Below are 72089 nucleotides of genomic sequence, written 5' to 3' on the forward strand. Positions count from 1 at the left end.
CATTTCTAATACTTCTGTGGGGCAGGCACGGACACATTGAGTACACCCTATACATGTATCATAAATCTTTACTGAATGTGACATTGGATCTATAAATTTTTGAACTCCTAAAGTTTCGATCTAGTAAAGTTGGAAATAGCCGATATATTTAAACACCAGATGAATTAATGATTTACCAGAATTTTTCTATAGCTAGTTGGTGAGGCAATAGCTTACCAAGGCGATGATCAGTAGCTGGTCCGAGAGGATGATCAGCCACACTGGGACTGAGACACGGCCTAGACTCCTACGGGAGGCAGCAGTGGGGAATTTTTCGCAATGGGCGAAAGCCTGACGGAACAATGCCGTGTGGAGGTAGAAGGCCCACGGGTCGTGAACTTCTTTTCCCGGAGAAGAAGCAATGACGGTATCTGGGGAATAAGCATCGGCTAACTCTGTGCCAGCAGCCGCGGTAATACAGAGGATGCAAGCGTTATCCGGAATGATTGGGCGTAAAGCGTCTGTAGGTGGCTTTTTAAGTCCGCAGTCAAATCCCAGGGCTCAACCCTGGACAGGCGGTGGAAACTACCAAGCTGGAGTACGGTAGGGGCAGAGGGAATTTCCGGTGGAGCAGTGAAATGAGTAGAGATCGGAAAGAACACCAACGGCGAAAGCACTCTGCTGGGCCGACACTGACACTGAGAGACGAAAGCTAGGGGAGCGAATGGGATTAGATACCCCAGAGCTGGTCGATTCTTGGCAGAGGGAAGCTGTCTTTTGGGCAAGCCTTGTTGAGGTCGCTGAAATCGACGCAGGTTCGCCACTTGCCATTTGGCTTCTTTACCAGGCCCGGATTGGCAACCCAAGTCGGGTAGAGTGCCTCTCGGATGGACCCATTTCGGAGGAGGTTTTCCACTTCCAATTTTAATGCGGCATACCGCTCCGGGTCCATTGCTCTTCTTTTCTGGCTTGGCTTCGCTGTCGATGTTTAATGCATGACAAATGATGTCCGAGCTGATCCCGATCATATCTGCATGCGACCAGGCAAACACATTGATGTTTTCTCTTAAGAATCTTATCAGTTCAGATGCGAGCTGAGGGTTGAGACCGCCCCCAATTCTTAACATTCAGCTTGGCTCTTTCGAGTCGATTGATACTTTGGACAAATCCCCAACTGGGCCGCTAAAAGGGATTTCCTGTATTCGAGGATCCATATTATCCTCTGCTGGGCCAGGCTACGATTCGATCTTGTTGATCGCCATAGCTTGTCGGGGTGTACTTCGCGAAACGCCCTTTCCTTTGCATGCTATCTGCACCACTTTTATGAAGCAGTCGCGAGACGCGCTTTGCGATCCGCTCACTTGCCCTATTCCCTTTGGGGTGGGGAACTTCATCTTGAGATGGTATATAAAAGTGATTGCCTTGAAGTTTCTTAGTAGAGGTCGCCCCAGGATTCCATTGAAGGCAGAGGAGTAATCCACGACCAAGAATTCAGTTACCTTAGTCACCTCGTCATAGTCGCCCAGTGTTACCGGGAGTTGGATCGTTCCTTTGGGGATCAGGTGGTCCCCTGTAAAGCCATACAGAGGGATCGAGGCAGGCTTCAGGTCGGCCTCGTCCAGGTTCATTCTTTTGAAAGTGGTCTGGAACAGAATGTTCACAGCGCTTCTGTTGTCCACGAGCATTCTGCGGACGTTATGGTACCCTATGAGAGGTGTGATCACAAGGGCGTCGTCGTGGGGATGGTGCAGGCGAGCTGCTTCCTTTTCGCAGAAGGTGATAGGCTCCTCCTTTCGAGCCTTTTGTGGTCGCTGCGAGGTGTTCATCACCCTGATCGGGTCGTGATGAGCTTTGCGAGCGTACCTTTCCTACTCACCTCGCATGTTTCCCGCGAGGTGCGGTTCTCCGAAGATAATGTTGACGCTACTATACCCTCTGCGATCACGACGCCTTTTCCCTTGTTCGTCTTGGTTCTTTTCTTTTGCGGGAGCGGAGTCATCAATATATTCTTTGAAGTGCCCTTTCTTGATGAGCTCTTCGAGTGCTTGTTTTAGAGCTCGGCATTCATCGGTGTGATGCCCATTATCCCAATGGAAGCGACAGTATTTTTTGCTGTTTCTAGCCGTAGCAAGGGTTTTCATGGGTTCCGGCTTACCGAGCAGGCTGGCCTCCTCAGATTTATCAAGAATGGCAGATATGGACACATTCAGCGGAGTGTATTGGATTCTGTCGCGACCGCGACGAGGAACGGGTGCATAAGACTTTTTGTGCTCGTAGCAGGGTTTCTTCCCTTTTCGCTGATCGTCAACGTCTCCTCTGTGATCAGCTCTCCTACTTTCTCCCCGACCAGACATACTGTTTGAAGCGTCGGGATCGCGACGGCAGAGTGCTGCCAATGAATTCTCTATTCGGAGATACTTTTCTGTAAGGTTGTAAAACCCTGTGAGGAAACATCATCCTCAGCTTGTAACTCTTTCCACAGGTCGGTTTGTGGGTGAACCCTGGCTATGATGAGGATTCGAACAGACTCCTCGGGAGTATAAGCCACCTTATTGAGTTCTCTGTGGAAACGGTTAATGTAAGACTACAGGGATTCATCCATTTCTTACCTTATGTTGCTAAGGTAGCTCACAGGCATCGAAAATTTTCAATTCGCTTGAAAATACCTTAGGAACGTCGCGCTCATCTGAGGCCACGAACTGATCGATCCTACTGGGAGAGACCTGAACCATCGTTTGGCGTGGGAGGTTAATGTCACTGCTAGACAGCGGCATTTTGCCAAGTCTGAGACCTGGTGAAGCTCCATCAGGTCATTGAACTCGTATAGATGATCTTGCGGATCAGAGTTTCCATCAAACACCTGTATGTCGGGCATCCTGAATCCTGGCGGGAGTGGTGCGGCTAACACTTTGGGAGAGAAGGGGGACGCGGATGCGACCTGTCCCTGCTCATTTTGCTGAGCCCTGAGCCTGTCTAGAGCTCGCTGCAGCTCCTCAATTTGAGGCAATGGAGCCGCTTGGGGGTTGTTTTCAGCCATGCGGGTTTGATTCTCTCGGTTATGATTGAGGAATATTCGGAGGTCAGGTTCCTCTTCGCCTCGGCCGACGGTTCCAACCACTCTCGATACACATTGACTAGAGGCGTGTGATGGCAATGAAATGTGTTGGGTATTCTCACGACCTTCGCGATGGTAAGAACCACCCCGCGAAGTGTGGGACCCTCTCACATGGTGATGACCAGGATTGCTTTGCTGATGGTGATAAGAATCGCCTCGTCTAGCACTTTTATGGGTGTGCGCCTATGACGTGGCATGGGACAGCTCGGGCGACGTCTTTTCACCGAGTCTCAACGAGACTGGTATTCTGTTTGGGACATGGTCGGTGTTTGCTGGCCCTTTAGAGCCCGTGTGCTTGTTTTTTGCCACTTGTTTACCCTTGCGTCTACGCGCTGCAGTGCTCGCGGCACGGGCTATCTCCCTTTACCGCGTTTTCGCGCGACCTGCAGGCGTTTTTGGCAGTTGTACTACCACAGCTAACCTAGATGGCGCGTCTTCGTCCAAACGGTCCAACCTTTGATTGACCGTCTGGAGAGTATTGTCAAACCTCTCCAGGTAGCTTCTTATAACGGGGTCAAGCTGTAAGCTTGATGGGATATCTCCCACAGTATTTTGTGGGGCTGAAGGTTTTTTGGAAGAAGTATCTCCCTGAAATTGGGAGAGCCCCTCAGCGCCCTGGCTGGTTTGGTCATGTTCTGGTTGGCGGGCCATTGTTGCTGTAGGACTGGTAAGTTGGAGATTTTCCTGATGAAGGATGAACACAACGAAACGCACGTGTGAAATGCTGTGGTGGCCTAGAAGACACACGTGAATGTAATGGATCAAGGGATAGTAAATGCAATGAGGACAGTTTTTAAAGTGGTTCGGATGCTAAGGTAGCAAATCCTATGTCCACTGATACTTATATTGATGATAAGGGTCAGGTCGCGTTTAGCAGACTGACTTTACAATAATATTACAAGATAATCAATACTAAGAATTCTAAGGAAGAGAGGATAGTTCATTAAGCGTAAAATGTGCCAAATCCCCCTTTAATGAGAGATGAGCTTCCAATTTATAGTGAGATATGGTAAGGCAATGATCACTAAATCTTTAAGTTGGTGAGATTATATGTGCAATCTTTCTTTATGTCACATTGCCCACCTTCCAGAGTGATTTGCCAGATTTAGAGCAGGCCTTGGACACGTGGGGGCACCACAGCTCCTAGTTAGCCTGACGTGCACCCACTATCCTGACGGGAACAGATGGTGGTTGTCCCAATGGTCTGACCTTTGTGGGCTGAGTGGACCTGACGCTAGCCCTGGTAAATTTTGGGCATAACACCTTTTAACAGAAATTAAGTTAAATAATTTTCTTTCTTTTTTGTTAGATTCATGGAATGTATTTATTATGAAGTTAGTTTAAGTCCCTCCTTATAGATGATTGATATGAATATTGGTTTCGGAATAAATATAAAATACTAATTTACATTAAATAATTCCAAACACCATGCCAGTTTTTTTATTTTACTCAATATCTAAATGACTTGAATTTATAGAAATTTTTACTGTCAAACCCTTTCTATGACAGGTTTTGATTGTCAAGGAACATTTTTCTTTGTACTGTGTTCCTATATTCGTTAATTTATTTCTTAAATAATTACGTGAAGATGGTTATTTTTAGGTCATGTTTACTTGTTGGAATTGACAAAGAAATGACATTAGATTCTCAATTCCTTGCTTACTTATCTGGAAATTCTCAAATTTTTTTTTTTGGAATCCTAATTCCTAGGATAGGGATTGAATCCAATGAAATTACTTTTTTGATCTTATTTTTAATTTAAATTTATGATTTATTTAAACATTTTCATTTCAACATTTTTTTAGATAAAAACCGATAAATATAAAAGAATAAAGAATTACAAAGAAAAAGAGGGAAAACTCTCACCAAGAACGCCACTTTAAGACCCGAGGAATAACACAAGGACAAAATGAAAAGTAACCTTTGGGCACAAAGCCCAACAGACCCATGGCAAAGGAGCCCTAGGGAGCTTTAAAAAAACAGCAGAGCAGACCCTAGAAACAAACAAACAAACAAACAAACCAAAAAAAAAAAAGGCAAAGTTCAACAACCTAGCAACAACATAACAAAGCTACTTGAGAGAGAGAAAAAACTACACAACCAGAAGAAACTAAAGCCAAAACTAAACCCAAGCTGAAACAAAAGTTCCCAGTAGATCTTTCCCCTCAAAAAAGAGTCCCAACAGTGCCAAAACACACCCAAAAGGTCTGCTCACAAAAACACCCTCCTGCAGCGTAAACAACAGCACAGAAACCCACCTCCAACAGCCACAAACTATAACAGCTACCACCAAAAACCTTTTTACATAAGAAAAACAAACCAGAATCATCTTGCTGCTCAATCAAACAACAATAATTAAACTCCAGCCAATGCATCGTGATGAATTAATTCAGAGATGAAAAAATGATATTGAATTCATTTGAATTGAAAACAGAGTTACAGCAGGGTATGTTTATATAGAGCAGTCTTATAACAGACTTAACAAACATTAACTAACTCAAAGAACTGATTAACTAATTTCATAACAAACTAACGACTACTTGAAACTAATTGCATAACAAACTAACGACTACTTGAAAGCAACTCATTCTTCTTTATTCTTCAACATCCCCCCGCAAGCTGGAGAATGAATGCTAAGCATTCCCAGCTTGGATGAATTGGTATGAAATTGAGCAGGTGGAAGAGCTTTCGTGAATAAGTCAGCTAACTAATCTGACGAAGAGCATGGCATGAGATGAATCAAACCGTCTTGAGCTTTTTGTCTTACAATGTGACAGTCTATTTCAATGTGTTTGGTACGTTCGTGAAAAGTGGGATTGGCAGCAATCTGAAGGGCTGACTTGTTGTCACAAAAAAGGAGAGCTGAACCTGAGTGAGTTACATGAAGATCTTTCAGTAAGTAATAAATCCATTGAATTTCACATGTTATGGACGCAAGGGCACGGTATTCAGCTTCAGATGAAGAACGAGAAATAGTGGATTGCTTCTTGGCATGCCAATTGATCAAGGAAGAGCCAAGGAAAACACAAAAACCTGTGATAGATTTTCGTGTATCAGAACATCCAGCCCAATCAGAATCACTGAAAGCTTTGAGAGAAAGGGATGAGTCAGCTGGAAAAAAAAAAAACCATTAGCAGGACAACTCTTTATATATCAAAGAACATGATTAGCAGCTTGTTGGTGAACTGATGTAGGCTTGTCAAGGAACTGACTAAGTTGTTGAACAGCAAAGGACAAATCAGGCCGTGTAGAAGTCAAATATAATAAACGACCAACTAGTTTTCTATAAGAAGAAGGATCAGATAAAGGGTCACCAGTAGCTTGATAGAGTTTACAAGTGTAGTCCATTGGAGTTTTGGCAGGTTTACAAGCCAAATAGCCAGCATCAGAAATAATGTCAAAAGCATATTTTCTTTGGCATAATGCAATACCAGACTATGAACGAGCCACCTCTAAGCGAAGAAAAAATTTTAAATCACCAAGATCCTTAATCCGAAAAGCATCATCTAAATAAGCTTTGACAACATCATCTCTTCTAAATTGTTGCATGTTAATATAACATCATCTACATATACTAGCAACACTGTTATAAAAGAAGCATAATATTTAACAAAAAGAGAATAATCTAATGAAGATTGTGTGTAACCCAAAGAGATCAAGGCAAAAGTAAGCTTGGAGAACCATTGTCTGCTTGCCTGTTTAAGTCCATAAAAGGACTTTTGGAGCTTGCAAACTTTGCTAGGATTTGAAGAATTAAAACCAGGAGGTAATACCATTTATGCTTCTTCAAGTAAATCACCATGGAGAAAGGCGTTGTTGATATCAAATTGCTTAAGATGCTAATGAGAAGCAGCAGCCAAAGCAAGAAGCAATCTGACAGTTGTAATTTAGGCCACCAGTGAGAATGTGTCAAAATAGTCTATACCCTCAGTTTGGGTATAGCCTTTGGCTACTAACCGAGCCTTGTAACACTCTACTGATCCATCTGCTTTATGCTTGACACGAAACACCCATTTGCAACCAATTGGAGACTTGCCAGGAGGGAGATTTGTGAGTGTCCAAGTGTGATTCTGCTCAAGAGTAGCAATTTCTGCTTGCATAGCTTATCTCCAACAATCATGTTTAATGGCTTGTGCATAAGTCTTAGGTTCAAATGTAGTTGAGACAGCTAATGTAAAGTGAAACTGATTTGGTGAAAGTTTAGAATAAGAAAGGACAGAGGATAAGGGGTAAATAGTACCTGACTGAGGGAAAGAAGATTCAGGTGCAGTGACCATATTTCAATGATAATTATTTAAGTATGAAGGAGGCTTTCTCAATCTTCGAGAGGTACGGTCAGGTGGTATAACGGGAGAAGGGACAAGGGAATTAGCAGAAGAAATGTTATCAGGTGGTAATGAAGGTGATTTAGATAAGGAAATGTCATTAGCGGGACAAGGATCAGAGTCAAAAAAAGTTGAATTTCGAGGTAAAGGAACGGAAAGATCTAAAGGTTTGGAAAAAGGAAAAATATATTCGTAAAAGAAAACATTATGAGAGAGAAAAATGTCTTTAGAATGTAGGTCTAATAGAACAAAACCTTTGGTACCAAATGGGAATCCTAAGAAAAGACAGTTCCTGGCTCTAAACTCAAATTTGGTTCTGTGAGCCTGTAAAGTTGAAGCAAAACACAAGCAGCCAAATATTTTTAAAGAATCATAATGAGGAGATTTATGATATAGAAGTTCAAATTGTGATCTGTTTTGCAAGATAGGAGAAGGAAGTCTATTGATGAGGTGAATAGCATGAAGTACTGCATAGGTCCAATACACTTTGGGCAAATTAGACTGAAATAGTAAGGATCTAGCAACATTCATGATGTGCTGCTGTTTTCGTTCCACCACACCATTTTGTTGAGGTGTCTCAACACAAGATGTTTGATGATAGATTCCTTTTGAGGCATTACAAATTCAGCACCATTATCAGTACGAATAGTTTTTATTTTAGCTGAAAATTGAGTTTCCATGAGGGCAAAAAAAGACTGAACTAGCTACCTAATTTCAGATTTTTGTTTGATCAAGTAAATCCATGTAAATCTAGAATAGTCATCCACAATAGTTAAAAAAAAATCGATGACCATGAATAGAACATATTGAATAGGGACCCCAAATATCAACATGAATCATATCAAAGCATTTAGAAGTTTTGGAATGACTCACAGGAAAGGGTAACCTTGGTTGTTTAGCCAAATGACAAATGGTACAAGCTTTATTGTCATGAAATTTAAGGCTAGGAATACAAGAAGCTAAGTATTTTATTCTAGAATCAGATATATGGCCAAGTCTATAATGCCAAATATCAAATAATGCAGTACTTGAAGCTAAAGAAACAAAGGGAGATTGTAAAAAACTGGCTGCAGAAACAGGAGATTTTGTCATTGCATATAGGCCATCATGCACTTTAGCTGAACCAATCGTTTTCCACAAAGTCAGATCCTGGATTAAACAATAAGAACGTTGGAAGATTAGGCAGCAATTTAGTGAGGAGGTCAATTTTGTAACAGATATCAGATTAAAAGAAAATTCAGGAATATAGAGTACATTTTTAAGAACCAATTTGTCAGTGAGACTTAAAACCCCAGAATATTGAGCAGTGATTTTGGAACCATTAGGTAATGTGACTAAGATTGGTTTGACTTGTTTATAACTATCAAAGGAAGACAAAGAATGGGCAATGTGATCTGTTGCACCTGTATCAACAATCCATAATGGAGATCTAGAACAGGTTAAAGCAAAATGGTTACCTAGAACTGAAGATAAATGAGACGTAAGGGTTGACTGAGGTTGAGAAACAACAACTTGGTTGGTCACATGAGATGATTGCTCAGAATTGGATGATTAGAGCAAAACAAGCAATTGATGATATTGATCTTAGGTCAAAGAAACACCAGAACCCTCTTATTGACAGAAGCATCGGATTGCATAGGAAGATCTATGTCATTTTCCTCTACAATTACATTATGAGCAGTGGGATTATGAATTTTGGACTTATAACAGGTGGAAAACCATGCTTTCTATAGCAAGTTTCAACAGTATGTCTCAGTTTGCCACAGAATGTGCAAAATCGATTATCTCCATTGTGCTATGAACTTGATGAATTAAACCTCCGAGTGTTCTGTGATTTGTTAGCTTGAGAATTCTCTTTAACAGCTTTATTAACAAACACTTTAGCAACTCCAAAACTCATCTGTCTTTCTTGTTGCAAAACTAAAGAAAATACTTTATTGACTGGAGGAAGTGGATCCATGAGCATGATTTGAGTTCTGACAATAGCAAATTGATCACTAAGACCTTTGAGAAATCGAATAACATAATCACTGTTCTAATACTTCTTGAAAGTAGTCAATACCCCACAAGAACAAGGTGTTGCACAAGTACATGTAGGAAGTGGCCTTAAGTTTTTCAACTCATCCCAAAGAATCTTTAATTCGGTAAAGTAATTAGTAACACTTCGATCCCCTTGTTTAAAACTATATATCTCTTCTTCAAATCTGAGATCCTAAAAATATCCCCTTATGAAAAACGCTCTTGAAAATCATCCCATACATCATAAGCTTTATCTATCCATAAAATGCTACTAGTAGTGGATAATGAAAAAGAATGAGTGAGCCAAGAAAGTACCATAGTATTGTATCTTTCCCAGACAGAGAACAAAGTATCAGTGGTTGGAGGAGCTTTAATGGAGCTGTCAACGAACTTCAACTTGTTTTTGGATAATAATGCCATCTTCATAGCTCGTGCCCAGATATGATAATTGGGGCCATCAAGGACGGGAGAAACAAGTACAACAGTAGGATTTTCATTAGGATGAAGATAATAGGGATTAGAAACATCTTGTGTTGAATTGGAGGTTAAGGTTGCCATTGATGTAGTGCAGAAAGCAGTAACAATGAAAAAAAAATTTAGAAGAGAAGAACAAGTTTGTGTTTAGAGAAAGCAAAAATGCTCTGATACCATGATGAAATTAATTCAGAGATGAAAAAATGATATTGAATTCATTTGAATTGAAAACAGAGTTATAGCAGGGTATGTTTAAGTAGTCTTATAACAGACTTAAAAAACATTAACTAACTCAAAGAACTGATTAACTAACTTCATAACAAACTAACGACTACTTGAAACTAATTGCATAACAAACTAACGACTACTTGAAACTAATTGCATAACAAACTAACAACTACTTGAAACTAACTGCATAACAAACTAACAACTACTTGAAAGCAGCTCATTCTTCTTTATTCTTCAACACATCGCCTGGCATAAACCACTAACAAACATCCACCAAAAGACAGAGCAAAACTGCTCATTGTAGATATCCCGTAATACAGACTTGAACAACAGCAGGAGGACAACAAAATTCCAACTCATGCAAGCACCCAACAACAAGGTCATGAACCACATTAAGAGAAATTTACAAAAAGACATACACAAGCTAGTTGTAAAGGCAGAAAAAAAAAAAAAAAAAGAAAAAAAAAAAACAAAGTGCTAAAGCTTGGGTCAACCAAGTACAAACAAAAAGAAAAACAAGTAATATCAACTATCAACCATATGTTCATCCCACAAGGCTCACTATAATCAAACAGAATTCCACAAAGACACCTGCTCGGCCCCCCATTCATAAAGCAAACAAAATCAGCTTCCATCAACACTACCATTAGTGGAGATGCCCCAATTCTCCATCACTCTATGAACCCGAGGATTATCTTTGAATTTAAGAGTAGTGAGACACATCTTCACTTCTCCAAAAATGGTAAGCTTCATACACTCCTGACTTCTATTAACACCCTTGAACAATCGGTAGTTTCGTTCTTGCCAAACAAAATAAACAACCAAATAAAAGTCTCCCAACAACCGCAAGGATACTTGTACCCTTGAATTTCTTAGCACACCAAGAAACAATATTATCCCAACCTACTGTTGTGACTTGGAAATTTCCTTTACATTGAGCTGATCTCCAAATAGCTTTAGTGAACGGGCTCTCAAAGAAGAGATGGTCATGGGAGTCCATGAGACCCCTTTTTTTTTTTTTTTTTTTAAGAAAAAAAAAAATTTGATTGGCAAGTATTTAGACATAATAACATAATGTTGACCAAGGGGTCTCATAGGTCTCGAATTTTGATGATAACAAATATAGTTATTTAAATCAATTTTGTCTCTTGAATGGTCTTCCTTTTAAAACTTTAATAAAAAAGAAAGAGATATAATTCAACAAAATTATTACAACTTTATGAAAAAACACCAAATTCTCATACCTTTCTTTCAATGGTTTGACAGTGAAAAAAAAATCAATGTCCAAACCAAAGCAAAATAGTGGAAAATCACAAGAGGAAAAGATATTGAAGAAATGAAGTCAATTCATCCACCTTTAGCAGAAGTAACGATTCCTATAAAGGAGTAGAAATTAAGGCTTCACCTTTTAAAGTCAAAGACAATTTCAGTGAAATATCAAGAAATGATATAAAAAATATTTACCAACAAAATAATTATGCAAACCAATGCTTGAATACTATTGGCGAATAACTAAATAGAATTGAAGGCATTGTAGGAAAACCTATTATATTTATCTTCACATAGGATTAGTCCAAATAGGAATCAAAACTTTAAGCATTGAAGGCATGGACACTGCCATCTTTGCCAGTTTAAGAGATTGTAGATGGCTAAGATTTAGAGATTCTCTGTTATGAATAATAGAATCTAGTATGTTCAATGGACCAATTTATTTCAATTATTATCCTGATTGTACAGTCTGTTTAGATGACCAAAATATACCAGATGTTTTAACATTAAATATTAAAACATTTAATTATGACTTAAACCAGGAATTTCATTTTTGGTAAATTTGGTGTCAGCCCAATCATGGCTAAGGCTGCTTCTGGACTTTCCTGAAAAGAGTTGATCCAATTCTGGATTTGCCCTATATTTGTTGGGCTCTAAGAAGAGCTTGTTGAGGCTATGCATTTTCCTTTTGATTATTAGGCATTTTCTTAGGCTTCTTCTTCACATACTAGTTCGTACCATGATTTGGTGTTTGTGGGCTTTTGGGCATAAAAAACCTTTGATTGCTTTTTAGTGATCAGAGGATTGGTCTTTTTGGGTGGCATGATGGTTACCTCCCTTGTAGGGATTAGTCCTCTGGCTCTGATACTAGAGGACCACCAGATCGTTACACACAAAGAGGAGATATGTAGAGATTAAATAAAATAAAACTTAAAATAATCTTACAACTTAATAAGATAATAGCAGCAAAGCCGCACTGAAATCATATTAAGAAGTGAGATTAATTCTTAACCAGGTAACGGCGACAATGCCACACAGGAACCAGATTAAGTGATAAAAAAAAATTAAAGAAACAAAGAACACAAACAAAAACTTGAATAAATGTTAAAATCAAACATGATGAATGATAAATCATTATACAAAATAATTAAAGAGATTAAACATTAAAAGATTATTGAAAGAATTAAGGAATTTGAACTTACAATAAAAGCTTTCTTTTTGGAGAGCTTTGAGAGGTTACATGAAAAGAGAGTGAGGAAGGAGAGAGTTGGAGAATTTGCTTTCTAAAAGCTTGGTTTACTATGAACAAATCTTCCAATTTATTGAAATCTTATCTTACTATAGTATGACATGAATACTATTGAGGGAATATTTTTTAATAATTTTTTTTTCGAGCATCAAATGTCTCTTTTTGTAGGGAATCTCTGACTCTTCATTTTTATGCCAGATATTCTTTGATTGGAATGTCGGTTCTTTGGCCATTCTTCTTTTTGAGAGGAGATAATTTTGAACTGTTTGGAATAACTTAGATGATTCCATAGTAATCATCTTCATTGCTCTGGGTGAGATTAACCAAGGCATTGGAGCTTCGATTAGATTCAAATTGTTGACGCTTGATTTTGGACGCCAACGAATTGCACATGCAAAGTGCTAAGAGGGTCTTAAAAATTACACGTGATGAATTCATGAGATTTGAATACGGAGCTGAGATTACATATGTTGCAGAAAACATAAATAATAGGCTAAACAATAGAGGTTTTTATAGTGGTTCGGATGCTTAAACAAACGACTCCTACATTCACTGTTATTTTATTGATCTTTGACTATTTCTATGATATTGCCTGTAAGGTATACAAAGATGAAGAAATACAGTGTTTACAGAGAGAAAGAATTGAACTCAAACCTATGCCTAGCTCTCATATGCCCCACCTCCCTTTTCAGGAAGAGAAGTGCCAATTTATACACCTCTGAACTCAATGTAATGAGTGTTTTGCAAGTTGCCTTGACACATGGAAGGCTCTCGTCCATTCATCTCTTGAAATGAGATAGGGTTGGTATGAATATCTTTGAGCAGATATGGGCTTGACAACTAGTACAGAAAGACATTTATTGAGCTGACATAAGCGTGACTTTTTAGGCATAACAGAAGCCCTCCAGTTTTTGCAGTGCGTAATCACGTTTCAGAAACTAAGGTCTTTGATCTGAATGGCTGTTGCACTATAGGCTGCAGTCTCGAACTGAAGAGCTCGAACTATTCCTAGCGTGATCGAGTGCTGAGAGCTAGGACTGCGATCTGAGTGCTTAACGAGCTCGACCTGAGAGCATAACGAGCTCGACCTGAGAGCATAACGAGCTCGACCTGAGAGCATAACGAGCTCGACCTGAGAGTATAACGAGCTCGACGAGATCGACCTGAGAGCATAACGAGCTCGACGAGATCGACCTGAGAGCATAACGAGCTCGACCTGAAAGCATAACGAGCTCTACTTGAGAGCATAACAAGCTCGACCTGAAAGCTTAACAAGCTCAACTTGAGAGATTGACCTGAGAGCATAACGAGCTCTACCTGAAAGCATAACGAGCTCGACTTGAGAACAAGAGATCAGAGATCTGAACATACGATTTGAAGCTAAAGATCAGGACGACCTGAGCGTGCGATCTGGCCACGCGATTCGAGAACTGACGCTTGCGATTTGGCCACGCGATTGGAGAACTCTGACGCGTGCGATCTGCGATCTGGCCAAGGGATTGGAGAATTCTAACTCGTGTGATCTACGATCTGGCCACGCGATCGGAGAACTTTGACGCGTGCGATCTGCGATCTGGCCACGCGGTTGAAGAACTCTAACGCGTGCGATCTGGCCACGCGATTGGAGAATTCTAACGCGTGCGATCTGCAATCTGGCCACGCGATTGGAGAACTCTGACGCGTGATATCTACGATCTGGCCACGCGATTGGAGAACTCTGACGCGTGCGATCTACGATCTGGCCATGCGATTGGAGAATTCTGGCGCAGGTTTGAGACCTACATAGGCCACCAAACTGTTGACGCTTGATTTTGGATGCCAACGAATTGCACGTGCAAAGTGCTAAGAGAGTCTTAGAAATTACACGTGATGGATTCATGAGATTTGAATATAGAGCTGAGATTATATATGTTGCAAAAAACATAAATAATAGGCTAACAATAGAGGTTTTTATAGTAGTTCGGATGCTTAAACAAGCGACTCCTACATCCACTGTTATTTTATTGATCTCTGACTATTTCTATAATATTGCCTATAAGGCATACAAAGATGAAGAAATACAGTATTTACAGAGAGAAAGAATTGAGTTCAAATCTATGTTTAGCTCTCATATACCGCGCTTCCCTTTTCAAGAAGAGAAGTGTTAATTTATACACCTTTGAACTCAATGTAATAAATGTTTTGCAAGTTATCTTGACACATGGAAGGTTCTTGTCCATTCATCTCTTGAAATGAGATAGGGTTGGTATGAATATCTTTGAGCAGATATGGGCTTCACAACTAGTACAAAAAACATTTATTGAGCTGACATAAATATGACTTTTTAGGCATAACACAAATATATANCAACTAGTACAGAAAGACATTTATTGAGCTGACATAAGCGTGACTTTTTAGGCATAACAGAAGCCCTCCAGTTTTTGCAGTGCGTAATCACGTTTCAGAAACTAAGGTCTTTGATCTGAATGGCTGTTGCACTATAGGCTGCAGTCTCGAACTGAAGAGCTCGAACTATTCCTGGCGTGATCGAGTGCTAAGAGCTAGGATTGCGATCTAAGAGCATAACGAGCTCGACCTGAGAGCATAACGATCTCGACCTGAGAGCATAACGATCTCGACCTGAGAGTATAATAAGCTCTACCTGAGAGCATAACGAGCTCGACCTGGAAGCATAACAAGCTCTACTTGAAAGCATAACGAGCTCGACCTGAAAGCTTAACAAACTCAACTTGAGAGATTGACCTGAGAGCATAACGAGCTCTACCTGAGAGCATAATGAGCTCGACTTGAGAACAAGAGATCAGCGATCTGAACATGCGATTTGAAGCTAAAGATCAGGACGACCTGAGTGTGCGATCTGGCCATGCGATTTGAGAACTGACGCTTGCGATTTGGCCACGCGATTGGAGAACTCTGACGCATGCGATCTGCGATCTGGCCAAGGGATTGGAGAATTCTAACTCGTGCGATCTACGATCTAGCCACGCGATCGGAGAACTTTGACGCATGCGATCTGCGATCTGGCCACGCGGTTGAAAAACTCTGACGCGTGCGATCTGGCCACGCGATTGGAGAATTCTAACGCGTTCAATCTGCAATCTGGCCAGGCGATTGGAGAACTCTGACGCGTGCGATGTACGATCTGGCCACGCGATTGGAGAACTCTAACCCGTGCGATCTACAATCTAGCCACGCGATTGGAGAATTCTTACATAGGCCACCAAACTGTTGACACTTGATTTTGGACGCCAACGAATTGCACGTGCAAAGTGCTAAGAGGGTCTTAGAAATTACACGTGATGGATTTATGAGATTTGAATATAGAGCTGAGATTATATATGTTGCAGAAAACATAAATAATAGGCTAACAATAGAGGTTTTTATAGTGGTTCGGATGCTTAAACAAGCAACTCCTACATCCACTGTTATTTTATTGATCTCTGACTATTTCTATGATATTGCCTGTAAGGCATACAAAGATGAAGAAATACAGTATTTACAGAGAGAAAGAATTAAGCTCAAATCTATGTCTAGCTCTCATATACCACGCTTCCCTTTTCAGGAAGAGAAGTGTCAATTTATACACCTTTGAAACTCAATGTAATAAGTGTTTTACAAGTTATCTTGACACATGGAAAGCTCTTGTCCATTCATCTCTTGAAATGAGATAGGGTTGGTATGAATATCTTTGAGCAGATATGAGCTTCACAACTAGTACAAAAAAACATTTATTGAGCTGACATAAATGTGATTTTTTAGGCATAACACAATATATATAATTGTATTACTTTTTCTGCAATATTTTATAGGTAAGAAAGTTAGATTTACATCTCTTTTTTTTTCAAAATAATGAGGATCAAGATATCAAAGAAATATTTAGGATATCTTTTAAGGGTAAGGGAAATATTTCAATATTGATTACCAAGTTACGTGCATCCGGGCCAAAAAATTGTTTTAGTAGGGGGTTATTACTTAAAATCACCAGCTGAAAATTAAGTTTCTATGAGGGCAAAAAAAGACTGAACTACTATCTAATTTAAAATTTTTGTTGATCAAGTAAATCCATGTAAATCTAGAATAGTCATCCACAATAGTTAAAAAAAATCGATGACCATGAATAGAACATATTGAATAGGGACCCCAATATCAACATGAATCATATCAAAGCATTTAGAAGTTTTGGAATGACCACAGGAGAAGGGTAACCTTGGGTGTTTAGCCAAATGACAAATGGTACAAGCTTATTGTCATGAAATTTAGGCTAGGAATACAAGAAGCTAAGTATTTTATTCTAGAATCAGAATATGGCCAAGTCTATAATGCCAAATATCAAACAATGCAGTACTTGAAGCTAAAGAACAAATGGAGATTTAAAAAACTGGCTGCAGAAACAGGAGATTTTGTCATTGCATAGGCCATCATGCACTTAGCTGAACCAATCGTTTTTCCACAAAGTCAGATCCTGGATTAAACAATAAGAACGTTGGAAGATTAGGCAGCAATTTAGTGAGGAGGTCAATTTTGTAACAGTATCAGATTAAAGAAAATTCAGGAATATAGAGTACATTTGTAAGAACCAATTTGGCAGTGAGACTTACAACCCTATAATATTGAGCAGTGATTTGGAACCATTAGGTAATGTGACTAAGATTGGTTTGACTTGTTATAAACTACAAAGGAAGACAAAGAATGGGCAATGTGATCTGTTGCCTGTATCTCACATCCATAATGGAGATCTAGAACAGGTTAAAGCAAAATGGTTACCTGGAACTGAAGAAAAATGAGACGTAAGGGTTGACTGAGGGTGAGAAACAACAACTTGGTTGGTCACATGAGATGATTGCTCAGAATTGGATGATTAGAGCAAAAACAAGCAATTGATGATATTGATTAGGTCAAAGAAACACCAGAAACTCTTATGACAGAAGCATCGGATTGCATAGGAAGATCTATGTCATTTTCCTCTACAATTACATTATGAGCAGTGGGATTATGAATTTTGGATTATAACAGGTGGAAAACCATGCTTTCTATAGCAAGTTTCAACAGTATGTCTCAGTTTGCCACAGAATGTGCAAAATCGATTATCTCCATTGTGCTATGAACTTGATGAATTAAAACTCCGAGTGTTCTGTGATTTGTTAGCTTGAGAATCTCTTTACAGCTTTATTAACAAACACTTTAGCAACTCCAAAACTCATCTGTCTTTCTTGTTGCAAAACTAAAGAAAATACTTTATTGACTAGAGGAAGTGGATCCATGAGCATGATTTGAGTTCTGACAATAGCAAATTGATCACTAAGACCTTTGAGAAATCGAATAACATAATCACTGTTCTAATACTTCTTGAAAGTAGTCAATACCCCACAAGAACAAGGTGTTGCACAAGTTAGTAGGAAGTGGCCTTAAGTTTTTCAACTCATCCCAAGAATCTTAATTCGGTAAGTAATTAGTAACACTTCGATCCCTTGTTTAAAACTAATATCTCTTCTTGCAAATCTGAGATCCTAAAAACATCTCCTTATGAAAAACGCTCTTGAAAATCATCCCATACATCATAAGCTTTATCTATCCATAAAATGCTACTAGTAGTGGATAATGAAAAAGAATGAGTGAGCCAAGAAAGTACCATAGTATTGTATCTTTCCCAGACAGAGAACAAAGATCAGTGGTTGGAGGAGCTTTAATGGAGCCGTCAACGAACTTCAACTTGTTTTTGGATAATAATGCCATCTTCATAGCTCGTGCCCAGATATGATAATGGGGCCATCAAGGACGGGAGAAAACAAGTAAAACAGTAGGATTTTCATTAGGATGAAGATAATAGGGATTAGAAACATCTTGTGGAATTGGAGGTTAAGGTTGCCATTGATGTAGTGCAGAAAGCAGTAACAATGAAAAAAAAAATTTAGAAGAGAAGAACAAGTTGTGTTTAGAGAAAGCAAAAATGCTCTGATACCATGATGAAATTAATCAGAGATGAAAAAATGTATTGAATTCATTTGAATTGAAAACAGAGTTATAGCAGGGTATGTTTAAGTAGTCTTATAACAGACTTAAAAAACATTAACTAACTCAAAGAATGATTAACTAACTTTAAACAAACAACGACACTGAAACTAATTGCATAACAAACTAACGATACTTGAAACTAATTGCATAACAAACTAACAACTACTTGAAACTAATGCATAACAAAAACAACATACTTGAAAGCAGCTCATTCTTCTTTATTCTCAACATCGCCTGGCATAAACCACTAACAAACATCACAAAAGACAGAGCAAAACTGCTCATTGTAGATATCCCGTAACACAGACTTGAACAACAGTAGGAGGACAACAAAATTCCAACTCATGCAAGCACCCAACAACAGGTCATGAACCACATTAAGAGAAATTTACAAAAAGACCTACACAAGCTAGTTGTAAAGGCAGAAAAAAAAAAAAAAACACAAGTGCAAAAGCTTGGGTCAACCAAGTACAAACAAAAAGAAGAACAAGCAATATCAACTATCAACCATTGTTCATCCCACAGGCTCACTATAATCAAACAGAATTCCACAAAGACACCGCTCGGCCCCCCATTCATAAAGCACACAAAATCAGCTTCCATCAACACTACATAGTGGAGAAGCCCCAATTCTCCATCACTCTATGAACCCGAGGATATCTTTGAATTAAGAGTAGTGAGACAATCTTCACTTCTCAAAAATGGTAAGCTTCATACACTCTGACTTCTATTAACACCTTGAACAATTGGTAGTTTCGTTCTTGCCAAACAAAATAAACAACCAAATAAAAGTCTCCCAACAACACGCAAGGATACTTGTACCCTTGAATTTCTTAGCACACCAAGAAACAATATTATCCCAACCTACTGTTGTGACTTGGAAATTTCCTTTACATTGAGCTGATCTCCAAATAGCTTTAGTGAACGGGCTCTCAAAGAAGAGATGGTCATGGGGTCCATAGACCCCTTTTTTTTTTTTTTTTTTAAGAAAAAAAAAATTTGATTGGCAAGTATTTAGACATAATAAAAATGTTGACCAAGGGGTCTCATAGGTCTCGAATTTTGATGATAACAAATATAGTTATTAAATCAATTTTGTCTTGAATGCGTTCCTTTTAAACTAAAAAAAAAAGAGATATAATTCAACAAAATTATTACAACTTTATGAAAATACCACCAATTCTCATACCTTCTTTCAAGGGTTGACAGTGAAAAAAAAATCAATGTCCAAACCAAGCAAATAGTGGGAAAATCACAAGAGGAAAAGATATTGAAGAAATGGAGTCAATTCATCCACCTTAGCAGAAGTAACGATTCCTATAAAGGAGTAGAAATTAAGGCTTCACCTTTTAAAGTCAAAGACAATTCAGTGAAAATCAAGAAATGATATAAAAAATATTACCAACAAAATAATTATGCAAACCAATGCTTGATACTATTGGCGAATAAATAAATAGAATTGAAGGCATTGTAGGAAAACATATTATATTATCTCACATAGGATTAGTCCAAATAGGAATCAAAACTTTAAGCATTGAAGGCATGGACACTGCCATCTTTGCCAGTTTAAGAGATTGTAGATGGCTAAGATTTAGAGATTCTCTGTTGGAACAATAGAATCTAGCATCAATGGACCATTTATTTCAATTATTATCTGATTGCAGTCTATTTAGATGACCAAAATATACCAGATGTTTAACATTAAATATTAAAACATTTAATTATCACTTAAACCAGGAATTTCATTTTTGGTAAATTGGTGTCAGCCCAATCATGGTAAGGTGCTTCTGGACTTTCCTGAAAAGAGTTGATCCAATTCTGGATTTGCCCTATATTTGTTGGGCTCTAAGAAGAGCTTGTAAGGCTATGCATTTTCCTTTTGATGTAGGCATTTTCTTGGGCTTTTCTTCACATACTAGTTCGTACCATGATTTGGTGTTTGTGGGGTTTGGGCATAAAAAGCCTTTGATTGTTTTTTAGTGATCAGAGGATTGGTCTTTTTGGGTGGCATGATGGTTACCTCCCTTGTAGGGATTAGTCCTCTGGCTCTGATACCAGAGGACCACCAGATCGTTACACACAAAAGGAGATATGTAGAGATTTAATAAAATAAAACTTAAATAATCTTACAACTTAATAAGATATAGCAGCAAGCGCACTGAAATCATATTAAAAGTGAGATTAATTCTTAACCAGGTAACGGCGACAATGCGACACTGGAACCAGATAAGTGATAAAAAAAAAATAAAGAAACAAAGAACACACAACAAAAACTTGAATAAATGTTAAAATCAAACATGATGAATGATAAATGATTTACAAAATAATAAGAGATTAAACATTAAAGATTATTGAAAGATTTAAGGAATTTGAACTTACAATAAAAGCTTTCTTTTTGAGAGCTTTGAGAGGTTACATGAAAGAGAGTGAGGGAGGAGAGAGTTGGGAATTTGCTTTCTAAAAGCTTGGTTACTATGAACAAATCTTCCAATTTATTGAAATCTTATCTACTATAGTATGACATGAATATATGAGGGAATAATTTTTAATAATTTTTTTTCGAGCATCAAATGTCTCTTTTTGTAGGGAATCTCTGACTCTTCATTTTATGCCAGATATTCTTTGATGGAAGTGGTTCTTGGTGCATTCTTCTTTTTGAGAGGAGATAATTTGAATGTTTGGAATAACTTAGATGTTCCATAGTAATCATCTTCATTGCTCTGGGTGAGATTAACCAAGGCATTGGAGCTTCGATTAGATCAAATAACATTAACTAACTCAAAGAACTGATTAACTAACTTCATAACAAACTAACGACTACTTGAAACTAATTGCATAACAAACTAACGACTACTTGAAAGCAGCTCATTCTTCTTTATTCTTCAACATCCCCCCGCAAGCTGGAGAATGAATGCTAAGCATTCCCAGCTTGGATAAATTGGTATGAAATTAAGCAGGTGGAAGAGTTTCGTGAATAAGTCAGCTAACTGATCTGAAGAAGAGCATGGCATGAGATGAATCAAACCGTCTTGAGCTTTTTGTCTTACAATGTGACAGTTTATTTCAATGTGTTTGGTACATTCGTGAAAAGTGGGATTGGCAGCAATCTGAAGGGCTGACTTGTTGTCACAAAAAAGGAGAGCTGAACCTGAGTGAGTTACATGAAGATCTTTCAGTAAGTAATAAATCCATTGAATTTCACATGTTGTGGACGCAAGGGCACGGTATTCAGCTTCAGATGAAGAACGAGAAATAGTGGATTGCTTCTTGGCATGCTAATTGATCAAGGAAGAGCCAAGGAAAACACAAAAACCTGTGATAGATTTTCGTGTATCAGAACATCCAGCCCAATCAGAATCACTGAAAGCTTTGAGAGAAAGGGATGAGTCAGCTGGAAAAAAAAAACCATTAGCAGGACAACTCTTTATATATCAAAGAACATGATTAGCAGCTTGTTGGTGAACTGATGTAGGCTTGTCAAGGAACTGACTAAGTTGTTGAACAGCAAAGGACAAATCAGGCCGTGTAGAAGTCAAATATAATAAACGACCAACTAGTTTTCTATAAGAAGAAGGATCAGATAAAAGGTCACCAGTAGCTTGAGAGAGTTTACAAGTGTAGTCCATTGGAGTTTTGGCAGGTTTACAAGCCAAATAGCCAGCATCAGAAATAATGTCAAGAGCATATTTTCTTTGGCATAATGCAGTACTAGACTATGAACGAGCCACCTCTAAGCAAAGAAAAAATTTTAAATCACCAAGATCCTTAATTCGAAAACCATCATCTAAATAAGCTTTGACAACATCAATCTCTTCTAAATTGTTGCCTGCTAATATAACATCATCTATATATACTAGCAACACTATTATAAAAGAAGCATAATATTTAACAAAAAGAGAATAATCTAATGAAGATTGTGTGTAACCCAAAGAGATCAAGGCAAAAGTAAGCTTGGAGAACCATTGTCTGTTTGCCTGTTTAAGTCCATAAAGGGACTTTTGGAGCTTGCAAACTTTGCTAGGATTTGAAGAATTAAAACCAGGAGGTAATACCATATATGCTTCTTCAAGTAAATCACCATGGAGAAAGGCGTTGTTGACATCAAATTGCTTAAGATGCTAATGAGACGCAGCAGCCAAAGCAAGAAGCAATCTGACAGTTGTAATTTAGGCCACCAGTGAGAATGTGTCAAAATACTCTATACCCTCAGTTTGGGTATAGCCTTTTGCTACTAACCGAGCCTTGTAACACTCTACTGATCCATCTGCTTTATGCTTGACACGGAACACCCATTTGCAACCAATTGGAGACTTGCCAAGAGGGAGATTTGTGAGTGTCCAAGTGTGATTATGCTCAAGAGTAGTAATTTCTGCTTGCATAGCTTGTCTCCAACAGTCATGTTTAATGGCTTGTGCATAAGTCTTAGGTTCAAATGTAGTTGAGATAGCTAATGTAAAGTGAAACTGATTTGGTGAAAGTTTAGAATAAGAGAGGACAGAGGATAAGGGGTAAATAGTACCTGACTGAGGGAAAGAAGATTCAGGTGCAGTGACCATATTGCAATGATAATTGTTTAAGTATGAAGGAGGCTTTCTCAATCTTCGAGAGGTACGGTCAGGTCGTATAACGGGAGAAGGGACAAGGGAATTAGCAGAAGAAATGTTATCAGGTGGTAATGAAGGTGATTTAGATGAGGAAGTGTCATTAGCGGGACAAAGATCAGAGTCAAAAAAAGTTGAATTTTAAGGTAAAGGAACGGAAAGATCTAAAGGTTTGGAAAAAGGAAAAATATATTCGTAAAAGAAAACATTATGAGAGAGAAAAATGTCTCTAGAATGTAGGTCTAATAGAACAAAACCTTTAGTACCAGATGGGAATCCTAAGAAAAGACAGTTCCTGGCTCTAAAATCAAATTTGGTTCTGTGAGCCTGTAAAGTTAAAGCAAAACACAAGCAACCAAATATTTTTAAAGAATCATAGTGAGGAGATTTATGATATAGAAGTTCAAATGGTGATCTGTTTTGCAAGATAGGAGAAAGAAGTCTATTGATGAGGTGAATAGCATGAAGTACTGCATAGGTCCAATACACTTTGGGCAAATTAGACTAAAATAGTAAGGATCTAGCAACATTCATGATGTGCTGCTGTTTTCGTTCCACCACACCATTTTGTTGAGGTGTCTCAACACAAGATGTTTGATGATAGGCTCCTTTTGAGGCATTACAAATTCAGCACCATTATCAGTACGAATAGTTTTTATTTTAGCTGAAAATTANGCTATATTTATTTTGAGAGAAAAACTACAGCTCCATCACTAGTTAAGGAAATTATTTCAGGCAATTAAAAATGCATTAGTGCTACAAGCGATAATTAAAAATAACTAATGATAAGTGGAAATAACTCCTAAAAGGTCCTCCCAGTCTGAATTGAAAGGAAAATTTCAATGTAAATTACAACTCACCTTCGGAAGGTCAAGAGCTGGCAGTGTTTTGCGATGTAACAGCCGCACCTCATGACCTTTCAAAGTCTCTTCAACAACTTCAACAACACGGTCAATTTGCTGGACTCCAACTATACTAACCCCTTCTAGCTCTTTCAAATCTCGGCTTCCTTGTGGCACACACCCAGCAACCACCAGGGGCTTTTTCGCAGTTTTGCACTTTGTTATTAGAGTGTCCATGGCAGACTGGCTGGGGGACTTTACCGTGCATCTGTGTCAGGCACTACGAATTATAAGTGCACTAATAGTACACATATATACCATGGGAAAGGGAAACAACTAGTTTGCAATATATTGTATCACTGTTACTAAAGAGACAACTACATAGAGAAAGCCCCAGTGGAGTTTTTACATACTGAATTACCAATCACAACCCCTTACTGCATCAAGATCATCACTCACATGTAAAGCATGTCACACAAAAACCATATGACATGGTGATCTAGTTGAAAATAGTTACATCTTTCTTAACAACACATACAATTGGGTCATGGAAATACATTTAGAATAAATAAATAAACGAAAGAAACCCAAGCAGTAATACTCACGTATTTATCAGCCAAAGGTCTGCCTCCTCAGGATTGTCACTTAATGCATAGCCAAATGCTGAAAGCTGACCAGCCATATATTCACTGTCACTCTGAAACAATGAAAAACGAGTGAACAAAATAGTCAAGCTAGAAATCTCTGATGAACAAAAGTTGAAAATTTTCACCTCATTTTTTTCTCTTTTTCATTTTTTATAATTTTTGTCCTCCATGAATTTGGTTTACATAAAATCTCTTAATACAGGGTTTGGACATATTCTATGATTCTTCAAAAGAAATAAAAGAAAACACCACATATATTAAATTCTTGTGTGGACGATTCATGATTGACAATCCAATATCTGTACTAATGTCGATTAAGGAAAATTGTTCGAAATAATCATTTGGAATCAATAACAGATGATTTCTACCCTTTGAAGCATAGAGGAGCAAAACTTCAATAGTGTTCTACTTTAATTGCATTGCATGTTTCTATATACTTCATCATCATAAGTTTTAGTTTCTCAATATAGAATATCCATTTTGAGAGGTAAGACTCATATGTCCAACGGTTAAGTGCATCTTTCTTTCTTTGTTAATAAAATTCTTCAAACTGTCAAGGTTCACTAAGAAAAATATACTATATGACTTAGTATTATTGCAAACAAATTTAGCCCAACTCAAAATAATTTCCCTTTTATCCCCTTAATTGAACTTACAAGTCTAAATATATATGAGAATATTAAGCCATAATTTAGAGATCTCTTTTGTCCAAAGTTTTAAAGTAGCTAATCCCAACTAGTTTTGAATTCCAAAGAATAAAGGACTTGTTTTATGCAAAAGAGAGCCCTATTTCCCTATTGAAGACAAATTGGGAAAATTTCTGCATATTTAACCATTTATCACGACAAAAGTAGGGATCTTTTAATGAAACTAAAGTAATTAGTGATATAAACTGGCCACTAAATCCCTAGGCAACATTAGCAATATCAAGCTAAGTTAAGTCCTTCACAAAACTCAGATTTTAACTCTACAGCTGTTTTTCCTAACCATTTAGCAAAAATGTCCACATTGGAGGAAGATTTTTTGAAAATTAGCGTATTCCAATTATTCTTGTGATACCATCTATAATTAGTGACCAGGACACAAAAAAAAAGAAAAAAAAAATGTACCTCTCTTCAACCATTTCAGGGGAGTCTTTCATTAAACAATAGCACTGCTATTAGCACACGAGACAGTGATGTCAAGCACTGTCTTATGCCGTGCACAAGACAATGTTGTCAAGCACCATTTTGAATGTTATCTAGCTCCATTATGTAAACGAGATGGTGCTCAACGTCACCTCTCTCATGCTAAACAGAGTGAGAAGGAGCTCACTTGTGAAACGGATTTTCATGAAGAAACCCCATAAAAAGTGTTGAAAAGAGGCATTATCATTACTCCGATCAAACATAATATATCTTTGCAAGACACTACCAAAAGTGACACTGTTTCAACCAAGACCTCTAAATGGCTATTTTTTGCTAAAACCACTTTTCTAAAGGGCAACAACCTTATTGATAAAGTGGGCTTGAGTAGAACTCACTCCCAAAAACTAGCTCAATGGAGGAGGGAGTCCAATCACTTATATACACCATAACAGCCTACTATTAGAGCGATGTGGGACAAATTCAACTTTTAACACCCTCCCTCACGCTCGGCGTGCAAAGTCGGGGTCCAAACCCATCATCGCCCCAACCAAAGAGGGGAGAGAAACAAACGTGGCTCTGATACCATGATAAAGTGGGCTTGAGTAGAACTCACTCCCAAAAACTAGCTCAAGAGAGGAGGGAGCCCAATCACTTATATACACCATAACAGCCTACTATTAGAGCGATGTGGGACAAATTCAACTTCTACCACTTATCAACAAGATTTAATTCACTGGGATTCATACACATTACACAGTGTGTAAAAAACAGAAACACATGCATCTAACAAGTATAAAAAACAATTAGAATCCTGTAATTTCAACCCATATTTAGATTCTTCCCAAATCTTTAGCACTTCTCTATCACTGCATGTAACATACATACAGTTCAAGAAACAACTTTACCAACACAATTAGAAATCTCATGCTTTCCCAACTTGAATTATTCTCCCGTATTACAAAAATGTAATGAAACAAAGGAGTACCTGGTTATGTGAGCATCCAAAGGTCTTGATATATATAGTCTGCAGCAAGAGAAGATCAAAACAAACAAAAAATTCATGAAAAAAAAGAGACAGAGAGAAAGAAGAAATTACCTGGGATCCAGGGACTTTGGAAGCAAGACGGTGATCAAGTTTGGTGAGTTTTGGTTTGTTGTTGTTCTTTCTGGGATTGAGTCCAACAGCATTGAGGGGCAACCTGAAACCTGGAGGAGCACCGCCACCTCCATTTCCTACCAACAAATCTTCAATGTCTTCCATTCCCTTGTTCACTGCACACAGTCGAAAGCCCCGAAAGGGTTCTCTTTCGAGACGGGTTAATTTTGTGAGTATGGAATTGTTAGTGAGGGTAGAGGTGGGCAAGGGACCGGTCCCTTGCGGGCCCAGGCCTGGGCCCGTTTGGGACTGGTCCCTTGGGACTGATCCCAAATGGGACCAGTCACTCATGGGCCTGGGGTCTGATTCGGGTTCTGGTTTTTCTCATAGGCCTGGGACCGGTCCCATGGGTCTTGGATAATTTCATTTTCCCCTCTCAATTTTTTTATATTTTGCGGAAAAATGAAATTTTATAGGGGGTTTTTAGTATTTTTTAGAGGTAAAATTTATAAAATTTATAATTTTTTTAGACTTGGAAGATATTTTTTTTTTATGAATTTTGTAAAATTTCATTTTAACCCTCGTAATTTATATTTATTTTAAAATTAACAGGGGGTTTCATATAATTTGGCAGGGACTACATTAAAAAAATATAATTTTTTTTGGGCCCAGGCCCGGGCCTTGGAGGAGGGCCCGGGCCCTCCTCCTTAGGCCTGGTCCCGTTTTAGGACCAGGCCTCCTAGGTCCGATCCTCTCAAGGATTGGTCCTAGGACCGGCTTTTAGAGCTGGGCTTTTGGGCCCGGTCCCAAATGCCCAGCTCTAAGTGAGGGTGTGCAAAAACCCACCCGTACCCTAACCGGACTAAAAACCTGAATCCAATTGAAACATATATATATATAATTCGGCTTACTTTGTATACTCATTGTGATCCATTAAACAATAAAGATTGACTTATATATACTCATTGAAACATATATATATATATAATTCGGTTTACCATTGTATACTCATTGTGATCTATTAAACAATAAAAATTGACTTACAATTCAGTTTTATAAATTTTCTTTTATAACTCTGACGTCGACATAATAGCTCATAATTGATTAGTTTGTAATTGAGCAAGTGAAACTTCATTGTAAATTGATCAATTGCGAGTTTCTACGTCAAGATTATGAGAGAAAGTTTGTAATATTAGGTTGTAAACATAATATTACCCTCGACCAAAACACACCTCAACTTTTCAAGAATCATTAAATACCTCATAATTATTCAAAACTCCAAGATTTTGACAATTTAAAAAGAATTTTTAATAATTAGGGTTTTATCAATTAGAGGACACTTTTTTGAAAAACTGAAAAAGACATAAGTTTCATTTGTATTAATAAACAGACACATTTATCAATCAACAAACATTTTTCTATCAATAAATAAACGCTTTTTTTTTTTCCAATAAATAAGTGGACATTAAACAATGTCATTTGATTGAAAAAGTGTCTGTTTATTAATACAAATAAAACTTGTGACCCTGATCCTTTAGTTTTTTTTTTTTTTAATAATGTTCTCCCATTGATAATAACCCTAATATTTGTAAGAGTTTTTAACTGTTTTCAAAAAGTTTAGGTGAGATCATATTAAACAATCTCACAAGGGGTGTGTGAAATAAACCTTGTGTTCTTAAAGGAATATTTTTATTTTATTTATAATGTGAAATTAAGTTAAAAAAATAAAAAAATTAATACTATGCAAAAAAAAACTAATTAACTGAATAGATCAACCTTATTCAAAGATTTAATACAATTTTTGCCCTGAGGTTTCATCACAACACATATACCCCTTTTAAGTATCGAAAATTACAGATTACCCCTGAGGATAGTTGACCGTTTGCTTTTCTGTCATTTGACTAGCACCTGAGCATGTCAGAGCGGCAAAATGACTAGATTAGCCCTGATTCAGTTCATAATACATTTCTCAAAATAACCTATTACTTTAAACAATTCCTTATTAAAAGGACAAAAAACTCAACTCTAGGAACTGAACATAATTGAAACCTGCAACTGCAACTACTACATAAAATAAGAGTACTTGAATATTTCAAATTTTTAAACCCACATGGCTTCTCTAACATCTCTCTTTCATTCTCCAACCTTAATTTCTTGCTCTTCTCCTTCCTCCACCAAATGTGTTCTGCCCACCGCAACTCTCTCTGAAATGCTAGATATGAGTGACCATCAGCCCATCAAATTGGTTAAATTGTTAGAATTCCTTCTATGCACTTAAAGGATATGCCATACATTTGATTAAATACAGTTTTTAAAATATATATTAAATCACCCAAAATAACATTTAATTGGAATTTAACTATAATTTATATACAATTTTTTTTTTTGTTTTTCCACAAACTCACAAAACACAAGATCTAGCAACTCTCTCTCAAATGTATGGGAAAGAAAGAGACATTAGTGAATCATGAACAACCCCAACTTTATCAGTATTAGAGTATACCGGTCAGCTACCATCATTGCTGATGATGTGTCCAACAACCACCGACGTCATCAAGTAATGGGAAAGTCGTCGGAAGTAATGTTTCACTGAAAAATTGACAAAGATTCGACAAATCTTTTCATAATTTCCCGGCCAAATGTCGTTTTTGATGACTTTAATTACTATGAGTAGTACTATATCTATAACTTCTTCTTACAACCCTGACGTGACAATTAACAATTAATCAATTCGTAATAGATCTATCTGATAAATTATTATTGACCAATTACAAAGCATCACATCGAAATTATGATAGGAAGTTTGTGAGAAAGATTATGAGTATAATTATTACTCAATTACCACGGTAGGATAGATCCCTTAGCAAACTTTTCATTTGTGTTGATGGCTGCCAATTAGCAACCCCACTGGCCCTTTTAATTTTTTTAAATTTTATTTTTAAAAGATTTATTATTATATATTAAAAAAAAATTCAATCTTTTTAACAATTTAATTTTTTAATAATCATATTTTTATTTAAATAATACGTTATGCATTTAATCCAGCTTGAGACCAAACACGAGTATTATTCTAGTATTAAATAATAATATATTTAATAACGTTTTTCAACCTAACTTAATCTAAATGTTAGTTACAAGAAATGTAAAAGTGAAGGGAAATGCCATAAACCATTAGGGATTATGAATCCATATTTTGATACCTTATAACAACTCCACCTAAGTTTCATTTTTTTATTTTGGAAATATTTGATTTAAACTCAGACCTTCTGCAAATTTAAAAAATGGCTAAAAATTTGGACTGCCCCTTAATACATATAGGTTTAATTAATATTAACTAATGAAAAACTGCACATATTGATGTTCCTCCAATAGTCTAGCTTCAGACATTTTATTTAAGCTAAATTATGAAGTTCAATACGCAAGTATTCAGAATAATAATCCAAGTAAAATATTCAATTCAACAGCAACAATTACACGATTTGAAATGATAGTGTTTGCATTGACAAAAAATGGAGATAGAATCAATTTACCTTTAATGTTCAATTGCCAAGAATACCCTTCTGTATTATCATTTAGGCTGAGGACCGAATGCTGAATCGAATCAGTTGACAATCTCTATCCCTGTCAAAGAAGTTCCAGCATGAAGTTGAAGAGCAACGTCCCCAACAACCTTTTAACAGAGCAAAATATAAGTCATCTGCCAGAAAAAGAGATCTATAATCCAAGTTCTATAGAATGTAAGAGAGCATATATGGAGAAGCGTTAAGTAACCAGATCTTTGTAAAGCTAAGTTCAAAATGTATCATCAAGAAATATCATAATATAACATTAATTAACCTTAGCTTTTCATCATTATTTTCATTGTGCCAAATCAAAGACTGATTTATTTTTTTACTGCAGACAAGCTCTTATGGCTAAGGAATTTTAACTCCGAAAGGAAAAAGAAAAAAAATGCCCTTCAGATGGCATGAAGGTTAAATTGCTATAGTGGAGATTTTATATTATCCAAGCTCCTACTGGATGCTTGCCATTATGACTGACGCTCAAATGCAATATGCATGAGGTCTGGCAACGGATGGGAACCTTCCTCCTGGTGACAGGATTGTGCCGCAAAAGAAGAATGAAAAAGGGTTTAGGGTGGCAGAAGTTTAGGATAACGTAGGAGAATCTAACATATAGGTATCAGTCTCAAAGTTCACCATTTTCTGCTTGTTAGTAAATGCAGCCTAAATTTTCCGAGGAATACTATGAACTGACTGGGTTTAAAGAAGCAAACCAAACCCGAGCGAAATTCCATCAATAATTACTTAAAGAATCGAGCAGATATATTTATGCTGCATACCTTAGCCATGGATCTGTAAGAATGTTCTGTAACTCCTGCAACATGTGGCGTGATTAGAACATTGTTAAACTTCAAAATTGGATCCTCAGGATTAAATGGCTCAGTCCAAGCAACATCCATGCCCAACCCTCCCAAGTAGCCATTGGTAAGGTAATGAACAACGGCCTCATAGTCTAAAAGTCCTCCACGAGCAATATTCACCAAAAAAGAATCCTGACAAAATGCATTAACACCATTAATTTTTGTTTTATTTATTTATTTTCATATGAATGCAAGCTCTATAAGATGATTCCCTCTTTCTTGAAAATAAAAATAAAAGATATACGCAAAAAAAATAAAAATAAAATAATAATGTTCTAGTATTTGGTGAATTACAGTAATGTGCAATTTGTGTTAGAATGGAAGGAAATGAGAAATATCTAGAAGCAGAGGGAGGACTAGCTTCCTCTATTGGGGTTCAAAAACTTAGCCAAATATTGTAATATTGAACAAAATACCTTTTTATTAGAATTGGAGGAACATTTTAGAGGACTTATCCTTAAGATTAAAAAGAGTAACTTAGACTTGGGAGTGTTGATTGGTTGGTGAAGAAACTTGTCAATGCTGTTCAAGATAATAACAAAGGAACTTCCTTCACAATATGCACAGGCTCTTGTTATCAACTATTGTTATAGAAAGATATAGTCATGAATGGGGTTCATTCATCAATGTTTTTCATGATGGAGGAAAAAGATCATTGTCCCTCATGGTTCAGCCTCAAGGTTGCAGAAATGTGGCTGATTTGAAGCATAATAGTATTTATACTGACATGTTCAGCAAGAAAACAGCATGAGAAATCAGGGGAAGTTGCTGTCATTACAATGGGGTCAAGATGGTAATGAGAGCAATGTAAGATGTTTTGATTGTATAACATATTGGAGACGGAATAAAGCCATACTTTGCATCAAATAGAACCAATTTTCATGATAGGGGAGACATTCTGATGTGGTGTACCTGGCTGGAGCCAAATTGCTGACAGCAAGTGAATGGGACCAAGCCGGGTTCATTATACATCCAAAGTGCTTTATCAAGAAGGTCAAAGTGGAGCATAGATTCAAGCTATTTCAAGATAATGAATGCAAAAGAGAATGCTTGAGAAATCTGAATGCTCTGGGAAAATGCATCAGGCTTTATTCCAGTTTCAGTAGACGTTAAAGTGGCCACCAAAACAGCCAGGGAATCCTCTGTTAATTAGGATAGCATGAAGAGATGAAGCCTCCTACCAGAATTGAAGACAAGGTATCTGGTCATGGACAGAAACATGACAAGCACCAGGAAAAAGGGTTCACAACAGAAGCTTAAAATCTAAGGCCAAAATAGTCAGAAAAAAAAAAAAAAAACCAATTAGACTGACAACGGTGTTGAAGGCCCATCAAAGACCAAGCACACAAAGCTTTTACTCAAAAGTGAAACCCAATTTTCAGGCCCTGGGCACATCAATAATTTCCCAGAAAGATGCAAAGTCAATTGGAATAAGTTAGAAATTATAGGGTACAGACTTCTAAGAGAAGCCCAGATTTTCCAAATACAAGTCCCATGTTCATACCCAAAAAATAAAATAAAATAAAAATATTACTGACCAACCCAGCCTGTTACAACTTCAAACTAATTGCTATTCCAATATACTAGGAATGAAGAAAGCATCTAAACAAAAGATAGTTTGGAGTAGTTTTGCACTTCCTACTCTCTGATTACAATTAGATCTAAATCAAAGGGCAGCAACACCTCATTCAAAATACAGAAATAAAAATGCCTCCCAAATGAGAAGAAAATAAAGTCTTTGCATGCCACCATAAGCCAAAGCCTCAAAGGAAGTCGGTAAAAGAAGTTTTCATGATTTAAAGCCAAGAGGTGGGGGCACGTTTTGTCCCAAATGGTCCGAAAGTGTAAGCTTAACAGTTTTACTCAAAATATTTAAATATAGATTCAAAGAGAAGAAACATCTGAAAAGTATGTGGACAGAGACAACAAAGACACCTTTGCCAAAACTTTGGCGGAAGATGTTCCTCCAGATGAATCAGAAATGCCTTGAAAATTAAAGCCTAGTTGAGTTGTAAAGAGAATTTTAAATATTTCCTCTTATTGCAGGAAAACTGGATATAACACAGGTACATATGTAAAAACTAATTCTCAATGCCAGCATTCCAGCCAGCATGGAAGCATCAAAAGACTTCAACCAAAGCTCAAAGTACCGTGTCTAAAACACTATATTCCGAAAGTAGCTCCATCAACATTAGGTGATTACTTATCGTTCCTAAGACAATTGCAAATGTTATGCCACTTTGATATGCCTGCAGCTATGGACTTTGGAGAACAGAAAAATTAAGAAAAATGAATTAGGATTCTTGAACAGATTAGTAGCACTTGTAAAACTTACCTTTTTCATTGAAGATAAGAATGGCTTGTTTATGATGCCAGCCTGAAGGTCAAAAGACAAAATTGTAAATAGGTCAGACGAGGAATATTGTAATTAGACATTTGTATAAAGAAGCAGAATTCATGTTGAACTCATTAACTACAACAAGACTTCAATTTATCACTTGTCCAGCAAATTTTGAACATGCCTGAGTTACATATAGTCTAGATTGAAAAAATCAAAATGTAGGCAGATGAAAGCTGGACTCCAACAAGACATGTCAGAAACAAATGCTTCTCTTGTTAACATGGAAGAAAAGTAATTACAAAAAAGAAAGCAAATAAGTAGATAGACATGTATATCTAAAATATTCAAATAAACTAACAAAAAGCTGGGCTTTAATAAATAATAGAAGGAGCACATAGTTATAGTGGAGAGTGGAGACAAAGACTAGTGAAAAAAAAATTTCTTTCGTTACTGCGTAGCATGTCATGCGCATTTTTAGTAGAAAGGTTAGTGTCAGATTATTCAAGTTAAATTTACAGGTAGAACCAAATCCAAGTCAATCAAACAGAGAAGTAGAACTAAAAGTATATTAAGTGAACAAGCAGTCTTACTGTTTCTTTATTCAAATTCAGGCAACAAACAACAATGTCAGCATTGCCGAAAAAAAAAAAAAGATGAAAAAAAGAGAAGAAAGAAGAATTACCTGGATCCAGGGACTTTGGAAGCAAGACGGTGATCAGTTTGGTGATTTTGGTTTGTTGTTGTTCTTTCTGGGATTGAGTCCACAGCATTGAGGGGCAACCTGAAACCTGGAGAAGCACCCGCCCCTCCATTTCCTACCACAAATCTTCAATGTCTTCCATTCCCTTGTTCACTGCACACAGTCGAAGCCCCGAAAGGGTTCTCTTTCGAGACGGTAAATTTTGTGCGTATGGAATTGTTAGTGAGGGTGTCCAAAAACCCACCCGTACCCGAACCGGACTAAAAACCTGAATCCAATTGAAACATATATATATATAATTCGGCTTACTTTGTATACTCATTGTGATCCATTAACAATAAAGATCGACTTACAAATCAAGTTTTATAAATTTTATTTTATAACTCTAACGTCGACATATAGGTTTATAATTGTTAGTTTGTAATTAACAAGTGAAACTCTATTGTAAATTGACCAATTACAGTTGTTTTACATGAGATTATGAGAGAAAATTTGTGATATTAGATATAAACATAATATTACCGTTGATCAAACACACCTCAACTTTTTAAGAATGTTTAAATACCTCATAATTATTCAAAACTCCAAGATTTTGATAATTAAAAGAATTTTAATAATTACGGTTTTATCAATTGGAACACTTTTTGAAAATTTGAAAAAGACGTAAGTTTCATTTGTATTAATAAATAAATACATTTATCAGTCACCAAACATTTTTCTATCAATAAATAAATACTTCTTTTCTTTTATCACATAGATGGACATTAAAACAATGTCATTTGATTGAAGAAGTGCCTGTTTATTAATACAAATAAAACTTGTGACCCTGGCCGTGTAGTTTTTTTTTTTTTTAATATTTCTCCCATTGATAATACCCCTAATATTTGTAAGAGTTTTTAACTGTTTCAAAAAGTTTGGGTAGATCATATTAACAATCTCACAAGGGTGTGTGAATAAACCTTGGTTCTTAAAGGAATATTTTTATTTTATTTATATGTGAAATTAATAAAAAAATAAAAAATTTTAATACTATGCAAAAAAACTAATTAACTGAATAGATCAACCTTATTCAAGAGTTTAATACAATTTTTCGCCGCGAGTTTCATCACAATATATGTCCCCCTTTTAAGTATCGAAAATTACAGATTACGCCTGAGGATAGTTGACCGTTTGCTTTTCTGTCATTTGACTACCACCTGAGAATGTCAGAGTGGCAAAATGACTAATTAGCCCTGATCAGTTTATAATCATTCTCAAATAGTCGCTGCGTTTGTTTCGGTATTTGGGGTTTTGAGAAAAGTTTTTTGAAAAAGTTAAAAAAAATTGAATTGGGCGGGTATTACGACGGTAAAATTTATAAATTAATAATCTCCTTTATGTTTGTTTTTTTACAAAATACCCCCTATAATAAACACTTAAAAGTTTAACAAAAATACCCCTAACCCACCCTCAAACACCCCCAGCCGGTGACCACACCGGAGGTGGCCGAGTCGCCGTATGGGCCATGACCGTTGGATCTTGCCGGTCATGCGTCGCTATGGCCTTTTCCGGCCAGATCCACGGTGGATCTGGCCGGAAGGCCAGATCTACGGTCAGATCTGCCGTATTTGCTCTCAACGACGGCCAACAAACGGTCGTCGTTGATGGTTAACGACGACCGTTTGTTGGCCTCGTGATCGAGTGTTACGCCAAAGATCTGGCCGTCAACGGCCAGAATCTTTGGCCTTAGATCTGGCCTTTTTCCGGCCAGATCCACGCTAGATCGGCGCACTGCCAACCAGATTCAGCCGGTAGTGCGCCATTCTACCAGATTCCGGCCATTTTCCGGTGTGGTGGCCGGAATCTGGTAAATGTGGATTATGGGGTGTTTTTGTAATTTAAAAAAAAATATTAGGGTATTTAATTAAATTTCAAATTAAGGGGTTTAAAAAAGTTAAATAATTTTGGGAGTAGTATTCCCAAAATCTGAATTTTGGGTATTTTACTGTTTAACTTTTTGGGAATACTAAATATATTCTCAAATGTGAAAAAAACGCGCACGTCCTTCCTAAATACCCTTTTTACTTTAACACTTCCTTATTAAAAGGACAAAACACTCAACTCAGGAACTGAACATAATTGAAACCTGCAACTGCAACTACTACATAAACTAAGAGTAGTTGAATATTTCAATTTTTTAACCCACATGGCTTCTCTAACATCTCTCTTTCATTCTCCAACCTTAATTCTTGCTCTTCCCTTCCTCCACCAAATGTGTTCTGCCCCCCCGCAACTCTCTCTGAAAGCTAGATATGGACCATCAGCCCATCAAATTGGTTAATTGTTAGAATTCCTTCTATGCACTTAAAGGATATGCCATACATTGTTAATACGTTTTTTAAAATATATATTAAATCACCCAATAAACATTAATTGGAATTTAACTATAATTTATATAATTTTTTTTTTTTTTTTTCCACAAACTCACAAAACACAAGATCTACAACTCTCTCTCAAATGTATGGGAAAGAAGAGACATTAGTGAATCTGAACAACCCAACTTTATCATTATTAGAGTATACCGTCACTCCATCATTGCTGATTGTGTCCAACACCACCCACATCATCAGTAATGGGAAAGTCGTCAAGTATGTTTCACTGAAAAATTGACAAAGATTCGACAAATCTTTCAAATTTCCGGGCCAAATGTCCTTTTTGATGACTTTAATTATCATAAATAATACTATACCTACATTTCTTCTTACAACTTTTATGTGCAACTATAATAAATCAGTTAAAAATTTTGTGAAAAAGATTATGATAAATGGTTATTACTCAATTACCACAGTAGGATAGATCCTTAGCAAACTTTTCATTTGTGTTGAGGCTGCCAATTAGCAACCCCACTGGCCACTTTTAATTTTTTTAATTTTTATTTTTAAAAGATTTATTATTATATTTTAAAAAAATTCAATCTTTTAACAATTTAATTTTTTAATAATCATATTTTATTTAATAATCGTTATGCATTTAATCCAGCTTGAGACCAAACACGATGTAATTATTCAGTATTAAATAATAATATATTTAATAATTTTTCAACCTAACTTAATCTAAATGTTAGTTACAAGAAATGTAAAAGTGAAGGGAAATGCCATAAACCATTAGGGATTATGAATCCATATTTTGATACCTTATAACAACTCCACCTAGTTTCATTTTTTTATTTTGGAAATATTTGATTTAAACTCAGACCTTCTGCAAATTTAAAAGGCTAAAAATTTGGACTGCCCCTTTACATAGGTTAATTAATATTAACTAATGAAAACTGCACATATTGATGTTCCTCCAATAGTCTAGCTTCAGACATTTTATTTAGGCTAAATTATGAGTTCAACGCAGTATTCAGAATAAAATCCAAGCAAATATTCAATTCAACAGCAACAATTACACGATTTGAAATGATAGTGTTTGCATTGACAAAAATGGATAGAATCAATTTACCTTTAATGTTCAATTGCCAAGAATACCCTTCTGTATTATCATTTAGGCTGAGGACGATCTGAATCGAATCAGTTGACAATCTCTATCCCTGTCAAAGAAGTTCCAGCATGAAGTTGAAGAGCAACTCCCCAACAACTTTTTTAACAGAGCAAAATATAAGTCATCTGCTAGAAAAGAATCTATATCCAAGTTCTATAGAATGTAGAGAGCATAATGGAGAAGCGTTAAGTAACCAGATCTTTGTAAAGCTAAGTTCAAAATGTATCATCAAGAAATATCATAATATAACATTAATTAACCTTAGCTTTTCATCATATTTTTCATTGTGCCAAATCAAAGACCGATTTATTTTTTACTGCAGACAAGCTCTTATGGCTAAGGAATTTTATCTCCGAAAGGAAAAGAAAAAAAATGCCCTTCAGATGGCATGAAGGTTAAATTGCTATAGTGGAGATTTTATATTATCCAAGCTCCTACTGGATGCTTGCCATTATGACTGAGGCTCAAATGCAATATGCATGAGGTCTGGCAACGGATGGAACCTTCCTCCTGGTGACAGGATTGTGCCGCAAAAGAATGAAAAAGGGTTTAGGTGGCAGAAGTTTAGGATAGTAGGAGAACTAACATATAGGTATCAGTCTCAAAGTTCACCATTTTCTGCTTGTTAGTAAATGCAGCCTAAATTTTCCGAGGAATACTATGAACTGACTGGGTTTAAAGAAGCAAACCAAACCCGAGCGAAATTCCATCAATAATTACTTAAAGAATCGAGCAGATAATTTATGCTGCATACCTTAGCCATGGATCTGTAAGAATGTTCTGTAACTCCTGCAACATGTGGCGTGATTAGAACATTGTTAAACTTCAAAATTGGATCCTCAGGATTAAATGGCTCAGTCCAAGCAACATCCATGCCCAACCCTCCCAAGGCCATTGGTAAGGTAATGAACAACGGCCTCATAGTCTAAAAGTCCTCCACGAGCAATATTCACCAAAAAGAATCCTGACAAAATGCATTACACACCATTAATTTTTGTTTTATTTATTTATTTTCATATGAATGCAAGCTCTATAAGATGATTCCCTCTTTCTTGAAAATAAAAAAAAAGATATACGCAAAAAAATAAACATAAAAATAATATGTTCTAGTATTTGGTGAATTACAGATTTGCAATTTGTGTTAGAATGGAAGGAATGAGAAATATCTAGAAGCAGAGGGAGGACTAGCTTCCTCTATTGGGGTTCAAAAACTTAGCCAAATATTGTAATATTGAACAATACCTTTTTATTAGAATTGGAGGAACATTTTAGAGGACTTATCCTTAAGATTAAAAAGAGTAACTTAGACTTGGGAGTGCACTAAATCCCTAGGCAACATTAGCAATATCAAGCTAAGTTAAATCCTTCAAAAACCTCAGATTTTAACTCTACAGCTGTTTTTCCTAACCATTTAGCAAAAATGGCCACATTGGAGGAAGATTTTTTGAAAATTAGCATATTCCAATTATTCTTGTGATACCATCTATAATTAGTGACCGGGACACAAAAAAAAGAAAAAAAAAAAAATGTACCTCTCTTCAACCATTTCAGGGGAGTCTTTCATTAAACAATAGCGCTGCTATTAGCACACGAGACAGTGATGTCAAGCACTGTCTTATTCCGTGCACAAGACAATGTTGTCAAGCACCATTTTGAATGTTATTTAGCTCCATTATGTAAACGAGATGGTGGTCAACGTCACCTCTCTCATGCTAAACAGAGTGAGAAGGAGCTCACTTGTGAAATGGATTTTCATGAAGAAACCCCATAAAAAGTGTTGAAAAGAGGCATTATCATTACTCCGATCAAACATAATATATCTTTGCAAGACGCTACCAAAAGTGACACTGTTTCAACCAAGACCTCTAAATGGCTATTTTTTGCTAAAACCACTTTTCTAAAGGGAAACAACCTTGTCAACAAGACTTAATTCACTGGGATTCATACACAGTGTGTAAAAAACAGAAACACATGCATCTAACAAGTATAAAAAACAATTAGAAACATGTAATTTCAACCCATATTTAGATTCTCCCAAAATCTTTAGGATTTCTCTATCACTGCATGTAACATACATACAGTTCAAGAAACAACTTTTACCAACACAATTAGAAATCTCATGCTTTCCCATCTTGAATTATTCTCCCATATTACAAAAATGTAATGAAACAAAGGAGTACCTGGTAATGTGAGCATCCAAAGGTCTTGATATATATAGTCTGCAGCAAGAGAAGATCAAAACAAACAAAAAATTCACGANAATGAGAAATATCTAGAAGCAGAGGGAGGACTAGCTTCCTCTATTGGGGTTCAAAAACTTAGCCAAATATTGTAATATTGAACAAAATACCTTTTTATTAGAATTGGAGGAACATTTTAGAGGACTTATCCTTAAGATTAAAAAGAGTAACTTAGACTTGGGAGTGTTGATTGGTTGGTGAAGAAACTTGTCAATGCTGTTCAAGATAATAACAAAGGAACTTCCTTCACAATATGCACAGGCTCTTGTTATCAACTATTGTTATAGAAAGATATAGTCATGAATGGGGTTCATTCATCAATGTTTTTCATGATGGAGGAAAAAGATCATTGTCCCTCATGGTTCAGCCTCAAGGTTGCAGAAATGTGGCTGATTTGAAGCATAATAGTATTTATACTGACATGTTCAGCAAGAAAACAGCATGAGAAACTAGGGGAAGTTGCTGTCATTACAATGGGGTCAAGATGGTAATGAGAGCAATGTAAGATGTTTTGATTGTATAACATATTGGAGACGGAATAAAGCCATACTTTGCATCAAATAGAACCATTTTTCATGATAGGGGAGACATTCTGATGTGCTGTACCTGGCTGGAGCCAAATTGCTGACAGCAAGTGAATGGGAGCGAGCCAGGTTCATTGTACATCCAAAGTGCTTTATCAAGAAGGTCAAATTGGAGCATAGATTCAAGCTATTTCAAGATAACAAATGCAAAAGAGAATGCTTGAGAAATCTGAATGCTCTGGGAAAATGCATCAGGCTTTATTCCAGTTTCAGTAGACGTTAAAGTGGCCACCAAAACAGCCAGGGAATCCTCTGTTAATTAGGATAGCATGAAGAGATGAAGCCTCCTACCAGAATTGAAGACAAGGTATCTGGTCATGGACAGAAACATGACAAGCACCAGGAAAAAGGGTTCACAACAGAAGCTTAAAATCTAAGGCCAAAATAGTCAGAAAAAAAAAAAAAAAACCAATTAGACTGACAACGGTGTTGAAGGCCCATCAAAGACCAAGCACACAAAGCTTTTACTCAAAAGTGAAACCCAATTTTCAGGCCCTGGGCACATCAATAATTTCCCAGAAAGATGCAAAGTCAATTGGAATAAGTTAGAAATTATAGGGTACAGACTTCTAAGAGAAGCCCAGATTTTTCAAATACAAGTCCCATGTTCATACCCAAAAAATAAAATAAAATAAAAATATTACTGACCAACCCAGCCTGTTACAACTTCAAACTAATTGCTATTCCAATATACTAGGAATGAAGAAAGCATCTAAACAAAAGATAGTTTGGAGTAGTTTTGCACTTCCTACTCTCTGATTACAATTAGATCTAAATCAAAGGGCAGCAACACCTCATTCAAAATACAGAAATAAAAATGCCTCCCAAATGAGAAGAAAATAAAGTCTTTGCATGCCACCATAAGCCAAAGCCTCAAAGGAAGTCGGTAAAAGAAGTTTTCATGATTTAAAGCCAAGAGGTGGGGGCACGTTTTGTCCCAAATGGTCCGAAAGTGTAAGCTTAACAGTTTTACTCAAAATATTTAAATATAGATTCAAAGAGAAGAAACATCTGAAAAGTATGTGGACAGAGACAACAAAGACACCTTTGCCAAAACTTTGGCGGAAGATGTTCCTCCAGATGAATCAGAAATGCCTTGAAAATTAAAGCCTAGTTGAGTTGTAAAGAGAATTTTAAATATTTCCTCTTATTGCAGGAAAACTGGATATAACACAGGTACATATGTAAAAACTAATTCTCAATGCCAGCATTCCAGCCAGCATGGAAGCATCAAAAGACTTCAACCAAAGCTCAAAGTACCGTGTCTAAAACACTATATTCCGAAAGTAGCTCCATCAACATTAGGTGATTACTTATCGTTCCTAAGACAATTGCAAATGTTATGCCACTTTGATATGCCTGCAGCTATGGACTTTGGAGAACAGAAAAATTAAGAAAAATGAATTAGGATTCTTGAACAGATTAGTAGCACTTGTAAAACTTACCTTTTTCATTGAAGATAAGAATGGCTTGTTTATGATGCCAGCCTGAAGGTCAAAAGACAAAATTGTAAATAGGTCAGACGAGGAATATTGTAATTAGACATTTGTATAAAGAAGCAGAATTCATGTTGAACTCATTAACTACAACAAGACTTCAATTTATCACTTGTCCAGCAAATTTTGAACATGCCTGAGTTACATATAGTCTAGATTGAAAAAATCAAAATGTAGGCAGATGAAAGCTGGACTCCAACAAGACATGTCAGAAACAAATGCTTCTCTTGTTAAAATGGAAGAAAAGTAATTACAAAAAAGAAAGCAAATAAGTAGACAGACATGTATATCTAAAATATTCAAATAAACTAACAAAAAGCTGGGCTTTAATAAATAATAGAAGGAGCACATAGTTATAGTGGAGAGTGGAGACAAAGACTAGTGAAATAAAAATTTCTCTCGTTACTGCGTAGCATGTCATGCACATTTTTAGTAGAAAGGTTAGTGTCAGATTATTCAAGTTGAATTTACAAGTAGAACCAAATCCAAGTCAATCAAACAGAGAAGTAGAACTAAAAGTATATTAAGTGAACAAGCGGTCTTACTGTCTCTTTATTCAAATTCAGGCAACAAACAACAATGTCAGCATTGCCGGCAAACTCATAAATATCTTCATGACATCCCTTCTCATCAACCAGATCATCAGTGACTCCATTTTTCACTGGAAGTGTTCACGATATAAAACAAAGTAAACAAAAAGACTTCAACAATGCGTTTCACTAAAATATGATGGCACTTTTATACATACCAGTGGGATGACAAGAAACTTGAGAATGTGAGGCCCAACTCCTTTTTGTGGCAATAATTTTCACACCAAACGGTCGCAAGCGCTTTGCCAAATCAATCCCAATATTTCCAAATCCCATAATAAATACCTGCAAGAACAAGGAAATATCTAACATATAAATTTTCCAACTCCCTTAATAGGTTAATCAAAGATAGAGAATAACTCCGCATTCTAAAATATAACTCAATTAAAATAACTCTGTTCCCAAAATAAAGTGAAAATTAAATCAATTCATGCCTAGTAAGAATTTTAACAATTAAGTGCAACTCAATAAATCTTGTGTAAGTTCTTTTTTAATTTAACACTATAACTCGTAAGCATTCTATGTATCCAAGAAGTTAAGAAACATTGAGTCACTGAAAAATTAAATTAAGCCATGAACCTATATAAAGTATTTTTAACTACCATAAAATAAAGATATTATTAATTGCAACAATTTATTTAGATAATACCCATAATAAAAACTATAAACTTCTAAGTTGAATAACCAGAACTAATACATAAAATATTATTCCTTAATCAATAAGTTTTGTTTGTGACGATGATCGGATTTGTAGTTGTGGCTATGTTTAATCCACATACAAGTACACATGAACGGGCTTATTAGAACTTAAGATTATTGTTGAGCTATAACCTATCAGATTAAGATTTTGAGTCAGCAGTTGTTATCAGTTTCATTATAATAATAAAATCAATAATGCATTAATGTAACTTAAGGAAAATTTGGACATAAAGTGCTCTTTACAAAGTAAAACAAATAAAACATACTGTGGCCCACACTTTTACAAACTAGTCTTTCACCAAAAGAGAGAGAGAGAGAGAGAGAGAGAGAGAGAGAGAGTGAAGGAGAATTGTCACTCACAGTTTTACCAAGTAGTGTTTGACCGATAGGTTCTCCAAGTCTTCTTTGCTTTATAGCAATTTGCATTTCAGTCTACAACAAGAAGAGAAGTTACACAGGTCGTCAGTACACAATGGTACGGTGGTCTCAAGCAGAAACCAACGTAAGATGCAGATTTGACAATCATAAGATTTCAAGGCAAAAGTACATAACCATAAGTACGTTAACTGATGTGTTAGTCATGTAAGAAACACCTCAATTTATGGAAAATTCCCAAGCTTTACACCCACAACATAAAAATGCTATATTAAGCCTGCAGTGAGCTGTAAGCAAGATTTCTTATCAGTAACTTTGGTAAATTTGAGGCATAAATAACCCTCAACTTTTAACATAGGCAGAAAACCATATGGCAAACATTAAGACCCTAATTTCATTTACAATAATAATTAAATCAGCCCCTCAATGGCCTATCTACTTTAACTAGACTTCTAGGGCTACAATTTGCTTATCAACTTTGTTTGCATCAGCCTCTTTAACAATTTCTTCGCAGAAATTTCACCCCCCATTAATGTACTCAGCTTTTTCCAGATCATATTCATCTTTTGTCCCCAATTCTATACTCCTCCTAAGTTAAATCAAGAGACCCCTAGCCAATGCTCTTATTTTTCTGTAGCTGGGCAAAATGCAACAATATCCATATGCTAATACGTATTTATCAACTGCATAGGCGTGTTTGCAAGAAAATTCATTCACTAATTAAAATATGAGTGCTGACAATGGATAAAAATCATGCAATTCACTGGATGAGAACCAATTGCAGAGATATGGAGATCAAATGCAATGAAAATCCAACATAATCAGTGATGGAATTTACAATGCAAGTTTTTAAATTGTCAAAGAAGCAAAATCAGAGAACACTTTGACCAACATAAACTCCCATCTCTTATAATTTTCTAGCACAAGATAAAACCTAGCAACTAATGAAGAAAAGTAGTATAAAATTGACAAAGGGAAGGAAGCAATTATCAAATTTCCTTCTAAGAATCTGAGATAAAAAAGGGTTGCCTTATAATTGTTTCCCTTGCTTGCAATTGGCGAAGTACAAAGTTTATCAGTTAAGAAATTTGGCAGAAAAAAAACCTTAAGCAGTTTGCTATGTAACATGTAGGAAAAGCAAACAGAAGTTATAGATGCATGACCCTGAGTGAACAACTCTTCATTACTAAATAAGGTATTAAGAGAATGGATAAATAATAAGCAGTTACTAAATTGAGTAAACGAACCTGCTTCCGGAGAAGGCCCAGTATTAGATATATAGCCATCTCTGCACATGATGCTGCATTTCCAGTCATGTCACTGGGGATTCTAGCAACTTTGATTCCACATTCTGTAGCAGCATCAATATCAACACCTTCACAAAAGCACACATATGGGGAACTAATCAATTTTGACAGTAGAAATAATGCAAGAAAGACGAACAGTATTAAAAAGCACATATCATAGGCCATAAGCTCCAAGGCAAATGAAAATATACAATTGAAAATTACCTTCAAGGCCAACACCAAACTGCATTATTAGCTTCATCTTCTTTGCACGAGATATAACATTTGAATCAAGCCACATGCTTTTTACCACACATAGATGGTAGTTTTGTATGACATTAGGAACATCATCAAGGGGGACATCATCAACCTGCAAGTATTAAACAGAAAAATGCAATACATGAAAGAAATCTGGCATTATTGTGCCCGTTCCAATCAGGCAATGTTAGCACCGGTGGAAAGAGTCACAGAACATATCGAAGGTATATATCATCATGCAAGAGCCTTTTGCATATTGTCAGCTCTGAAATTCAGTAAGACTGGCATAAAACATTCCAAGCACATTCTTCATTTGTCTATAAAAATACAAGAAACATACTCCTTTTAGAATGTGTTCAAGAAACTAAGAGATCATGCAAACAAACACTTAAATAAAATTATTTGCAACAAATTCACTAAATAACTTGATGCAATAAATGCTCAGATTCACTTGATGAACAGCAGAGGGATAGGCAAAGCCTAAATTTATGAATTAGATGTAGGCTTTGCCTTGCAACAGGGTTCATAGGAATCACTCACTAGAATCTTAGAATCCACATCTGAAAGTTGGATGCATCAAACATCAAATTCCTATGGCATCTCACCAAACAAATCATTAAGACTCAGAAGATCATGTTCAAAGTTCAGTCCCCAAAAGAGGGTAAAAAAAGAAAAGACATATAAATAACTTCACTAGAATCTTAGAATCCACACGTAAAAGTTGGATGCATCAACACATTAAATTCTTATGGCATCTCACCAAACAAAGCACCAAGATTCAGAAGATTATCTTCAAAGTTCAGTCTCCGAAATAGAGGGGAAAAGGAAACAAAAGTAACCTCCTATAAGATAACTTTCTAGTCGAAGCTTTAGCTGCCAAGCAATTGAAGTTGTCATAATTAAAGTAACATGTTTTCTATCCATAGTAGATCTGCAAGAAATCTTCTTCCAAACACCATGGAAGCTAAGATTTCTCAAAGAAAAATTAGGGAAATCCCTAATTAGAAGAATATTATTGTAATTTGATAAAATAAAAAGTTTACTATTTACAAGTTATACTATGCATCCTAAGTAGTATCCCAAAATTCTCAATCCTACATGGCATTGTCATTTAAATGATGTGCTGATGTGATAAGTGACATGGTGATACCATAAATAATGATTCATCACTTGAGATGAGAATTTTGGTATACTGTCAGAGATGTATTACCCGTTTACAACTGCATTACATTGAATAGTCTCTACCTTATTTGTAATATCAATATCTAACTACCTTTTCAACAATTATTTCTGGTAACCAGGTTTTAATTAATCAACCTTACATTTCCAGGAATATAGGACTGTTCACCTTTTCTTGGAAAAAGACAAAGTGCATCTTCCTGTAATTTCTTAAGGTGCTTTGTGTAATTTGTTTCTCTCAATTAATGGTCAATGTAATTTATAAGATATTTTATTTGAATTAGAGATGTCAAAATTCTTTGCTTTTTACATAGCAATGCATCTGAATCCAACAATCATTATATCTATGGTATGCCCTTTCTCTTTCACTTCCTCACCACATATCTCACATAAATTTCATCTCTCCATTACCCTCTTTATCTCCTACAGTTCTCATTCCCAAAATCCTACACTAATCATTTAAATGAAGCAAGCATATCTTCAAACTTAAATAGTCAAGTTATATTTCAAATGACATCAAATATATATTCACATTTCAAATAAATAACAAATATAACACTGTTGAAAGATCTCGTAAATAATTGTGATTATGTACCATATTTGTTATACTCTATATTTAGTTAGTTTAGAAGTTTATGAGTTGTATTAGTAATCTTAGGAATCAATATTTATTTTCTTCTATATTAGGGTAGTAAGTTGACTAGTACATTTCTCCTTAATTAGGGAGATTAGCTGCCTTTTTTTGTTCCTAGTTAAGCTCTTTAAATAGCTATACATTAATATAGAAAAATAATTCAGCCTTCTTATATTTTTTGTTCACTGTTTTTATGGTATCAGAGCAGAAAAAAAAAAAAAAAAAAATCCTAAGTTGAATCTTTTTTTTTTATCTCTAAAATGTCTGAGTCACGTCTGGCACAAGCCAGCCTCTTCAGCCATCTCAGTCCGAACCTCAGAAAAATACATCTGAAAACCATCCCATTCAGATTACTACAATCCGACTAAAGGCTGATAATTTTCTTCGATGGTCACAATCTGTTCGCATGTATCTCCAAGGAAGAGGAAAGATTGGCTATATCACAGGTGATACTAAGCAACCTGGCGTGAATGACAAAACTTATGCCATTTGGGATGCTGAAAACTCAATGGTAATGACATGGTTGGTCAATTCCATGATTGAAGAGATAAGTGCAAACACCTGTGTACTCTACAGCCAAGGAATTATGGGACATTTTCAGAAATGTACTCTGATCTTGGAAATCAATCCCAAGTTTACGAGTTGACCCTACGACTTGGGGAAATTGCCAAGGTGAGGATTCTGTGACAAAGTATTTCAATTCTTTAAACGGATTTGGCAGGACCTGGACTTATTCAATGATTATGAGTGGAAATCAAAGGATGACTGCAACCAGTACAAGAAGATAGTGGATACTGGCAGAATCTTCAAATTTCTTGCAGGTCTAAATGTTGAATATGATGAGGTCCGTGGCCGAATAATTGGAAGAAATTCTCTGCCTCAATTGGTGAAGTTTTTGCGGAGGTAAGGAGAGAAGAGAGTCGGAGACAGTGATTGGGAAAGAAGACTGCAGGTTCAACCACGTCCATGGAAGGATCAGCGCTGGCTATTCCTGAAGCCCAAGTAAGCAGTAGAACTTCTCAAAACCAGCGTGCAGAAGACAAAAACAACTTGCAAGTGGACTACTGTGGAAGCCACGCCATACTCGCGAAAAATGGGAAGTTGCATGGTAAGACACCTAATGGTAAGAGAAAAAATCTGTGTGAATAGCACACTACAGCAAATGAGGCTGAGTCATCTCCATTTAGTAAAGAGCAATAAGTCATCTTCTTAAACTGCTGAAATCTTGCTCATCATCTAATGCTCCTATCGGTTCTATGGCACAAAAAGGTAGAATTCTTGGCTTTATTTGTTCTAGGAGTACTACTCCTTGGATCATAGATTCAAGAGCCTCTGATCATGACAAGCGTTCTCCATTGTTGATTCATATTATCCAGTTCGGTTCCGAAAAAATCAGAATAGCTGATGGCAGTTTTTCACCTATTGCAGGCAAAGAAACATTAAAATCAGAAAAAATATCTTTGAAATCAGTTTTACATGTTCCAAAACTGCATGTAATCTTCTTTCCGTTAGCAAATGTCTAAAGACTCTGACTATCCATTCTTTTTCTCCTCAATTGTGTTTTTTGGACCGGAACTCGGGGAAGACGATTGGAACTGCTAGAGAAATAAATGGGTTGTACTACTATGATGGAAATGGTTCTGGGAATAAAACAGCTCATGGATTAGGTAGTACAGTTCCAGCTTTGTCTATGATCAAGTTATGTTATGGCAAAAAGATTAGGACATCCTAGCTTTCCATATCTCAAATCTTTATTTCTGAATTATTTAAAAGAATTGATTGTTCAAAACTTCATTGTGAAGCTTGTCATTTAGCTAAAGTCATCGTGTTTCGTTTCCAATAAAACCATATTTGCTTCAAAACCATTTATTTGTTGCATAGTGATGTTCGGGGCGCCATCCAAAGTTAACACACTTTTGGAAAAAAAATGGTTTGTAACTTTATTAATGATCACACACGAGTTTGCTGGGTTTATTGTTGGAAAGAAATCTGAAGTTGAACAACGATTTAAAGATTTTTTCCACAGGTTGAAATCAATTTCAAACAAAAAATGGCATTCTAAGAACGGATAATGGGAATGAATATTTCAACAAATATTTGAGAACATTTATTTTGGAAAAAGATATTCTGCATCAATCCACTTGTCGTGACACACCACAACAAAATGGTATTGCTAAAGAAAAAATAGGCATTTACTTGAAGTTGCTCAGGCACTTATGTTTTCCATGAATGTTCCTAAATCTTTGGGGTAATGCACTCCTAACCTCTTGTTATTAATAAACAGAATGCCATCTCGAGTTCGAATTTCAAAAACCTTTACAAGTTTTGAAAAATTGTTTTTCACATCTAAGATAACAGCAGATCTCCCTTTAAAGGTTTTGGATGTGTTTGCTATGTGCATGTCCAAATGGTTTCGCTCAAAACTTGATCCCAAAGTGAAAAATGTTGTTTTTTGGGTATGCTTCTAAGAAACGTGGGTACAAGTGTTTTAATCCAGTCACAAAGAAATTTTTTGAGAGCATGGATGTCAAGTTTGTCGAGGATCACTCTTTTTTTCAAAAAAAAATTTCTTCAGGGGGAGAACTTAGTTGGAGAAAATAATTTCTGGGAACCTTTACCATTTCTTTAACTAATTCTGATATGAACTAGTGTTAGCACTATTAATCCTACTTTGCCAGATGTTACTTTATCAGAGACAGGGGAGAAGTACTTCCAACGGATCATAATCCAGTGGATCATAATCCTACACATGAGCTGCAAGTATACTAGGAAGAAATTCCATAAAGTTACTACAGCCTAGTATTCTTCAGCAGATGTTCAATCAGCTTTGCCGAATAATGGCCCTACAACTCAGAGTAACCTTCCCTCTACTTCACTCCTTCTGACCTTGATCTTCCAATTGCTTTAAGAAAGGAATCCGAAATGCACTAAACATCCTATCGCACAATATTGTCATATGAAAAACTGTCAAAAAATCATAGAGCATTGTGTCTAGGATTTCTAATATGTTTGTTCCAAGAACTGTTCAGAAGCATTAGATGACCCGAGCTGGAGATAGCGTGATGGAAGAAATAAATGCTCTTAAAAGAAAAACAATTGGACGTCATTGATCTACCCAAAGACAAAAAGACGGTTGGTACAAAGGGTGTTCACGGTGAAGTTTAAAGCTGATGGAAGTGTGGAGAGATACAAAGCGAGACTAGTAGCAAAAGGATTTACTCAAACTCATGGTATTGATTACTAAGGACTTTTGCTCCTGTTGCTAAAATTAATCTATAGAGTACTTCTTTCTCTTGCAGTTAACTTCAATTGGCTACTTCATCAATTTGACGTAAAGAATGTGTTTTTAAATGGACAATTGCAAGAGAAGTATATATGGACTTGCCACCGGATTTGAAGGAAAACTTGGAAAAGGCAAAGTGTGCAAATTAAAAAATCTCTATATGGACTAAAGCAGTCCCCTAGAGCTTGGTTTGAGCGTTTTGGTGATGTTATCAAGAGACATGGTTTCTCTCAAAGCCAAGCTGATCACACCCTGTTTTTCAAACATTCCATCAAAGGTAAAGTAACTATTTTGATTGTGTATGTAGATGACATAATCATGACAGGGGATGATTCTCTTGAGATAGCAACTTGAAGAGGAAACTTGAAGTCGAATTTGATATTAAGGACTTGGGAAAGCTGAAATATTTCCTCGGGATGGGTTTGCAAGATCCAAGGAGGGAATTTTTGTCAACCAACGCAGTATGTGCTTGATTACTCGAAGAAACAGGAATGACAGGTTGTAAGGCAACAGATACGCCAATCGAACTAATGTAAAGTTGAAAACAGCAGCAGCTAATGAGGTAATGGACAAAGAACGTATCAAAGATGGTAGGTCGACTATCTATTTGGCCACACTCGACCTAACATAGCTTTTGCAGTGAGTGTTGTGAGTCAATTCATGCATTCACCTGGACTACTCACTTTGAAGGTGTTCAGAATTTTGAGATACTCAAAAGAACTCCTGAAAAGGACTTTTTTTCAAAAAAGGAGAACATCTTCTGATAGAAGCCTACACAGATGCAGATTGGGCAGGAGAGTAAATGACAGAAGATCCACCTCAGGTTATTGCACCTTTGTAGGCGGAAATCTGGTTACCTGGAAAAGTAAAAAACAAAGTGTGGTGGCAAGGATAGTGCTAAAGCAGAATCCGCTCTGTGGCACATGGGTTCTGTGAAGTGTTATAACATAAAAAGACTTCTAGAAGAATTGAAGATGCTGTACCAGCACCTATTAAAGTTACTGTGACACAAGGCTGCAATCTCTATAGCTCATAATCCAATTCTACATGACAGAACAAACATGTAGAAGTTGACAAACATTCATCAAGGAGAAGAAGATAGTGGTGTGATATGTATGTCCTACATACCCACTGCTAGCCAAACAACAGATATACTAACAAAAGGTCTTCCCAAGGTGCAACATGAGAATTATTAGCAAGCTTGCCATGAGTGATATCTTCATGCCAGCTTGAGGGGGAGTGTTGAAAGATCTCGTAAATAATTGTGATTAGTACCATATTTGTTAACTCTAATTTAGTTGTTTTTAGAAGTTTGAGCTGTATAGTAATCTTAGGAATCAATATTTATTTTCTTCATATTAGGGTAGTAAGTTGACTAGTACATTCTCCTTAATTAGGGAGATTAGCTGCCTTTTTTTGTTCATGTTAAGCTCTTTAAATAGCTATACATCAATATAGAAAAATAATTCAGCCTTCTATATTTTTTGTTCACTGTTTTTAAACACATATTTGATATAGCTTTACATAACAAGATAAACTTTTGACCATACCTTTCCCACTTCAATGATGACAAATCTCTGCCCTGTGCCTTATAACTTGACTCTTTGATTCATCATTTACAACTTGCAAAAGCAAGTCTGCTAGAAACTCAAGAAAATGAGCATAAACTCAAGAACATAAAAAATAACCTTAGAATTCGGGAATTACCATATAACTACAGAAGTTACAATGCAGAGACTGATATCTTCAACAGAGCAAAAACTCACAGTAACTTGCTAATCCAGATGTCTAGCCATGCATATGACCCTCAAGGAAAACAGGAGGGTATTTTGGAAAGCATTGATTTAGGGAATCAACATGAATCTAATATGGCACCTTGAAACGCTGTTTATTTCAACATATAGTCTCATAGCTGCAAAAGGTTGAAGATTCATGTTGGGATTTTTTTAGAACTAGATGAACCATATATATTTCTTGATAGGTTGACAAACAAAGATAACTTATTGAATTGGCATCAGTAGATTCAAAAGAAAAAAAAAAATGGTGCAATTTTAGCAAAATTGACAGTAAGAAATTCAATCAAGTTCCCTATGAGAATTGACATGTATATGGATGGACACATTCTTGCTGCTACATACAAGGGAACATAGAGGACTGCTATTCTCACAGAAAAAAAAAAAAACAAAGTTTTAGCAAATTGAAGAAAAGTTAAAAGTGTGGGTCCAGTACAAGTACAACTAGATCTATTTGTTGCATACTGTGCTACAAAATCGGCACCACCACAACTTTACAGATAACAAGAGTCGAAGCATGTTTTAAGTATAGGGAATGCGTTACATCACTAGCCCAGTCCTAATCTTTTGAGTGACTTTAGTGAGATTGTTGAACAGTTGAGACAGACCACTTCTTAAACCTCTTAATTTTTCATCATCGGTAAGAAACAACCAATTGAAGGACACCTCACTATGCATACTTCAGCTTTCAGCTGGTGACCTCCATTTTGGAACATTATGATCTGAAATCACTCCATGACTAATGGGACAAATAAATACTTTCATTCTACCACTGAGTAGCTAGATCACACTTTGAATGCTAAAGAAAAAAGTTCCAAGATGCCTAAGTATGAGTAGGCAAATTCATTAGAGCCAACCCCATTTGATGGGGAAGGAAACTTGACGCAATAAAGATAGAAGATCGATTTAAATATGCAAGAAGTGCTCAATTGAGTTTTAACAGAAAATATATTCAAGGAATCCATAAAAGTGCTACTAGGTAAAGCTTCATTAATACTAAAAGTGGGGTTAGTTTATTTTTTAAAGTCTTTAAATTTGTTTGTAATACCAAAAAAGTGGCTTATTAGCAAAAAGAAAATTCAGAAGTGATAATCTCTCTATCTCTCTCTCTTTTTTTTTTTTTTTTTTTTTTTTTAATTAGGGTTCGGTTGATCCAATTTTTCCTGGTATCCAGTAATTTTTTTTTCTTATACTGTATTGCAAGACATTACAAAACAATATTCAAAGATCAGAAAAAATAACTATATTACCCCTGATTCAATTTCTTTTGACCTGTTAATAGTCACAAGTACAGGTTGCTCACTCTTGGTCACATCGGATAGCTTTTCTCGTTAGTGGTAAGGGAGGATGTCCTTTGGAGTTTCTTAGTTTTACTTACCATGAACACCTACTAGGAAAAAGTATAGGCTCTCAGTAACCGAACCTAGTTTTCTCCAGAATATTATGAACCAAAGGTGTTGCTTTAGTAGACATATATAACATAACCTCATGTTCTACTGCTGCAAAATAACTTCAGAAATAAAATCCAATGTAATCCAAGAAATTAACTACTGCAGATTTTCCAACATTCAGCCCGTATACAGATACACAGCTTTTCCCATAGCAACAAAACTTGAAAACTCCAAGACATGTAGTCATATTCCAAAACCAACCTCTTATTTAGAAAGAATATAATTAGCAAAGTACTTGTATAGTACACTATCAGGAGGTATATTTTTTAAAGGGAGTGAATCCTCGATTAAAAGTGAAAACATACCTGAATGAATGGATAATTTTTCAAGTATTCTTTGGTATAATTATGAGAAGGAGGAAAGTATGGCCCACAAAAGAGAACACGGGTAATATTCTTATCATTCTTCCCATCCATTCCCTCCATTTTGTATGATAAATCTGCACCAATCAACCTTAGCATTAAAAGAAATATTTATTTCAGTACATGAGACATGGGTTGCAGTAGGAAAAAGTATGAAATGTTAAACCAAAGAAAGCCTTGTATCATTAAATACATATATACAACAGTAAAAGCATGTATGAAAATGAATCTAAGATCTACTTCCAAGCTGAATGGAGAAGAAAAATTATGCAACCAACCCAAGAAATAAGGAATTAAGCATTAGTAAAGTATGTGAATTTCTAATTACAACACATGGAAAATTGCTAAGGACCTCTTCGGTAAGATGACGGCCTTTTGGGATACAAAAAGCGATTTCCAAGTCCAAAATCGAATCATTTTCTTAACTCAAAGGAACAAAAAATACTGCTCTTCCTCAATATTTTCAGAGACATGACAGTATTGCCTTTAAAAGCTAATTTTATGAAAATAAAGTGTTGAGATAGTCTCAAAATCCCTATAATCACCATATACAACAGGCAACAAATCCCATATCCGCTCAATGAAATAAAACCTTAAAGCTGTGAAATCATCAAAACCCAGCATCATATTAATCTACAATCTTCCACAATACGTACAACCATTTGTTCAATTGTTTTTATTTTTTTATTTCTCACATCAACCTGCTCTCTTAGTGACATGATATTTCTTTTACTCATTATTATTTTTGATGCATAAATCATAATTGCGGGGGTTTTATTATCTAACTACTAGAGATTGAACCATAAATTTACCAGAAAATCAGAGTATTACTCATAAGCATGCTTGTATTAAGAAGTTGAAAATTGAATAAATGTGAAATAAATACCAAAAAGAAAGAATCAAAACAGAGATAAGAAAGTCAAATTTTGATTTAAAGAAGGAAGTATTAGAGTTTACCAAGTTTCTACAGTTACTGGTGAAGTTGAGTCCCTAGAGGGAAATTTAATCTAAACGAAAACAGAAAAACTCTGAAAAGATTTTGCCAAGTTACGGCCCGTTTAATTGGGTAGGTGGGAGAAGTGATTTATTATAAAATTACCCTTTCAGAAATTCACAAACGGGCAAAAATTGAACCTAAATGCAACTATTGTCATTTTCGTCAAACTCCCCAAAACTATTCAAAAATACACATCTCAGACCCCCAAAATCCAAATGCCAACTTCGTAAAACTTCTGTTAGCTTTTAAAGGGTAAAACTGTCATTTAGCACTTTTGCATAAATAAAACTTAACTTAAAAACTTTTCTTCTTTTTACTCCACCTTTCCTAGCAGTTTATCTAAACCTTTAACTTTCAGTTTCTTTCACTTATACCCCCACCTTCCCCAGTAGCTCACCCACCCATCGCACAAATACAACCCAATACCTGCATCTAATGCATTAGTATACGCAAATACAACAATGTCGCCACCTTTAAAGACCAATAGGGCCGCAAGAGGTGGCCTTAAGTGCTAGGCCAAGGTGGCCTCAATCCAGGCAACGGTGAATCATCAAAGAGGTGGTAGCCTCAATCGAGAAGGCGACAACCTCAAGCGTGAGGCCAAGACAGCTTCAAGTGCTAGGTTGATGCCGCCTTTTAAAGCAGTCGCTACCGTCACACAAAAGAGTTAAAGGAAGGTGGGGTTGGGGATGTGGGTTAGGGTTAGGGTTAGGGTTGGGTTTGTATTTTGGTTTGGGGCATTGGGTGATTTCATTAAAGATTAAGGGTGCTTTTTAATTTTAATCACTAAAAAATTTGTTGAGCTTTTAAATTTCAATTTTAGGGTAAAAGGGGAAATTCGATCTTAAAACCTAACAGAAGTTTAAGGAAGTTAGCATTTGGGTACGAGTGATTGATCTTTTGATAACTTTTGGGGAAGCTTGATAAAAATGACAATAGTTGTCATCTAGGGCAGGTTTCCAATAAAGCTTGGCAGGTTAGTTATTTTTGCCCATTCACAAACTAACCAAAAGTAAAAATTGGGATGGCAAATATAATTAAATCACTATGTATTCCATACCCTTAAACAAAAGTATAATATAATGGAAATTTTTGAAAAATATACTATCGTAATGAGTTAAAAGTATGATATTATCCCTACATACTGACATTTGATTGCTAGATAACATTGTCCTAGTGGGTATTTGAGAATAAATCCAAATGTGAGAAGAGAAGGTTGAGTTTTCTCTACACCATTAGGCTAGGTGCAATTGCTATTGATGTTCTAATTTTTTTTAAATTTGACTTTAGTTACCATGACAAAACTATGGAATTAACCTCAATAAATATAAAGTTTAATAGAGTTGTATTGTTAAGTGGTCCATTTTATTTTTCCTTTTTTCTTTTATTTTTTTTAAAGTGGGTCTAAATTAATAATGTTCCTTTATATAGCATTGAAAATAATTTATGTACGCAATGAAGTTGGACAAAATTTCATTAAAACAAATTAATGTAAATGATAACAAGCTTGTTTGGGGAAAGAACTTTGTTACTTCGTATTGTGGATGATATCAAAGGGCTATGACTACGAAAATACTCGCAATGAATCTTCAATTTGCCATTCTATGGTAAAATTTAATGTTTTTAACCACTTTAAGCTGTGTGTATGATAAAAAAAATATCGATATTATGTATGCTAGATAATGTCGATCATGGTAATAACAATTGATGTGCTTCTACATGTGTATGGTTAAAATTTTACCATTTTTTAATCAACTTGAAAATGATTTTTTTACCCCTCTTTAATTAAGTTCTACTGTTACCTGATGGTTTAGATGATTCTGCAAAATTGTAGGGATGTTGCTGATAGTTTCTAATTTGTATGGGCCTTGCTGATCTCTCATGAAACCTTAGGCGAAAAGGATTTAATAAGCCTTTGGAATATTAAAAGTGCCCCCGCTTTGATTGATAAATGAGCAGAAAAGGGGAACGCTAGGCAGAAAGGCAAAGTAAAGGTGATTGATGTTATGAATACAAATAAATTCGGATACAGAGAATCTTCTTCAGCCAAGTCAAGGCAAGTAAAGCCAAAAATCAACCTGGGTTTTGTCCCTTGGTCTTAATGCTCACGTTCATCGCCTTGGAAGTCACGGAGCACAGTTAACATTCTCAGACCAACACAAACAAACAGCTTCCACAACTCAGCTCTTCAGGTGATTCTTCAACTCTTCATTAATTGAGATTTCTGTTATGGTTTGGCATCGAATAAAAGCTGAAAGATTGTGTATTTCAATCTTTAAAAGCTGAGTGGAGTCAACTTAGTTACTGGTTGACTGGGTTGACTGAGTTTTCAAGTCTCTCAGCTGATCATACATATGTGGATTTGTTTATGGAATATGGGTGTTCATAATTGTTTATAATATAATGTCACCTGATCACTCTGAAACAATAATCTTATATCTCTTGTTCTGTAACACATTTTCCTGAGTCTTTACATGTCATGTTCACCTGTTTCTCATAAAACTATGTAATTGGGAATTTTGAGGATTTAATTGTTAAAATGATTTAGTATTAACCAGTCTGGATAACTTAACTAAACTCGCTCAGTTAATGACAATGAATGTTTGATAATGAAGAATAATGAAATATTAGTTTTTGCAAAAGAGTTTGTATGATAAAACTGTATGTGTGGTATTACTTTTTCTTGAATAAGCTAATTGCGGTCAAAATTTACATGAATAGTAATCTGTTGGCTTCTACTACGAATTTCTGGTGATTAATTTAGACATCATCTAAGGTTCTTTTTTTGTATGTATTACTTAACAGAACTGAATGTGATAACTTTGCAATTGTAGCATTTAGAGAATATTGTTATTTTTATTTTGCAATAAGACTGCTGCATGCATGACCTATTCATGATGTATAAATGGTTTTGATCTTAACAATTAACTTTGAAATACTTGACTGGATGGTGATATAGGATATACAAGGATGGATGCTAGGGTTATTTAAGCTTTAATTAGTCTTTATCTTTTTACTTTATTTTCATTGGTCCATTAGGATTAGAATTATACTTAAGATTTGGATTCTAAGCCTAAATAGGTTTGTGAAAAAGTAGACGGTGATGAATAAGTGATAAGTACTATTTCCACTGAGTTTTCTGCTTAAACCTTCTTCTAAATTTCTCCCTATTCTTTCTGTTTTTTTTTTCTATTTCTCTATTTTCTATCTCTTCTGTATCTCTCTACTCCATGACTTGGTCTTTTGCTTTAAGTTCTCATTCTGATAATAATAATTTCATGCAGAATTTCTTCATTTAACTTCATTGATTTTGGAAAGGTGTTTAAGCTGGGATTACAAAGGCATAATGGCTAGATCAACGGGGAACAATAATACAAACTTATTAAGATTGGTAGAGGAGAGAGCATTGTCGAAGAAAGTTGAGGAAGAACAAAAGAAACAAGAAATTGGAGTCCCTTATTTTCATAAAGACTGCATCTCAAATATCCTTATTCGACTTCCTCTTCAGTCACTTTCAAGTACAAGGTTTGTTTGTAAACCGTGGTATGGTATCATAAACAGTGCCAATTTCATCAATGCACATTTTCATGGCTCTGAATCTGTTTTGATCTTTCTAAAATCAGTTGAAAGTTTGCCTACGGCATCAGCTCGACCAGAGCAACCAAATACTTTTTCAGTTGAAACAAGTTTACTTCAGCAAAACTCTTTCTCTATTTTTGATCATCCCATTACCAATAGCACGTCAAAATTTTGTATCCAGTTCATGTACTTTAAAGAAGGAAAGAGCAAGTCAGAGGAGTATAAAGTAAGTTGTTTGGGTAACATTAGAGCTACATGCAATGGTCTAGTTTTGCTTGATAACCGGCTGAAGAAAGGAGGACTCGTGGTGATGAATCCTGTGACAAGAAAGATGGTTGCACTTCCTGTAGGTACCTTATATCCTCCCCATGATGAATCCTATGGATTTGCGCTTAGTGAAGCTACTGGTGAATACAAAGTGGTGCACTTGTTTCGAGATAGTTTGGGATATATCAGCTGTGAGATTTTAAATCTTGGGACACGGTTTTGGAGAGGTGTGAATGGACCTTCTTTCGGACTCTTTGGTTGGTTTGGATACAAACCTGTTTCAGCTATAGGGGCTTTGCATTGGATTCCTGAAATTGATGCTAGTGAATACATAGTGTCTATGGAAGTAGACCATGAAAGGTTCCAGACAATACTCCTCCCAACAGCATGTAGAACTTATGATAGGATCATTGAGAAGGATGGTTTCCTCTGTTTTGTTACACATGAAGGATTGAACATAGATATTTGGGTCTTGAAGAGTTTATCCGGAGATGTCTGGACAAAACACCATAGTATCACAAAAGGAGGTATAATTGATATGGTTCCGCTTTTTAGTTTGAGAATGAGTGAGGATATGATTTTCACCAGAGATGAAGATGGCTCGTTTTACACTTATGACTTCACACTCGAAGTGATGACGAAGGTTGAGACTGAAAAGGAGTGCTTCCTGCCATCCGATTCCTACTTTCCTCATGTCAACAGCCTTATCTCTTGGGAAAAAAGTTGGGATGTTTGCGATTGATTTACCTCTTGCTGGAAAGAGAAGGATGCATATGTTCCAGGCAATCAAGTATGCTCAGTCATTCCCTGTGATTGCTCTTTGCATTTCTTTGTTTGGTAGTCTTCTATATACTTATACTCTTGTGTTCAGAAAGAATTGCTTCAGTAGAGTAATGTTGTAATCATGGTCTGTATATAAGTTTGTGTGTCAAATCATTGGAGATAATATTGAACAAGGGTTTGTGAAATTAATTGTCAAGCGAATTATTATCTCATAATGTAGGTATTAAGACTTTTATGTGTCGGCGACGTTGGAATGATTGAAGACTTTATGCACATGAGAGTCCCAGAAAATACATAAATTTGAATAACAGAGATTGCATCTAACGTATTAGAAGAATGCAAATTATATTTTTGTCAACTCTTGCCAAGAAGAATTTTCTTAAATGCATGTTATTTGATAGTCACATCTTATAATCATATTTGATTATGGGATTGAAATAAACGGGTCTTCTTAATCATCTTTAATTCTTATTTCTTCCTATATTTTCTCTTTAAAATTGGCCCTTTATAATTTTATTTGCACATTTATCCTTTTTGTCTGCTAAAGAGTCTGGTTCAAAACTTGTTATATGATACAAGTCGGACCAAGGATTTAACTTTAGAGGGGTCAAATTCAAAATAATATAATATAAAATAGTCGAAAAGTAAATGAGTTGAGTCAAATATAGAAACGTTAATACAAATGCAAGATGGTTAAAAAAAAAAAAAAAAAAAAAAAAAAAAACACTAAACGTGCTAAGGATGTTTAATTTTTTTTTTTTTACAATTATAATTAGAAAGTTATTTTTTACCCCCTACCCCCTCCCCAAAGGCTCGTTATGGCGGACACTCGAACCTAGGAGGTTGACTAAATGTGCTCCCTTCAATTACGTCAAACTTTTGGGGTGGACATTTAATTACACGTGCTAAAAATGTGATGCTAAATTTATAAAATAAATAATTCAATTTATATATATAGGGTATTGCTACATATAGCCATCTCATTATTTTAAAAGGCAAATACATACAAAAATAACCATAAAATCATATTAATTGATTTTATTTCTCTTAGTGAAAAATATCAAGTATTTGATCTCTATCATATTCAATATCTTAAATTTATAAAATGCTGAACCACATTAAACCATATAGTTTGATGTTGAATAAACTAATTGAAAATATGTTGGACCATGTTTTAGTCTAACATTTATAGAAGAGAAAAATATTTCTTTGTTACTTTGTTCTTAACCTTTTTTATTAAAGGTAATATAGTCACTCAAATGATTTTATGATTATTTTTGTCCAATGAAAAACCTAAATATGTTTCTCTATCACTATCTACAAGTAATATATGATTTGTGATAATTATCTCATTTATCACGTAATAAGAGCATCTCTAATGGTATTCTTTATTTTAAAGAGCATCTTTAAAATAAAGAGCATCTTCATTAATTTCTAAATATAAAGAATAAATTTTTTATTCAAATCCAATGGACTATTTAAATTTAATGAAAATGCTCTTTATTTTCAGGAAATATACTTAATGAGAGAGAGAATTAATAAATAAAATACATAAAAATTTGTAGTTTATTAATTAAAATTATGATAGAAAGTAAAATTTAACTCTCTAGATGTGGAGAGTCGAACTCACTCTTTAATTTAGATTTAAAGGATAAAGAGTTTGACTCTTGTTTTTATGGATAGACTCTTTATAATAAAGAGTTTAAGTCATATAAAAAGTCATTTGAAAATACTCTAATGCCAATAATAATTAAATTTAAGCTAAAATTGGTAATGTTAAATAAGCAAATCCAAGAATTGAATATCTTCAGCTTAGAAAGTCACATATAAAACTAACTAGATAACCTAAACTTCACTTTCTATGATCAAGAAAATTAGTGCGAGGATTAAGATGACGACCTCATAGTTTTCGAATATGAGATATCCATCTCAACTTTGAGCTTATTAGATCCTTAGCAATTTTGGGGGTCTTTAACAAACCTATTTTATGAAATTTTTGAGAAACAAAAACGAGTATGGATGCTTCGGGGCTAATCCAAAAATTTATATTAGGGTGAGCCAAAATAAATACTAATTACACATTAATATTTTTGTCCGGGCTAAAATCTAGAAATTGTATATATTAATATTTTTTAAATTTGAGGGTGAGCCAAGAACTAGAACTATATCCACCCCTGATGTAGGGAGTTATATGACCTTGAGAATTAGACGGGCTCCAATGTGGAATACCTCATATACCTAAAAAAATAAAAATAAAGGTTATTCCAATCCGATACATGTCAAGAATTCCTTACTATTGCATGGAACTTTTTCATCTTTGAAGTATTTTATGATTAAGAAGCAATTGGCTCTTATACAGGTTGTGTATTAGTCTACTATAAATATATCTTGGATACTCAATTTTAGCTGAGGTCTCAACCAATGTTTTAAGATCCAACCTGGATCTTGACCAGATCAAAGGCTTGGATCCCATGTTGACCGATCCAACCGACAGGTTGAATCAGTGATGTCATCATGCTGACATCAGCATGATATAATAATAAAATTAAACTCTAAAAATTAATAGAGGCTTAAATGTGATTTTAGAAAAAGAAAAAACTAACTTAAACTTTGACTTAAGTTGTTAATGACAAGACAATAAATAGATTAAAGGCAAATAAATTAACAAAATTAAAATTGAATTGAATACGAAAAAAAAAAAAAAAAATAGAGAGAGGGGTCAAACTTCTGAACTTGAATGGAAAAAGAATGATATTAAAATAATAATTGAAATTCGATGATAATTTTCAGCATGTTTGGGTCATTATTTTTATTCCTATTCTGGACCGGATTATTAAAATAATGTTTGGTTCATTTTTTTCAAAACTCTATCCCCAAAACATGATCCTAACACAAGTTTGAATTATCTACATCTTCACAGCTTTCTCAGGTTTTGACCGTTTCAATTTTTTTTTATTCATTTTTCTGCACTGCGTGAACCATTTTCTGCACTGCATAAACCATTTTCTTCACTTTTCGTGACTGCTTCACCATTTTTTGCGTTGCATCTGACTGAGAAAATTAAACCATTTTCTTCACTGCATTCTTCACTTTTCGTCAATGCTTCACCATTTTCTGCACTGCATCTGACTGAGGCGTGGACCATTTTCTTCACTGCATTCTTCACCATTTTCTTCACTGCATCTTCACAGCCATGAACCCACCTCACCTACTGCATCGCAACAACCGTGAACCCACCTCAGCTACTGCAGCTCCCCAGCCGTGAACCCACCTCAGCTACTGCATCTTCACAACCGTGAACCCACCTCAGCTACTGCAGCTCCCCAGCCGTCAACACTCCACCTCAACTACTGCATATTCACAGCCTGTAACCCACCTCAGCTCCCCAGCCACAGTCAACCCACCTCAGCTCCCCACCGTGAACCCCACCTCAGCTCCCCAACCACCGTGAACCCAGATCTGTCACTTCTCTTCTCACGTTCGCAAATCGCAAGCTGTGAAGCTGATTTCTCTCTCAATTCCATGCCATTGTTGCTTTCTCATTCGGCTATTTTATACAAGTTCGTTGATTAATTTTCTTCGGCGAAAGTATTTTCCAGTTTTTTATTTCTATTTCTTTGACTTCGTGTGTAGAAATTGTTGTAATTGGTGGTATTGAACTTAATGGTCGTGGATGTTTGTGATAATAGAGTGATTAATGATGTGGTATGACAGTGCTGGTGGCGATCGGTGGTAGTTTTGGTGGTTGTGGTGTGAATAAATTTGAATATTAGGGTTCAAATTGGGGTTTTAAATTTAGTCCTTCTGTCGCAATGTTTACTTGATAATGGCTTATATTTTTTACAAAATCTTTGAATTTTTTTTTTTTTTTTTTTGACTAATGTTGTTGGCAGATGATGGAAACTAAATAATCATTAAATGGTGAATGTGGTTCAATGTTAATGGGTTTGGATTTGAGATTGGGGGTTTGGTTTTGAAAATCAATGATTGATTCGAAGATTTGTTGATTCAAGTTTTGATTCGAAGAGAAGAATCAATCGAGAAAGTTGGTTGTACAAAGGAGTTGTAAACACTATAGGGTACCAACGAAACCGAACTAGTAGGTTCCTAAAAGCTTTGGTAAAGTAGTATTTTGCAAAGCTTTTTTTTTTTTTTATTCTATTCTACAGTTAATAAAGCTGAATTTTCGGACTTTGATTTTCCTAAGCTTGATGATAATTTTTGTTTTGTTTGGCAGGTTTTTAATATTTTAATTCGGATGTCAGTATAATTTGTTTCGACGTCGTAGGATTAATTACTACTTCCAGCAGAGGCGAAAGTTTGACGTTTTTCCAGACTCGGAGTTCGTCATACACCCTGTTGGTCGACATTATCTTTATCTTCCCCTGCATTGACGTCTTCAAGCAGTGTTGGATCGAAGGAGGTATAAGTTTATATGTGTTTAGTTGATTACATTAACATGTGATATTTATTTTGCAATGTGATTGGTGATTCGTTGGTGTCCCAATGTTGGTTGTCCCTGACCGTACCGTCCTTAGATGATGATTCTGTGCCTGGTCTGCTGAAATGACCCACCGATTTCTGGTCTTGTTATCTGAGCGGGCCAAAACTTCGCACGGTACTGCAATAAAAACAGCTGATTACCAAGATGTTGGGCGACATATCATCACTGGCTGGCAAGAGACTCAATGTCACACAATTACCTCTAAGTTCTTTCGGCTGCGAAAAGTGTATCAAGCATGGCGAAAATTGCTGCAACACACGGGGTTTTGGTGGGATCACGAGTCACAAAGTCCAACGTGTCCCGTTGAGGTGTGGCAAGAATTGTCAGGTATATTTTTTATTTTTTAACTAATATTATTCAACGACACCGTAAATGTGCACATTTTTTTTGGACTGCTAAATATTAATATATTATCTTTTAACTTACCAGTAAAACCACACAGGTGCAACAATTTTACCACAAGGGACTTCCTCACAAGGAGCTTTATGAAATAATATTTCAGAAGCAAACTGCCACTGGAAGATATGCATACACTCTATCCCAACCGGTGGAGACCTCCAGTATTCTATCCCGGCACGGTTCCCATGGATGATAGTGAGTTTGAACTGATCCTAATCGAACGATAGGGGAAAAACGGTCAACACATCTGGCCATGGAAGAGCTAGAAATAGCAGGCACAGCGCAACCCGAACAATCAATTGCGGATGCCATTTTCAGCTTGAGGGACAAGCTTGCGGAGAAGCGGATATGGGATCGAGGGCTACCAATCGCAGTGCAGATGAGAGGGAAGAAGAGAACACCAGTGCTTCATCTGATCCTTTTTCCATGAGCAATTGTATTGACATCGTGACAGCCATGCAAGTACCGACACAGTTTTACCTGCCGGTTGTCACGTACTTATATGAAAATCCAGGTGGCAGGAGATATTCGTAAACTCCCACTGGAGGAAAAGGCTAACTGGATTTATAACAACTTTCCCTAGAAGTAATTACACTATATTTCATAAGTGTTTGGCAACAATTTGTATGCGTTAGTGGCATTTGTCATTACAATTACAATTTATAACGCTACTGTATGAACATATTTATGTATATTATGTGTAAACACCGTTTTCGATTGTCATTACAATTAAAAATTGACTATTATATTTTGCTAAGTAGTACAACAACGTTAATTGTTGATAAATGTTTTGCAAATGTGTAGGTATAATGGCGTCGTCTAGCCGTACAGGAAGAAGACGACGTGCTACAGATGAGAGGGACGAAGAAGAAATAATGACAGATGTAGCCATTGCACTTTGCGCTGCTGCCGCATTAGAAGCAAGTGGGCATCAACGACGACATACATCCGTATTAACTGATCATCGTACATGTTGGAAGCACTCAACGGTCATCCTGACAGGATCTATGACAAGTGCCGCTGGAGAAAGACTATTTTACATTGTTATATGAAATTTTGTCTGATCAAGGCAAATTGCAACCAACCAGGACAACAAGTGTGGAACACAAGTTATGATATTTTTAACAATTGTTGGAAAAAACGAGACATCAGAACAATGATGAGGATTTCCAACATTCGAGTGAGACAATCTCTAGACATGTTACCGCAGTTTGCAACGCTATATGTGATTTGAAGATAGAGTTTATCAGACCACCTGACTTCAATGATGTTCCATGGGAAATATCGGCCAACAGAAAATATTACCCTTTCTTTAAGGTACGGGTTCATTATTTTTGCTATAAGTAGATAGTTAAGTTCATTGTGTTATTAATTTTTATATAGGTTAATATGAGTAAAATTCAATTTTCATTATAGGACTGTATTGGAGCCATGGATGGCACATATGTATATGCTTCAGTTCCACGTGAATTTGCCGATAGGTACCGGAATCCCAAAGGATCGATGTCACAGAATGTAATGGCTGTATGCGACTTTAAGATGATGTTCACTTATGTCATTACTGGTGGGAAGGATCTGCGCATGATTCAAGAGTTTTAAATTCAATTATTGATGATCCTAATTCTGGATTCCCACATCCTCCACCAGTATAAGTATTTTCTTGACGTATTCTAGCGTATTACCTCCACTGTTGAGACCTTGTAATTCAAATAAAATGTCTGATATTATTACAGGGAAATACTATTTGGTTGATGCGGGTTATCCAAATAGAGATGGGTTCCTCGCCCCTCATGCGAGTGGCTTACCATATTTCTGATTATTGTCGTAACCGAAAGGGGCCACAAGAGTTGTTTAACTATAGACATGCTTCACTCCGCAATGTTATCGAGAGAACCTTGGTGTTTTCAAAAAAACGGTTCCGTATTCTAAATGGAATGAACTTACCTGTTGGACAAATAAGGGAAGATTGTTATGGCATGTTGTGTACTTCATAATTTTATCAGAATGTACAATATGGACGACCGTATCTTCGAAGAAACCAATAATAGTACGGTAATGAGCAAGTATATTGTGGTCGTCAAATGGGGCAGAATATGGGCGAAATGGAGAAGGACCGAGTCAACCGCAACAAGGTATTATAGACAACATGACGACTGTACGAGATAACATAACGAATGCACTGTGGGCAGCACAGTTGACCATGTCGTAGTTGTTAATGGAGTATACGTTGTAATAATGATTGTAAGGTTGTAGTTAGTACTTTTGTCATATATGTATTAATGTGATGTTTTTAAACAGTTGGATTAGTACTTGAAATTAATATGAGTTTTTGTTTTTTAATATATACGGGTGACAAAATTACCAATAAAATATTTAGTATTATTAAAATGTAACTTGATAAGCTATATATATAATAATACATTATTTTAACAAAATGCAATAAAATATTATATTAATAAATCACTTATAAAAAAATATATTAATCAAATATTCAACACAAATATCAAGGTCAAAATACTCAACCAAACACATATTCTATCAATCCTATTTTCGTAATCATAACCATATCTAACTATTCAATCCTATCCCCAAAATCTTATCCAAAATAATGAACCAAACGCACCCTTTAATAAATAGATTAAATTAGATTTATGATAAAAATAAAAATAAAATATAGAATAAAATGATATTCAAATTATCTAATTAATAATAAAATAATATTAATATAAACATAAAAAAACGTGAAAAAGAGAATCTAAAAATCTTATCCCATACATGTACCTTATCCTTATTCCATCAATTTCTCTCAAACAAAATCTCAACCATCCATTTCTTCATTCACCACTACCCCTGCAAACGCATCTCCCACATCCTATCAAACAAACTCACATCTATCCACATTCCAGTCATCAAAGAAACATCACCAATCCATGATCATCAATTCATCATCTTCAAAAATCTTAATAATAATCATAATCAAAATTCAATGGAGAACACCCAGCAAGGTCAATCCTCCTCATACCCATAGCCCCAACCACCTTCCTCTACTGCTGTTGTCGCTGCGGCTTTTCAGTTTTCATCACCTCCTTCAACAGCAACAACAACATCTCCAAATATTTTGGTCTTACCAGTGTTAAGAAATCGATCAAGTCAACGATTTCAAGAACCACCAGCTCCCTCTTGCTTGTATCAAGAAAATCTTTGATGTAGATTACGAGTTGAATTGAACTTTGAAGAGGCAGTTGCAGAACGGTTTTCCTCTTTTAGTGACCCGGTTTAGACCCCGAGCCGGTTAGACCGACGGTTCGCTACTATTCTTCCGGTTCAACCATGGGTTACTCCGGGTTATTTGACATAGCCGAGTTTAGTTGTGATTGACCCAAATTACAACCCAGTTTCCGGTCCAACCGGTGGGGTCAGCTTTCAAAACATTGTCAACCATAACTTGAAGAAAATCCTCTAATAATAAGGCCGTTATAAGCTCAAACAACAAATTACATTTAACACGATTGAATTTACTGATGTAAATATCGCAAAGAACATATAATATTGTTGTTGAATGTTGATGCATTTTCACATTCATTATTATTTGATTTTTTTTCCTTTTATGGTAAGAAGCTCAACTCCAATTCATATAGTTAAACATATATATATTATCCTACAACAAAGAAAGTACAATAAAACTTTTATTTGAAAAGAAAGAAAAGGAAATACATATATAAGACTTCAACATATAGGTTTTGAACTGAAGAGTGAAAAAGAGTTGAAGATCATTCAAACGCAGCACTTGCAGGCCTCGGAGGATCAGACAAAAATATGTCAAGAAGTTGATCAATTGTGGAGAACTGAAAATCTGAATACAACTTAGAAGCCTCAATGTCATTCTTATCAAGTTCAAAGCTCATTATTTCACCTTTTACAAATATGCAGTGTAGAATGGATATTGGTATATTTTCTGGATGTGGTAGGGCTGCAATTAAAACATTGAAGCATTAAATTTAATATGATTGTTAAAAAATTAATGAAATTTTTTCCCACAAATAAATCAGACAATTTTGAAATTATTATGGAGTAAATGGAATGAATAAATTGTAGTCGAAGTTCTTACTCTCGGCTTGTTTCACTAAATCTTCCTCTGCAATATGAACCCTTTTGAAAGTACGACCAGTCTTTTGCTCCCAAAGTGAGATCAATTCAAGTTGTGATATGATATTTTTTTGAGGACGATAAATCACAACTCGATTGCACATTTTAGGGTCATTTGCCACTTTGATTGTGCACATGGCTATATCCTCTTCATAATTTAACACAGCTGCATATAGATGTTAATGCCAAATTAAGGGTTAGGTATAATTACATAAAAAAATTCTTTCTGTAGTTATTGTAATAATAGAAATTCCACTATCGTTAAATTTTTGATATTAAAGTAAATGATAGAAGGGCAATTATATATATATTTATTAATCTATCATGTTATAAATTCTAACAGCACACCAAAGGTTAAAAGATTTATGTTATTTAAGAAATTTTAGAGGGAATATTGTTATTTAATTAAACATTAGGGGGTGGAGAAAGCCCCTTAATTTACTATCTACTTATAGTGAAATTACGATATAATATTTTGTTGAAATAAATATTACCTTTTGCTTCACCACTGCCGTAGACAAGTATATGGTCTGGTTGGTCATATGGGCGAAGCAAGAAATTAACAAAGTAAGCGCCAAAGCAATTAGCTGAAACGAAGGTGTAAGGAATCCCGGCTGCTTCTATTGCCCTTCTGATTCTTCTCTTTTTCTCTAGAAAATTGTCAAATGGAGGTAGAGGTCTCACCCTGTCCTCTTCACATCCAAAATCTGATGGAAGAAACCTCTACCAAAGATAAATAAGCTGGTTATTACTAATTAAATAAAAATTCCTAAATGAAAACCTTGAATCTTAATAAAATAAACCATATATATATATATTTTTAACATTACCTTTATATTACCAGCAACTTTGATAGCATCTATGATCTTGAATTGGTCAAGAACTTGAGGATAAGCTAGTGCAGATATCACCACGTCCACTTCCCTAATTACACTTACAAGTTTCTCATGTTCATCTAGCTCTCCCTGCATTTTCATTTCTCCTTTTTAACTTGCTTAATATATGGAATAAAAAGAGTGAGAGAGAGGGAGTATTAATTAATTACTTGGACAATGATGACACCGAGGGACTGAAACTCCTTGTGTAGTTGTAGCTTGGAGAGACTGGTTTTCTCTGAGATTGGACGAGCATAAACATATGTTTTATGGCCTAAAGAGACGCTTGCCTTCACCATATACTTGCCTATGTATCCAGTTCCTCCAAATATAAGGATCTTATTTGTTGCCTCACTATCCATTGCTGATAATTAATTGCTCCCTTTCACCCTTATCTCCATCTCTTCATCTTTGTTATATATTTATACTAATATATGGTTGGACGTCATTGATGTGTTGCATTATAAGTTAATTATGGGAAAGTTAACTTTTTATTTCAACTTGAAATTAATATATGATACTAACACACCATTAATTTGGTACTAACACTTTGTTGCCATATTTGGGATATAAAGTTAAAATCTCAATTTTATATGCATAGTATTATTATATATTAACCCGCAATGCTCAAAATAAATTTGACAGTTAATTTGACTATTAAATTATATCATTTATCTCAGTATGAAAAGTCTATAGTATGACGGTGCTAATAATATAATATACTATAAGGCAATATATGTATGTCAAGTAGTTATAAATATCTGATAATCACATATCACAATTAATTTAAAGAGAGAGGAGAGAAAAAAAATTCAAAGATATCATAAATTCATTGGAGTGTGATATGAATGTGATACCTTGTTGTATTTTAGATTTTTTCATCTTAATATCTTATAATTAAAGAAAATGTGTTATCAAATCAATTGTAGTTGGAAACATGGTTGTTAGTATCTTACGATACCCGATACGTATCATATGATACGATTCGATACAGATCACCAACGATACGTATCATAGAGTGTATCATAAACCATTCGATACGTTAATATGTATCCTATGATACGATACGTATCTGTTCGTATCCTTAAAAATATTGATATAAATCGATACGACTTTATTAATTTGGGCCAAAGGTTCAAAAAAAATTCGGGTCGAAACTGGGTCATCCAACCCGATTCACTAAAACTTGTCCAAATTTACCTATTTTGCATGAAGAAAGTGAAGAGGAATATGTATTGCCAATTTTACATGATAATAATAATATAAATGGAGATATAGATATTGACATTGATCTTGGAATTTTGTGATTAATTTTGATTATGTAATACCGTAATTTAAAGTCAATAATACCACAAAATTTTTTAATTAATCTTGAGAATTATATTAATTTTTAGAAAATTTTGATTATTTTATTAATTTTTTTGAAAAAGGCGTATCCTACGATACGATACGGTACGATACGTGATACACGATTCAAAAAATTAAGTTTTCGATACACGATTTGATAACCATGGTTGGAAACCCAAAATTGAATTCCTAACTTCATAAGTATGGTATTATTGATATTCATTTTATTTTTCGTGAATGTTTCTAATTAAGATGACTATTAAATATTAATTAATTTTAATATTCTAAAATGTACCTATTAAATCCACATAAATCACTAACTTAAACTTTGTCATATGTATTTATTTTTACGAAATTTTCTAATAAGTAAGATATCTATGACCAATTCTTTTCTTTATATGAATAAGGTATTTCGATTAATTTATGCATATTTTAACTAATTCATTGAGATCTTAAAACTATTAACTAGATAAAAATTATAGTGACATAATTATAGAATAAAGGTAAGCCCACTCAATTGAAGTTACAAGGTAATAGGTATAATATTTGGTATAAACCTCTCGACAATCTCGTTCTCTTTTTACTTACGGTGAGTGTGAGCAAGAACAGCGAATTCATGTGTGGTTTAGGAAGTCTATCCCCGCTATCCCTATCAGCAAATGAAAAGTTTTGTATACTTACCTTTTTGCCAATAATTTTTATTTAAATGCATGGGAATCTGTGAGAGTCTGGCGGAATAGCTTCATTTTCTTTTATTTTTCTCATCCCAAAACATCCTTAGCCGTTCGATTTGGAACCTACGGGCTCTAGTTAGTCGATCAGTTTATTCAGTTCCATAATCGATGAAAACGTACGCAGTGGCCTTTAGCGCAATAATTATTGCTTGCACATGCTATAATTGTACGAGGCTGCCCCACACATAATTAATAGGTAGACTGTCTTCTTCCCGAACCATTATTCAATATTCTTTCATCTTTCATCTTTCATCTTTCA

The 72089-nt window shown here is 35.6% G+C and overlaps 4 protein-coding genes across 10 annotated transcripts; 1 reads left to right on the top strand and 3 right to left on the bottom strand.

The window, feature by feature from the left end:
- Nucleotides 1-24110: 24110 nt before the first annotated feature.
- LOC116125875 (threonylcarbamoyladenosine tRNA methylthiotransferase-like) lies at nt 24111-27232 on the bottom strand. The gene is made up of 4 exons (XM_031411590.1): nt 26984-27232; nt 26873-26911; nt 24719-24810; nt 24111-24381 (listed from the first exon to the last, which is right to left on the bottom strand). The coding sequence occupies exons 1-4, from the start codon at nt 27146-27148 to the stop codon at nt 24111-24113; spliced, it is 567 nt and encodes a 188-aa protein (XP_031267450.1). The 5' UTR covers nt 27149-27232.
- A 1791-nt stretch (nt 27233-29023) lies between these two features.
- LOC116125866 (hydroxypyruvate reductase) lies at nt 29024-55268 on the bottom strand. 6 transcript variants are annotated; one of them, XR_004127393.1, is made up of 11 exons: nt 55157-55268; nt 54143-54276; nt 45465-45609; nt 45201-45328; nt 43939-44010; nt 43038-43164; nt 42835-42950; nt 42239-42280; nt 31326-31538; nt 30514-30653; nt 29024-29187 (listed from the first exon to the last, which is right to left on the bottom strand). XR_004127393.1 is itself a non-coding variant. In XM_031411583.1 (10 exons), the coding sequence occupies exons 2-10, from the start codon at nt 54260-54262 to the stop codon at nt 30585-30587; spliced, it is 1032 nt and encodes a 343-aa protein (XP_031267443.1). In that variant the 5' UTR covers nt 54263-54276; nt 55157-55268; the 3' UTR covers nt 30344-30584. The 6 variants fall into 6 exon arrangements, 5 of the variants coding, with proteins under 5 accessions (XP_031267443.1, XP_031267444.1, XP_031267447.1 ...); XM_031411583.1 differs by lacking the exon at nt 29024-29187 and having other exon boundaries at nt 30344-30653; XM_031411584.1 differs by lacking the exon at nt 29024-29187 and having other exon boundaries at nt 30344-30653; nt 54143-54290; nt 55157-55255.
- Nucleotides 55269-57186: 1918 nt separating this feature from the next.
- Nucleotides 57187-60014, top strand: LOC116125849 (F-box/kelch-repeat protein At3g23880-like). 2 transcript variants are annotated; one of them, XM_031411558.1, is made up of 2 exons: nt 57187-57388; nt 58481-60014. In XM_031411558.1, the coding sequence occupies exon 2, from the start codon at nt 58543-58545 to the stop codon at nt 59782-59784; it is 1242 nt and encodes a 413-aa protein (XP_031267418.1). In that variant the 5' UTR covers nt 57187-57388; nt 58481-58542; the 3' UTR covers nt 59785-60014. The 2 variants fall into 2 exon arrangements, with proteins under 2 accessions (XP_031267418.1, XP_031267419.1); XM_031411559.1 differs by having other exon boundaries at nt 58515-60014.
- An 8436-nt stretch (nt 60015-68450) lies between these two features.
- On the bottom strand, nt 68451-70111 carry LOC116125936 (eugenol synthase 1-like). The gene is made up of 5 exons (XM_031411655.1): nt 69920-70111; nt 69705-69839; nt 69369-69597; nt 68837-69040; nt 68451-68698 (listed from the first exon to the last, which is right to left on the bottom strand). The coding sequence occupies exons 1-5, from the start codon at nt 70109-70111 to the stop codon at nt 68499-68501; spliced, it is 960 nt and encodes a 319-aa protein (XP_031267515.1). The 3' UTR covers nt 68451-68498.
- Nucleotides 70112-72089: the final 1978 nt, after the last annotated feature.

This window comes from Pistacia vera, unplaced genomic scaffold (assembly GCF_008641045.1).
Source record: "Pistacia vera cultivar Batoury unplaced genomic scaffold, PisVer_v2 Contig173, whole genome shotgun sequence".
NCBI lineage: Eukaryota > Viridiplantae > Streptophyta > Magnoliopsida > Sapindales > Anacardiaceae > Pistacia > Pistacia vera.

Excerpts from the sequence above, each read along its gene's own strand:
- LOC116125875 (XM_031411590.1), bottom strand. The coding sequence starts at position 27,148 with ATGGAAGACATTGAAGATTTGTTGGTAGGAAATGGAGGTGGCGGTGCT. Across the intron at positions 26,912-26,983 it reads CCAAAGTCCCTGGATCCCAG|ACTATATATATCAAGACCTT; the intron begins GTAATTTCTTCT and ends CTCTTGCTGCAG. Across the intron at positions 24,811-26,872 it reads TTGGATGCTCACATAACCAG|AGTGACAGTGAATATATGGC; the intron begins GTACTCCTTTGT and ends TCATTGTTTCAG.
- LOC116125866 (XM_031411583.1), bottom strand. The coding sequence starts at position 54,262 with ATGGAGGGAATGGATGGGAAGAATGATAAGAATATTACCCGTGTTCTC. Across the intron at positions 44,011-45,200 it reads TGGGCCTTCTCCGGAAGCAG|ACTGAAATGCAAATTGCTAT; the intron begins GTTCGTTTACTC and ends TTCTTGTTGTAG. Across the intron at positions 30,654-31,325 it reads CTTACAGATCCATGGCTAAG|GTTGTTGGGGACGTTGCTCT; the intron begins GTATGCAGCATA and ends CTCTGTTAAAAG.
- LOC116125849 (XM_031411558.1), top strand. The coding sequence starts at position 58,543 with ATGGCTAGATCAACGGGGAACAATAATACAAACTTATTAAGATTGGTA.
- LOC116125936 (XM_031411655.1), bottom strand. The coding sequence starts at position 70,111 with ATGGATAGTGAGGCAACAAATAAGATCCTTATATTTGGAGGAACTGGA. Across the intron at positions 69,840-69,919 it reads TCGGTGTCATCATTGTCCAA|GGAGAGCTAGATGAACATGA; the intron begins GTAATTAATTAA and ends ATGAAAATGCAG. Across the intron at positions 68,699-68,836 it reads TTTAGTGAAACAAGCCGAGA|CCCTACCACATCCAGAAAAT; the intron begins GTAAGAACTTCG and ends TTTTAATTGCAG.